We start from the raw sequence: 72,089 nt of genomic DNA, 5'->3' as shown, positions 1-72,089 counted from the left end.
CACCAGACAGAGACAGAGAGAAAAGGAAAGTGAAAAATGACACCCAGGAAGGATGGTCATCCTGCAATTCCTTTGTCTCCGCTCTCCTCTCCCGCATATGCCCAATGTGTTTACTGCAATTCTTTTGCCTCTGCTCTCCTCTCCCGCATATGCCCAATGTGTTTTCCAAGCCACCATATCTTGGACTTGAACTGTGCACTCATTCATGTGGGATCCAGCTGTCTTAGCCTCCACACCATGTGCTGAACCTGCAATAAAATGTTGATGATTTGAACATTAAAAAGTGTTCTAGGGGCCAGTAGATGGCACAGCTGTTACATTGCTGGACTCCCACATGCCTGACCATTCCAGTCCCAGACCCAGGAGCTTGAAAGTCATGCCAGGCCTGTGCATATGTGCCCAAGATCTCAGAGGAGAATAGAGAAGGGATTGCAACGTGACCATCCTCCTGGGGGGTGATTTCTCATTTTCCCTCTCATTGTCTCTGTATTTCTTTCTCCAGTGAGCTCATACACCCTAAGGCAAAAACCTCTAAAAATAAAAAATGAAAGAAGTGTTCTGATAGATAGTCACAGCAATATTACAATTGATGTCATCAGGCCTAAGCAAAAAAAAAAAAAAAAAAAAAAAAGCAATTAAAAAAAACTTCTAGAATAAACAATAAATAAACTGCTGGAAAATAAAGGTTTAAGAAGTATATATAAATATCTAGGCAAAGATTCCTTAAATAAGACTCCCACAGTATGAGAAATAATCCCTAAAATAGACAAGTGGGACTATATCAGATTAAGAAGTTTCTGCACAGCAAGGGACACGGTAATTAGTGTGATTTGATGACCCTCGGAATGGGAGAATATTTTTTTAAAATATGCCTCAGACAAGGGACTGATAACCAGAATACACAGGGAACTCAACTGGCTTACCTGAAAAAAAAAAAAAAAAAGAATGTCTAAACCAATTAAAAGATGGGAAAATGAGTTGAACAAAAATCTCTCTAAGGAAGACATATGAACAGCCAAAAAGCATATGAGGAAATGCTCAACCTCCCTTATCATAAGGAAGATGCTGCTTAAAACCACAATGAGATACCACCTAACCCCTGTCAGAATGGCAAAGATTAAAAATACAAAAAGTGATAAGTGTTGGCGGGGATGTGGTGAATGGGAAACCCTCTTACACTGCTGGTGGGAATGTAAAGCAGTTCAGCCACTGTGGAGGTTCAACAATATGGAGGTTCCTCAAAGATCTACAAATAGAACTATCATTCGATCCAGGAATTCCACTTCCGGATATCTACCCTACGGACAGGAGAATGCTCAGTCGGAAAAGCACTTACACATCAATGTGTATTGCAGCATTGTTCATGACTGCTAAGACACGGAACCAACCCAAATGTCCACAAACAGGTGAATGGATGGAAAAAGTGTGGCACATATACTCTATGGAATGCTACTTAGCCATAAAAAAAAAAAAAAAAAAAAAAAAAAAAAAAAAAAAAAAAAAAAAACCAAAAACCCCGCATTTTCAAACAACCCATAAAATGGAAGATCTAGTGCTGAGTGAAGCAAGCCAGGACATGAAAGAAAGGTATTGTATATCTGTATATATCCACTTAATATTTGTCTGCACTTTATGGTAGAGATTGAAATACTGGAGGGCATAAAAGCAGTGAAAATAATTAATGAATACTAAAGACAGTGTGGAACGGGGCCAAGGCAAGAAGGAAGGGAAGAGTATAGAGAAGGCTAGCAAGAGAACAAATACAGAGGCATGATATTAGTGGGACACAGAAATGGTTTATTACCTGTTGATGATAATATGTGCAGTATTCTCAGCTGGACTTCTCAGGGAAGTATTTCATGTTGCATAAATTCTCTTTGCAATCCAAATGATATATAGTGATTAAATGTTTTAAAAAATGAGAATAAATAATAATAATAATCTAAAAGAATGATGAAAAGCTATTTGATGATGATGTGGATGTGGATAGTAATGTCTTTGTCTTGACTGATATGCATGGTAATCGTGCTGGAAAAAGAAATGTAATACACTATAAAGATACATGTGATTAAATGTAATATAAAAACGTATGATAATAAATAAAGTAAAATAATAAGTTTATGTAAATATCTATGAAACCAAGATTTACTTTTATTTTTCCTTGATACATTATATTTTTCTTAACCTTTTGAGGGATCACCTTAAACCAACGTTTTGGTTGTTTCTTAACAGAAACAGAGAGAAATAAATAAACTCTGGAAATTAAGAGAGGCTCTTCAATTTTGCGATAGTATTTTTTAAGCTGTCCCATATTGACATGAGCCTAGCATTGGAATGGCCATGTGGATCCCAGGAAGAGGAGGCTGGAAGCTCAGAAACAGATTCTGCATCCATTTGACTATGGCAGTGTCCTGGACAAACTTTTGAAGTCAGCTTCAAACTCCCTTCTTCTATTCACCTTTTAAATATCTTTAAGAAATCTATTCTTAATAATCAATTGGAATAAAAGAAGAGCACAGATGTTTCAAATTAAATATCTTAATTAAGCGCACATCTGAGAACCTTAATTGAACGTATTACCTAAAGCTCCATGCTCTCAAGACATCTTAATTTACACTGTGTATAATCGCACCTTTTTTTTTTTTTTTTCACTTCCGGCGGTAAATGGAGCAAGTAGCTCTTTGTGTGTCTTAACAGAGATCGAAGTTTCTATTAGTAAACTACTGCACATGCTAAAGCCCTTCATTTATTTTCAAACATAAACTGTTTATCTGAAGCATATGACTAGGACTTTTATTATTATTATTATTATTATTTTAAATTTTGAGGCTTTCAAGCCAATCAGTCATTAACAAACAGACTATTAACAGAGTATGGTAGCATGGTGGTTAAGGCACTGCATCCCACATGGCCAACTCTATGATTTGGTCTGGACCCTGAGACTTGACAAACACACCAGACATGTATGAATGCATGCTCAAAATCCTGACAGGGGAATGGAAGAGAAGGGATTGCAGCATGATCATCATCTCTGGGGGATGATTTCTCACTTTCCCTCTCTCTGTCTCTGTCTCTTTCTGGCGAGTGCATGCACCCTATGACAAAAATCTAAATTATATTTTGTAGATTCAGTTTAATTGGAGTTAAAATAACTGAAAGATTCCAGTAAAACTAAAATACCATTGTACTTCCTGCTGTGAAAAAGAAAAAAATATATATTTTATGGCTGGCTAAAAATATGGATAATATTAATAAAAGGATTATCATAGGAAGATAGGCAGTAAATTATTTTTTGTGTTTTGCAAAGTTAGCTTTATATACACATACTGGTTAAAAAGTCAAGGACAAAAAAAGACCTAGATGTATAATTTTTAAATGCAAGAAATTTGCTTCCTATTGGTTAAAATTCTTTCTCTTTTTCTTTTTTTCTTTCTTTTTTCTTACTTCTTTCTTTTGTTTTCTTTCTTCTTTCTTTCCTTCCCTCTCTCTTCCTAAGGCACCATTAACTTTAGAAACACCTGAATATATCATCTTGATACAATTTCTATTGCTGTAGCAATGAAGACATTTTACTTTACTTTTTTTAATTGCAAGCAGTTAGTTAAAGTAGTGGTGGAAACCAAAGGAACTAAAGATTATATCCAAATATAATATAATACAAGAAATCGAATGATTTGGAAGACCATCCTGAAAAGTGAGTGATACCCTCTCCTTCGGGCCAGTGAGATATTCTATGGTGTCTTGCGCAAGAACACTGGGAAACAAATAGCAAGTGATGAAAATGTTCTCAGGCATTTCCATAGAAAATTGTGCTAAAAGAAAAAAAAAGTTTAAAAATGTTTAGATGAACTAGTTCTCACATAATGAATTTCTGATATCATTGCAGAGATATTCTCTACTTGCTATAAAATGATAAAGCTCACATACTATTTGGAAACTTGAAAATCTAGGGTAGAACCAATAGAGAACAGCAGTGCTTATAAGGATGCTTAAAGCAAAAACACAGAAACTATTTTCACCAGTTTTAAATCCTCCCCCCCCCTCTCTCCCTCTCCCTCTCCCTCTCTCTCTCTCTCCCAGTGTCAGGTCATACAATTTATTTAGATAGACTGGTTTACATGATTTATATGCAGTTGTTGTGTTTATGGGTGATGGGGAATTTTTTTCCAGTGTTACAATGAGCCTTTAAAAAGGATTATGCTTTCCTGAGAAGCTATGAATGATGTTTAAACATGGCTTTCTCAGCATTTATCTCTGAGTGATTGAATTTGAGTATCTCCTAGGAGTAAAATATTTGATTATAAAACTTTCAGATTGCACTTCAAAAATACCACGGCATAAACATTTCTCCCAGTCTACCTGAACAACTAAATTGCTAAAGAAGGTGTATGGTGACCTTGAGGAAAGCTTTTAGTACTAGAAGCCCACATCTCCTCTGATGCCAAAAGGAAACCTTTACAGTGAACAGAGGGGCATTGGGAGGCAGGACCAATTTCGGATGCCTGTTTTTGAAAGCCCCCTGTTTGGTTTTAATTCCTGCACTATTTTCCTGCCTCACACCGCTCAATGCATTTCTCTCAGGAAGAGTGGAGCCCAGTGCTATCCAAAACGGAAAGCTAATACTTCTTGAAAATGACCGATGAATTCTATCACTTAATAGGCTGAAAATAATCAATGGGGCATGGAAGGTGCTGGGTTGGAAATGTCTGACAATGCCAATACTAAAACAATCCGAGAGCAGCAGGTCAGAATGAGCAATGCAGTCAACCTGACCAAGTTCTCTTCGGTAATCAGTTAAGCGATATTAGTACACATTTCTCAAATAAAAATCATTACCTATCATTTAGCAACTCCCATGGTGAATTCAGTTGTTATTTGTCTAGCACAAAGCATCACGCAAAATAACTGCCCTTTGTCAGGCATGATGAACACTTCCTACATAACAGAAGATACAGTTGTCTCTGGCAATTCTAAAACATTTTCTGTTTAAGAGGATATGCCAGACTAATTTGCAGATGATGAGGTCATTGGTCTTGAGCCTGCGCTCACTTTTTATTTCTCTTCTTTAATCTCATTCTCTTCATTTTCTTTATTACTAAGAGGGAGGCACATGCGCAAAAACCTGTTATCTATTATCCTTGTTCCAAATTTTGCTGGTTCTCAGTCCCTGGGGTTTGAAGTCAATATGTTTGGTAATGACTTTGTACAAAGAAAAAGGAAAAAGAACAGAGATTGGATTTCAAGTGTTATGATAAATGCGTGTCTGAACTTTCAGCTGGGCTTGGCTTAAAGAACTCGACATCAATTGTGTAGAAAGGCATCGTTTCTGAGAAAGTGAAATCTGATGGAGCACTAAATAAAATGCTATATTTTCTCTCTCTTTCTCTGAAAACACACACACACACACACACACACACACACACACATGCATGCACATTCATTTCTAATCTTTCAAAAACTCGGGGACGACTCACCCATGTTGTAAGCAGAAAGCATCAATGAGCGTTCGCCCAGGTTTGGTAGCCTGCTGGTTAAGGCTTTGGGATCTGACGTGGCTATCTGGAGAGTTGAGTCCTGGACCTGACAGCTTCAGAAACATGCCAGGCATGTGTGTGTGTGTACCCAAAATTCTGAAAGGCTGAAAGGAAGGAGAGACGGAGGAGAAGATTTTGCACTGTGACCATTTCCCATGGGTGGGGTGTACTTTCTCTTCTCTCCCCCGCCCCCAGTCCTCTAGCCAAATTTAAAAAATCACACACACACACACAAAACAAGAAACAAAAAACTAAACAAAACAAAAACCCTTTCGATCATTTATATTGCTCATGCCTTTTCCCCTTTCAGTTGATAATTGAGTTCAAGTAAGCTTCATTGCTTGCATTTTGTTAGCTTATCAGGGTGAAAATATATGAAGATGAGTGTTCTGTCATTGAAAAAAAAAGGCTAAAATGTGTTGTAAATTCCATTGACAAAATGTGTGTTTGTGTGTGTATGTATGTATATGAAGGGACTTCAAAGAGCTTGTGGGAAAAAATAGAACAGAAGTTAGAATTTAGTTTGGTGCAAAGATTCTGGAATCAATGCATACATGTATTATTATTATCATGCATTTCTGTGAACTTCTTGAAGACTTTGTGTGCGTGTGTGTGTGTGTGTGTGTGTGTGTGTTATGTGTAGTTTTGTTTTTTCTTAGTTGGAAACCAAGTTTTCCAATTGTTGGAACTGGGTTGGTCTGTAAGCACTATCCAGCCTCCTTCATGCCTGGTCAGAGCAAAAATGCTTAGGAACACAGAGGAAAAAAAAGTCTCATATTTGGTGTTGCTATGGTTGAATGTGTCCTTCAAAAGCTCCTCCATTGAAATTTTATTATATTGTGAACCTCTTAAGAGAGAACTTATTCTTACTTTTAGATTAAGAGGTGGGACAATTTAGAGGTGATAAAATGATTGGGGGTGCTTCTTAACTGAATTTTGGTAGGCTAATAAGGAGAGAAAATGAAAACAGGGCAGACACACAGGGACAGACACGTGTGCTCCTGCCCTTAGCTGGGATACAGCAAGAAGACCCTCATCAGATGCTTGAACTTTCCTGTCTCCAGAACTGATGAGACCTCTGTTCTCATAAACCATGCAGTTGTAGGTTTTTGGTTATTAGTAATACAAATGGAATAGAACAGTTGTGTTACATTTTATCACCCCAAATCCAAAAAGCACAGTGCTCCCCAAGGATACACAGATAAGGGGACATGTGGAGTGGTTGGCTCTTCAGAGGAGTGATCTTTAGCAACCTGGTCGCCTGTCACCTCCAATGCTTTGGAGGGGAGAGAGGTTCTTTCAATATCCCATAAGAATTGAGAGCACTGGAGTTGTGAATTGAGGAGCAAGGAGAATAAAAGGATGTGGGGTGGCTGTTTGTCCATTGAGTGCTTAGTGTTCTTGCTCCAGCAGGGGAGGCGCTCCATGCCAGAGCCGGAGTGCCCTCCCTCAAGGCTGACATCTGACATGGGGCGGTCTTGCAGGTGCTCAGTGGTGCAGGCTCCGAGAATACAGACCATCTGTTCTCCAGCTTGTCCCATGCACCTGTTTGTTTCTGCTTTAAAGGGAATATCTGGAGCCTATCTAGGCATTGCTGAATATATGCATGGACAAAATAGCTCAGATCAGGGGGAAAACATAATCTTAGACTGCTAGACCTATTTGAAAAGAGAATCAAAACACCATTTCAGCCAGGCATTCGCCAGATGTCTCTGCTCCATCCGAAGGCAAACTAGAGCAGAGCTATGACACTAAAGGCCCCTTAAGCTCCAGCTGTAGATTTGTTATTAATTAAAAATTCAGCAAGGGAAATCTCAGGTTCTTTAAAGGAATGCTTCATCTATTTCCCCATATGAGGATGAACTCTTACAAATTCTATTTTATGATACTCGTATCGATGGTTTGGGAGAACGAATTAATTGTTGGGGGAACAGAGTGAGTAAGCGAACACAGAAAAAAAAATGTCTTACCAAAAGAACAATTAAATGAGATAGGTCATATGATCAGGGTTGAATATACTCCTGGCGATTCTGTAGGTTCCTTTCGTTCAGTAGGAGGGGACTTAGGGAAAGCATTACTTTCCCAAGGATTATTATTTAAGTCTACAAGCATATTGAAGAGTTGAAGTTCTAGAAATCAGAATTTGAATGATTATCAGGGAATTAAGAGTTCTTTAAGCTAGCCCTTGTCATAATTCAAATGGCCTCACAGTCCCAGGACCTGAAATTCCAGTAGTACTCAATTTTTAATCCCCCTTAATTCAGTTCAGTAGTTTGAAGCCTATTTTTCTTTCTTTCTTTCCTCCTTCCTTCCTTCCTTCTTTCCTTCCTTCCTTCCTTCCTTCCTTCCTTCCTTCCTTCCTTCCTTCCTTCCTTCCTTCCTTCCTTTCTGTCTTTCTTTCTGTCTTTCTTTTGAGAGGTTTTTGCTATAGGGTGTGTGAGTTCACTAGAAGGACAGAGAGAGACAGAGAGACAGAAAGTGAGAAATCACCTCCCCCAGGGGGACGGCCATGCCACAATCCCTTCTCTTTCATTCTCCTCTCAGGATCTTGAGCACGCATGCACTCGCACCCGGCATGAGTTTAAGCTACTGAGTCTGGGACTTGTACTGCAGCTGACTACATGGAAGTCCAGCGACATAGCCATTACGCCAACTGCTGGTTCCTGAAGCCTATTTTTCAATACTAGCATTTTTGGTATATATATTTGATATAATGAAAGGAATTGGAAGGCCTCGAACAATAATCAAATCAGTCAGTAATACTTACCACAGGGTCACTATTGACGTGAAATGACGTTTCCTGTAATCTGTGAAACATCAACAGTCATGGCACGTTTTCCCTTTGTCTAAGTTCAGCACTCTTGCAGTGTTTGTAGAATCTTTTGCTGACATAACGTCTGTCCAGAGGAGATAGTGGGATGTTAAGATCCCCAACAATGATTTTGCTGCTGTTTATTTTCCCCTTGGGGTCTAAGCATCTCTCTTTCACATATTTGGGTGCTTCAGTAGTACATTTATATTTATAAGTGTAATATCTTCGTGACCAATTAGCCTTTTTAGTACTCTATAGTGTTCTTCTCTGTATCTTCTTACAACTTTGATCTTGAAGTCTATTTTATTTAGTATCAGTATTGTGACCCTAGCCTTTATATTTGTTGGTTTTCATTCACTTGGAATATCTTCCTCTAGCTCTGCACTTTTGGTCTATGTTTGTCTTTATCCATGAGGTGCATTTCTTGTAGGCACAATATAGAGGAATCCTGCTTTTTATTTATTCATCCAGTCTGTGTCTTTTGATTGGAGAGAGAAGTTCATCCATTAACATTTAACATTATTATCAATATTTGTAGACTTGTCCCTGCTACTTTTTTAGCCATTTTTTATTGATTTTTGTTCTCTTATTTCTGTTTGTCTCTTTTTAGTTTTCCTGATGTGATACTCTCTTAAGAATTCTCAAATAGCTGGTGTAGTGTCGGTGAATTCTTTCAGTTTTTGTTTATCTGAGAATGATTTTACTTGTTCTTCTCATATTAAGGAAAGTTTTGCCAGGTATACTATTCTTGGTTGAATTTTTATTTTATTTTGTTTTTTTTTTTTTTGCATTTTAAATACATTTTCCCATTCTTTCTTTGCATGCATTGTTTGAGTTGAGGTTTGATGTTAGCCTAATAGGATAACCTTTGTAAGAAGCTTGACTTTTCTGTCTTGCCATTTGCAGAATCTTGTCATTGTCGGTGATTTTGACCAACCTGGATATGATGTGCTGAGAATCTTCTAAGGTTGATTCTACTTGACGTCCTTTGAATTTCTTGAGTCTGGATGTCTGAATGTTTCTCTAGCTTTGGAAAATTTCCTGAAAATATATCATGGAATAGATTTTCAATGCCCTTATTAGGTCTTTTACCTTTTGGAATACCAATTGCTTGGATTTGGGGGCATTTAATGGCATCTTGTATTTCCCGTATGTTAGCCTCTTTTCTTTTTAATTCTTTTTGGTTGTTTTGTCTATGTAAGAGATTTTTGTCTTGTAGATCAAAAGGCTGATCTCCTGCATGATCTAATTTACTTTTAATACAATTGAAGGAGGTTTTGACTTCATGTATTACATCTTCATCTCTAGAAGTTCTGTTTGATTATTTTTTTAATGGTTTCTATCTCCTCCATCAAGTCATGGAAGGACTTTCTCATCTCCTGGATTTCATTGTCTATTTTCTCTTGCATTTCATTTAGTTTTGCCATTATGATTATTACATTTGCTTTTTCTTACATAGCTGTGAGTTCTATTATGCTGTCTGTGGTTGATGAGGAGTTGTTGTGTTTCCTTGAAGGAGAATAATTTCCTTGTTGTTTCATATTTCTTCTGCCTGTGTGGTGGTATTTGCCATCTGATGCAGTACATCTTTCTTTCTACTTTTGATGTAGGTTCTGGGGGCCAGGGGACCACTGGTGGACAGGTTCTCAGCTACTCTTCTTGCACATCCATCTTCCACAGGCTCTCCTGGGCTAGTTGGTGAAACTTAAACAGCAATGGCAGCTAAGGGGCAGGAAAAGAATCCAAAAGCACACACACCTACACACCTGAGGGCCAGAGGAACACCAGTAGAAGGATATATTTTTAGTTTTAAGGTTTTAGGTTTTTTTCAGTAGGATATGTGCACTCACCCAAGAGAGGAAGAGAGAGAGAGAGAGAGAGAGAGAAAGAAAGTGAGAAATCATCCCTTCTCCTCTTAGGATTTTAGGCATGCATGCACACAGGAGGCCTGGTGTGATTTTCAAGCTGCTGGATTCAGGACTTGAACTGCCCAATGAGTCATTTGGAATCCAGTCTCCTTAGTTATCATGCCACAGATTGGTTCTTATTTATTTATTTATTTATTTTTTGTAGAGGGTTTTGCTATAGGGCGCGTGCGCTCGCCAGAAAGACAGGGAGAGACAGAGAGACAGAAAGCAAGAAATCACCCCCCAAGAGGTATGGCCATGCCACAATCCCTTCTCCTCTATTCTCCTCTCTGGACCTTGGGTACGCACGCACATGTACCTAGCATGAATTTAAGCCACAGGGTCCAGAGCTCAAACAACAGTCGACTACATGGGAGTTCAGTGATATAGCCATTACGCTAACTGCTGGTCCCCAGGTTGGTTCTTAAATGCATTTTTTTCTTGCAATATATTCAACTTGTGATGGCTTCATATCAGGATTTACCCCCTTCATAAGTCAAAGAGCACCTACTGATCTCCAATGGAGAAATCTTATAAATTCCAGCATTGGGTAGAAAATACATTTAATTTTCATTCATCACATATTGACTCTTCATCAACTCCATCTCAAACGATTACCCATAGACCTGAGCAGAAAACATAAGACGGTGATCAAGCATATGGGCCCTAGACTCAGCTAGCCACGGAGGGCAGCCTTAAAGGTGTACTACCCCAAGAAAACCTACGATGACGAATAGAGTTAGCTATCAGTCCCTAGCTACAGGGACTTGAGGATCTGTAGCACATTCAAACTGAGACCATGCTTTTCCTGGGCTACTCAGCCAAGTCTTAGCATAGAAGCATATTAGTGCCTGGTCATTTCTGCTGATTGTGGGACCCCTCCATAAGCAAACTTTGTTCTAGAGCCTCACTTGATCAGGCTGAGACCCTCTCTAATCTACATCTTAGTCTGAGATTTCCTACCCAATCCTTTTTTATACCTGATTACTAAATAGCATCATTACATTTAGCTTCTCCCTACCTACTCTTATTCCCTTTCTCTGTCTAATGACAATTTAATATTTAGTCCTTTGTAGGTAAGCTGTATTTACTTTTTAGAACTTTAAGAATTATTGATATAATTTTGGTTATAAATTTCATAGGGATATGTCTGAACACAAGTCTAATTTTGTTTATTTTGCTGAGCATGCAGTGAAAACACACTCTTAGAACTGATTTGTAGGTATCTTTAGCTCCAGGAAATTTTCTTCTATTATTTTTATGATTATTTTAACAACTTCATTGTCTTTCTCCTTTCTTTGTTTAATTTTTATTATAAGAGTGCTGATTGCTCATCTTTGTGTATTTCTCTCAGATTTTTGTGAAGTTATTATTATTTTTCAGGTTTTGCCATAGAGCATGTGTGTTCACTGGAGAGAGGCAGAGAGATAGTGAGAGGAAAAGTGAGAAATCATCCCCCCCCACGAGGGATATCCATGCTCTAATCCCTTCTCCTATAGGAATTTTGGGTACACATGCACATGAGCCCAATGTGGTATTCAAGTCACCAGGTCTGAGATTTGAACAACACTTGGCCAGTGCCTTAATCATCGTGCCACCTGCTGGCCTCCACTTATTTATTTTAATAATTTCATCTTCTCCCTATTTATTCAGCTCTTTCTATTGACTTTTCAACATGGATATTTCTGAGAATTCTTTCATTTTTTTTCCTTTGTTTTATTTTGTTTCGTTTGTTTGTGTTTCAGTTTTTGCTATAGGGAGTGTGCACTCACCAGAAAGAAAGAGAGAGAAAGTAAGTAAGAAGGGGGATGGCCACAACACAATCCCTTATCCTCCATTTTCTTCTTGGGATTGTGAGCATACACACACATGTGTTCAGCATGTTTTTCAAGCCATAGGGTCCAGGACTTGAACCACAGATTCAGCTAAAAAAAATCCAGCTGCCTTAACCACCACACAACCTAGCTGGCCAGCCACCTATTGGTTCTTTTTAATAGAAGCTTTTGGGGTTTCATAGATGACCAACTTGTATACCTTAGGGTATGCAAACTTTGTGTTATTATTAATTGAACTTATATTTTCCTATCACTTTTTTTTTTTTGAGAGGTTTTTGCTATAGGGCGCGTGCGCTTGCCAGAAAGACAGAGAAACAGAGAGATAGAAAGTGAGAAATCACCTCCCAGGGGCGATGGCCATGCTGCAATCCCTTCTCTTCCATTCTTCTCTCGGGATCTTGGGCACACACGCACACATGCCCGGAGTGAGTTTAAGCCACCAGGTCTGGGACTCGAACTGCGGTCTGCTACATGGGAGTTCAGCGACATAGCCATTATGCTAACTGCTGGCCCCCTTATCCTACCACTTTTAAAAATCTCTTTCTTAGATAATCTTTAAAACTAACAGTATTACTTAAAATAAAACATTTAACTCATTTCCAAGTTTCACTGATACTATTTATTCATTTAACTTGGGAGTTATTTCCAGTTTAAGTCTGTACTCTTCCCCCATGACTGTAACACCTATGCATACACATCTACTTACATTTTAATTATTTAAGATATTTTCTTCAAAAATTTTACTTAGTGAAATTAGTTCAGTGCTCATTTTCCACTGATTAATGCTAATTATTTATATACACTCTTCTACTAAAAAGTACATTAAATAACATTTCTATTACAGCTTTCTCATATCTCATTACAATGGCAGCAATACTTAGAATAAGTGCTGCGATTTTAACCAGTTGCAAATCATCAAATTTGCAGCCATGAATAAAAGGAATAGTTAAAAGAAAGCATTTAAATATGTGCGTTTGCTGAACACGTTATTCTGATTCACAGAAGCAGCATTAAATAGTCATTAAACATTCTCATCTAGGGATGACTCAGTGACATAGTGATTATGCACTGTTCATATAATGCTAGATCCTCCTGGAAGGTCATGAGATTGATTCCCCAGTTTACCTGCAAATGCCAGGCATGTGCATGCATAGTCCTGACTGGCTATGGGAACTAAGGGTGGGGATAGTGGCATGGGACCCTGTGGGGTTGCTTGTCTCTCTCTGTTTCTCTTTCTTTCTCTGGCTTTCACACTCATGAAGGAAATAAACATTTTTTAATCTCCATTTTCAGACTGGGTGAAGATTCCAATTCAACTGTATTCTTTTGTGTGAACTGTTTAAACTTTCATATCCTGTCTCCCTACAGAGCTGATTCAAAGATTAATTAATATAACATATATGAAGTGTTTAGTCCAGACACTTTAGCACTCAAAAATATTTTCTATGATGAATGGATTGGCAATATCCAAGAGAAAGGTTATTCTATTTTCTCCCAAAAGTGATTGCACTCTTTTTCTTTCTTGTTTTCTTATTGCATTTTGTTTTTAACTCTGGAATGAATCTTACTATATACCACTTTCATGTGTAGTTATTTTTCTACTTCTTTAACTATATTATTAGAACCAAACACCCAGAGATTGTCACCCATTCATGTACTATAGTGTAGGTATAGAGGGAAGTGACTATTATTTGATCTTTTGGGTCTCTAAGAAATAAATGTTCACAAATTACAAACTTATTTAAATATTTAGAAGATAGAATTCAACATACCCCTCTGTGAATAAAAGAATAGTGGTAAATAAAAGAGGAAGCATCTCAAAAATTAGAAGTAGGCTTGGAGTCAAGAGTGGCAAAATCAAAACAAAAGGTACTCCCTGTAGATTGAGCAAATGAGGTTTAGTATCTCAAGTATGTGAGCACCCTAACTGGTCCATGGCATGTATGTGCTCTAAGATATTCATGTTTCTGAACGTAAGAAGAACCGTAAGTTGAGTGAAATAGAGGGTGTTAGAAAATAGGTTTATATCAGATAATAAAGATCTTGCCAGTAATTACTCCTGGCAATTATAATGTCAAGTGGTGAACCCCCTCCAATGTTTGTCTTATAATATTTGTCTTCATGGGGAAATGGATCCATCCAATTGGTGCTTTCTGAGCAGGTACATGGTGGCCACTAAAAACATTTTTTTCCAGCTCTGTGGCCAAACTCCAGAGCTTCCATGGTAAGTGCAGGAGATGTTGACTCAAATCCAGGGGAATCTTGGACTAGGCTTGGCTAGAGTAACAGAGAGGACGGATTAGATATGGCTGTTATGTGGCTGAAAGTTCTAAAAATCACTCTGAATTATTGCAGATCTGCAAAATCCTTGCTAGACTCATGAGAATCAGCTCGTGTAATACTAACCCTGGTCTTTACTATGTTTCAGATCCAACTCCTTTCAGACTTTTGTGTTACTACCACGCTGTTGTTTGTTAGCGCTTTCATCAAAGAAACACCCTGGGGAACCAGCAGTTAGCGTAATGGCTATGTCGCTGGACTCCCACGTAGTCGTCCGCGGTTCACGTCCCGGACCCGGTGGCTTAAAACTCACGCTGGGCGCGTGTGCGTGCATGCCCAAGATCCCCAGAGGAGAATGGAGGAGAAGGGATTGCGGCGTGACCATCCCCCCTGGGGGGTGATTTCTCGCTTTCTGTCTCTATGTCTCTGTCTGTCTGGCGAGCGCACGCTCCCTACAGTGAAAATCTCTTAAAAAAAAAAAAAAAAAGAAACACCCTGGAGAATAAAAAGGAGTGCAGCTTGCCAGGCACATAATTGCCTGTGATCCAGGCTGGCAGAGATGAGTGGTGGATCATGGTGTTGAGACCCTCTTGGGAGTGCCTGTCTCTTTTCTTCCTCACTCTTTCTTCGTGTCTCTCTCTCTCATGGACAAAACAAACATATAAACTTAAAAAAAAAAAGAGGCCAACCTAAATCCCAACATTTTGACATGTGTTGATGGGTTCGGCAGAGTGGAAAGGTAAAGCTGGACTAGTTTTACAAGTTTTGCACGTGTTTAAAGGCATGCCAGGTTCTCACAATGAAAGAAGATTAAGATCAACCTTTACAATTTGATTCCACTTTGGAAGTTTTAGTCTTTGTTGTTCTAAACTCACGCTGATGCCTCTCGTTTACTAATTTGGCTAACAGCTAGGAGAGTTCTTGAGATTTAGAAATAGCCAGATCCCAACTCTAATTCCTACTTCTCGCATCCAGTGTAGAACTGGCAGAGTAGATGGTTACAGTTCTTGGTGTGTGGAGCCTAAGGATCTCTCTGTGGGAGGCTGGGGATGGTGCGAAGCTGCAGGACTGAGACCTGAACTCAGCTTGGATGGTTAAGCGAAGGAACCTATTAGTGTATTGCAAAGCTCCTTCCTTCCTTCTTGGCAGGAGTTGTAGCTTGAAGCCAGCAGGTGCTTAATGCTGTTAAATTTATGAGTATTGAAAGCTGTTGGATTTCTTAACATCTGGGTAACATAAATTATCAGAATTTTTTTTCTTTTTTTTTTTTTTGTGGCCTGACATGGTTGGAAAGTGATTTTGAAATCCATGGAAAGCCATTAAGTAGCCTTTACTGGAATGTGTTTATTTCTGAGCATTTGCCTCCGTGAATACAGGCTTTATTTAGATGAGCTGACAGACCCTGGTCAGGCAGGACATGGCAGGGCCAGGCAAAGCTAAGCCACAACAATTTCTCCATGAGATCCCTCGGTAAGATTCATAGCACTTTGATTTATATATTTATAGTTTTAATTTAAAAAAATCTTCTTGTTCAGAATTACCCATGAGATAAGTGCTGAAGCAAAGTATCAATTTGTAAATGCCTTCCATTGGTTATATTTCATTTATAATTAAGTGTGGTATTGAAAGCTCCTCCTTTATGTCCCTTTCTTTCTCCTCTCTGTTCTTTCATCACAATAGGTAATTGAGTTTATGACCTGTCAGGCAGACTTTAAAAAGTAAAATCAAGGGGCCAGCAGGTGGCATGGTAGTTAAGACTTTGGACTCCCACATGGTCAACCATGGTTTGAGTCCTGGACCCAGCGACTTGAAACTCATACTGGGCACCTGTGCATGTGTGCCCAAAATCCTGAGAGGAGAATGGAGGAGAAGGGATTGCGGTGTAGCCATCCCCTCCTAGGGAGTGATTTCTAATTTTCTATCTCTGTCTCTCTCTGTCTCTCTGGCCAGTGCACCTTCCCTATGGCAATATTCTTTCTTTCTCAAGAAAAAAAGTAAAATCAAGTAGGAAGAAAGGAATTGGCCTTTTTTTTTTTTAATTTAATCACTATACAACTTTAAAGGGTATAAAATGGTTTATCCTAGTGTGAAAACAGTGCACATTAGTCAAGTTACAGGTATTTCCATGGTCTTTTCTTTGCAGTAACAGGCCATTCACATAAGTTACCATTCATGTCTCTGTCGCCTGGTGTCTGTCTGTCTGATTTTTACTAGGACTGCTAAATGCAGATAGGTATTTCTTAAACTTTCAGACACTGTTGTTTTTACTTACTTACTCATTTGTTCAGTTTTAAACGTTCAATCACTGTAAATTGTTACAGGATGCAAGATGAATTTTCCAAGCCTGAATACACTGAAAATTAGTACAAAGATATATATACATGTATACATATACATACATACATGTATTCAACAGATAATATTCCAGTTTTGTGTCCCTTAAATATTTTTCTTCTTTCTTTTTCCCCTTAATTCCCTTCCTCCATTGATTTTAAATGATACTGTTCAAAAAAGGAATCACACTAGTATTTTCATGTTGTGAAAAGAACCTTTATAGTTTGAAGTGTATGGATAGATTATTTTTCTACCTATGTTTTACTTTAAAAATAAAATTGCAGGAACAACAGGAGACACCATGGTTAAGGTGCTAGACACGGCCACATGGCCAACCACAGTTCAAGTCCTAGAACTGGTGGCTTGCTTTCTCACTTTCCCTCTTTCTCTCTCTTTGGTCAAATTAAAATAAATAAATTAATGAATAAAGTTAAATAAATAATTCTTTTTAAAAAAGAAATTGAACTAGCACATAATATTGGCTTGAAATACAGCTACTTTTCATATTTTCCATATTGAGTGCATACTTATAACTGGACTGAATGGGTTCAAAAGGAAAACAACACAACATGAAACATGTTAGCAAGCATTGGCTTAATAATGTGGAAAGAACGTGGAAGCACTGTTGGATACAACCCCAGTCTCCACTCACTTAAAATTCTGTGTCCCCAAGAAAATTAAACAGTTGGAGTCTCCATTTTTCTTCCTTAGCATAGAACTTGCCATGGACGTTGTAGAAGACAGCCCATTACCCATTGGCTCCTTGTCTATTGATTAATAGAAATGCAGTTTGAAGACCTGACATAAGGTGAAGGTGAAAAACTGATTACCTTATGAGTTTTCTTGACACTTTTCACTACTGATTTTTATAATATATTAGAAGGGGACTTCAAAAAGCTCATAGAAGGGACCAGCAGATGGCATAATGGTTATGTCGCTGGGCTCCCATGTAGTTGACCACGGTTCGAGTCCTGGACCCAGTGGCTTAAAACCCATGCAGGGCATGTGTGCATGCATACCCAAGATCCCGAGAGGGGAATGGAGGAGAAGGGATTGTCTTTCTGGCAAGCACACACACACCTGATAGCAAAAACCTCTCCAAAAAAAATAGCTCATATAAAATAGAATTAAAATTAGTTGATTTTGTTGCCAAGATTTTTGAAATCCATGTAAAGGTTTTTCATAATATTAATACATATTTTTCATGAACTTTGTGAAAAGTCCCAAATATAATGTTATCTATGTACTATATAATACATATAGTCTAAGGATACTAATATATTTTATGTATGCATAAATATGAGCATGTGTGTAATTGTGTGTGTATGTATAAAATCTTAAGACATTACCTATCATAACCAAACAAACCCAATAAAATAAATACACCTGGGCCATTTTATGTACTATTTTGTGGTTCCCAAAGAAAAAAAAAATACCATCAGCCTCAAAATGGGTTTAGGTAATGTTTTACCACACTTTGAAACTTCGGCTCTTCCAGATCTTCCATATTGACTGGTTAGGAAAGCACACTCTGTTTGCACTTCAACGCTTGCTCATATCTTGGTTACTCTGAATTATATTCATTTCACTGGAATATTTTAGGATGTTTTCTTAAGAGAAAAGCAAAGCCCAAGCCCTTCAGATAGGATCTTATAATAATGCTTCACCACAGAAGACAGTTTTCTTGGGGTCTGTGCTCCTTAAAAAAATAATAATAATAACAAACAAAACAAAACAAAAATACTGAAGAACAATAATGTGCCGGAGACCCCAAAGGGAAATATATCGTTAATGGAAAAAATTGCCTTCCTTCACTCTTTCTATTTAAGGGAGCCCTTGCTGCCAGGTTATAATGAAAGCATAAAGGTCTAATACAAAACTGATCAGAGGAAAGGGGGTATGGGAAAGGAAGCCAAGCAATGCAGCTTCTAATCCAGATGTTAGCATTGGTGGGTAGATATTTTCAGACAGGCAGCAAACTTCATCTTCTTTATCCTCTCTGAGGTTCTGACTCTATGATCAAATGAAAAAAACAACCTTATTTTTCGGGTGTGAAGACTCCTTAGAGTAATTTAGTTAAATTGTGTTTACTTAAAATGAAATCTCAGGTATGAAACACTTTTCTTATGCTGTTTGACCTAATTGGTGTAAATTTCTAGAAAAAGAGAGCAGGCAATAAGGAATACCTAAAAACAGATTAGTTCAAAGCAGGAAAATCACCTAAAATTCTTTCTATTGTCTCCATAAATAATTATTTTAACTTGATGAAATCAAGTAAGGGAAAAATGTCTTAGACTAAAACAAAAGTATCCTGTGTGGCTTTAGGGAACAATGGTTTACTGGCCTATTCGGAGTAGGGAGAGGAGGGTTTTTTAAAAGAAGAAACAAATTAGTCTCAGAGAAACCCAGACAGACTCAATAATTAAATAAAATAATGCTTAGTGACAATCGTTAAAGGAACACACATCTCAGAGGAAGAACTTTGAAAAGTCTTTCAAACCATCTGTCTTGGCTTTTTCATAACCGTTGGGAATGCATTTGGGGGAACGCAGTCATAAAACTTCATGGAATTATAAATTCTTCCTGTGGTAACTGCTTTGTGCATTCAGTAACTCCGTGTCTTTAGGGAGGTTCTATAGTACGATTCCATGCCTGTTTTTCCACCTGCGTATAGTAAGGAGATGAAACTATTGGGTTACCATGTCCCCTCTGTGCCTTCCTCATGCCTGGCACTGTCCACATTGGTGTTTTTGCATGATTATTGAGAATTATCCATTGTTTTCCACATCAAATTATACTCAGTGCATTTTTTCCTGAGACTACTAAGAGTTTTCGTCAGTAATTTGGAAAGATATAAAATCATACTAATAGGATATTGGTAATTAATAGTCTAACATAAGAGTTTAGAAATTATATTGGCTCCTTCAAAATGTTTTAGATAACATGATTCGCAATTAATACCCATTAGTAAAAGTGAATTAATATGCTAACTTATGATTTGCATTCCTAGGAATTTTTAAATATATTTTTTGAGATTCTATTGCCAATAATCAGAAGATGACAATTGAACAAGCCCATTATCCTCGAGGGAGCTAACTTCTGTAATGCTAAGTTCTGAAAGTTAGGAGATATTTAAAGGTAGGGATTTAAATTTTATTTTAAAAGACAAAGACTAGCATTGGTGATGATCTGGAACATAGATTGTATATAATATATCTGTTACGAAGTTAGGATGTATTTTTAAATATTGACTTAAATTTTACTTTGAAAGGCAGAGATGAGAAACGGCGAGAAGCTAAAAAGTAGATTATACATTTTGTGTGTGAATATGCATATATACATGTATGTATGCATATATACTTACACTTTTTAAATAAAATTATTTGAGATTTCTGGAGTCAAATTTTAAAATTAAATATACCTTTAATTTACATTTTGACTAAGGTGACTAGTTTCCACACCAATATCTGTTTCCTATTTTTCTCTAGTAAGAGGAACTCAACTCCTTTTTGGTAAAATAGTCACCTAATGGGACAGCAGATGATGTAGTGATTAAGGTGCTGGACTCCCACATGGCTGACTATAGTTCAAGTCCTGGACCTGGCAGCTTGAAAATCACACTTTGTGCATGTGTGTGTATGCCCAAAATCCCAGAAGGAGAATGGAGGAGAAGAGATTGTGTCATGGCCATTCCCCATGGGGTGTGATTTCTCATCTCCCCCCCCCCGCCTCTCTCTCTCTCTCTCTCTCTCTCTCTCTCTCTCTGCAGTGAGTGCATGTGCTCTATGGCAAAAAACTAAAATAAATAAATAAATAAATAAAACCCAGTAAAAGAATAACATTTCTTAGCCTCTCTTGCAGCCAGTTGTGTTCATGTAATTATACTTTGGCAGATGACACATTAAGAGGATATGCTGTATGCAATATTAAAAAATCATCTTTATAGGTAGAAAGATATAACCTTTTAACTCTCCTGTATCTCCCTGGTGCTTGGTCGAAGGTGTGATGCTCAGGATCTGAGACATCTTGGACCATGAAGTAGAAACTTCATGGAGAGGATGGCAGAGACACAAATAAAGGAGTTGAATTTTGCAAGGTTTAGAGCCACCTGATTCATTTTACACTGCGTACTGGAAGAGTTCTTTTCTATGAAAGAGAAATAAATTCCCATCTTATTTATGCTACTGATTTTTCTTGTCTAACTGTTGTTTTATGTCACTAACTTAACCCTAATTACCACATAGTTTTGTTGTTGTCATGCTACTTTGTTTTTCTAAAAAGTATTTATTTATTTCATCTATCATCATGAGTATTATTTATTTTATTATTATTATTATTATTTATACATTCAATAACTATACATCATTTAGCTTGTTAAGAGAATTTACCCAAGCAGAGATACACCTAGACCAATCCAGTTGAGAATACTATACACATCGTCATCAGCAGGCAATAAACCATATCTGTGTCCCACAAATATCTTACCTCTCTATTTTTTCCCCAAATATCCTTGATGCTTTTTCATCAGCAATTTTAAAGGAAAAACTATTTTGACAAAAGACCAACCACAATAGAAGATTTCACAGGGTCAAGACTTAGACATTGCCAAGAATCATCTTTTATAAAGTTCATTTTTTTAATGACAATGAGATCAGCATTTTTCTATAAAACATTTCTTGGTCAGAGATCATTTCCACAATCCATCTACACAGATATCATGTATCTTATACTCTTTGCTTAATTTTCACTCTATTAATTATGCTACAACTCTTCCTCCCTGACCCCAACAAATTCTTTGGCCACATAATACAAGAATAAAAATTTTCCATCAAGGTAACATCAATATCAGACTCTTTTGAACTTGTAAACACTCCATCAGATATATTTTAAAAACCCCCAGATTTTGAAAACCAATATATAAAGGCTGTTTCTGAATTTGAAATAATTATACTGTCAAATGTGAGTTTATTCCTGCCAATTGAATCCGGGAATGTGACCATTCTTGTCACACAATATTGGGTCATCAGAAAAGTCATGATGCATTTTTGCATAGAAAAATGCATTATGACTTTTTTGACAACCCAATGTGTTGTCATTAATCTGTAGTCCTAAATAATAAGTTTGTCCATAAATCTTTTTATCATTTTTGGGAATGAGCTCTTGGTCCAAATGATCATATTTTCTCAGAACTGAAGATTCCAGGTGTCATTGATATTCTCTAGCATTTTGTCATCAAATACTAGCCAATTTTGGTTGGTTACCAAAGTTGGATCTGCTAGATAATAAATCTTAACCTCATATGGATTAAATTAAATGATACCAGGATCATCTTCAGCTCTAAATGCCAACTGATTGATACCAATCAATGCATCCTCTACTAGACTCAACCACTCCTGGTTTCGGCCCAGCCACCATAGCAATGTGGTGGTAGTGCACCACTCTGCCACACTGGAAGCCTTGTGGAAGACAAAAATTAGGTTCCCAGGTTGACCTATACACACCAGGCATACATGCACCTGTGGCCCTGACTGGCTAAAAGACTGGTGGAGGGTGATCTCAACATGGGACCCCATTGAGGGTGCTAGTCTCTCTCTCTCTCTCTCTCTCTCTCTCTCTCTCTCTGGAAAAAAAAAATAAATAAGGAAATAACAGACAAAAACCTCTGGTTTGAAAAACAAAAATCTTCTTACAACCGACATCACCATGATGGCAGAACTGATCAAGAACATGCCTGCCCTCTGTTGCTCTGTGCTCTAGAACCTAGGAAGCAATACTTAGGTGATTGCTGTAACTATCCAGTGACCTTATTCCTGTTAGCGCTCTGACCTTCCTCTTGGGGGAGTCTTCCACATGTTTAAGAAGGGAGGAGAGCAGGAGGGATCAGCAGATGGTGGAATAGTTATGTTGTTGGACTCCCACATAGTGGACTGTGGTTCAAGTCCTGGACCCATCAGCTTAAAAACTCATGTCGGGCACATGTACGTGCGTGCTCAAGATCCCAAGAGGAGAATGGAGGAGAAGGGATTGCAACATGGCCATGCCCTCCAGGGGGGGTGATTTTTCCTTTTCTGTTTCTCTGATTCTGATCTTCCTCTTGGAGGAGTCTTCCACATGTTTAAGAAGGAGGAGAGTGGGAGGGATCAGCAGATGGTGGAATAGTTACGTTGTTGGACTCCCACATAGTGGACTGTGGTTCAAGTCCTGGACCCAGCAGCTTAAAAACGCATGTCGGGCACATGTACGTGCATGCTCAAGATCCCAAGAGGAGAATGGAGGAGAAGGGATTGCAACATGGCCATGCCCTCCAGGGGGGGTGATTTTTCCTTTTCTGTTTCTCTGTCTCTCTCTGTCTCTCTGGTGAGCACACCTACCCTATAGCAAAATTTCTCAAAAAAAAAAAAAATGAAGAAAGGCACTTTCTAGCCTCTATTTGTCTCTGCCTTCTCCTTTTGGCTTGTAGTCTTCCTGCCCTACCACAAAATGCTGGCATCCCTCAGGTGTTATTCTAGGCTGTGCCAGTATGTGAATCCCTTTCCTTAGGTGATGTCAAGTGACCATAGAAAAAGGACCTGACCAGACCACAGTCAAACAAGCATGAACTAGCCCACTCCTCCTCTCACTGGCTAGCCTCTGGATCATTCCCAGAGCTTTAAAATGCTGTAGTTCCTTGAGAATCACTCTATTTTTGTCTCCTTTTTAAAGTACTCATCCATGCAATTTATTTATTATTATTTTATTCATGCTAAAATACATATGTATGTATGCTCTCCTGAAAGAGACAGAGAGGGAGGGAGGGAGAGAGAGAGCAAAAGAGTAACCCTCCAAAGACTGGTCATGCAGAGATCCCCTTCCTCCAGTTTTCCAGCCTGTTATAATTTGGACAGTCATGAAGGTGCCTGGCATGTTTCAGTGGGTCTGGGCCAGAAATTCAAATCACAGTCACCATGTAGGCTCTAGCCTCTCTAACAGTACACTACTGTTTTGCCATGGAGCCAAACCCACTCTTAAACAGGATTCTGAGGGCCAGCAGGTGGCATGGTGGTTAAGGCTCTGGCTCCTACGTGGCTGACTTTCTGGTTTGTGTCCAGACCCAGTGGCTTGAAAAACATGTTGGGTTCATGTGTGTACATGCCCCAAATCTCCAGAGGACAATGGAGGAGAAGGGATTGCAGTGTGGCCACTTCCCTAGAGGGTGACTTAACACTTTTCCTTCTCTCTGTGTCTCTTTCTCTGGTGAGCACATACACCATATGGCACAAATCTAAAAAAAAAAAAAATTTAAAAATAAAACAGCATTCTGAGTGATCATCTGATTCAGAGGACTTTAAACTGTGCACTGAGGAGCCATAGAAATTGCTGCTGGGGCCAGTGGAGAGAAAGCAAGACAGGGCTCCTGACTCCTAGGATCTAACTGAGCTTTTTCCACAGACTGCATTTTTTTTTTTTCATTTTGGCCTGTCTCATAAGATTTTAGTTGAACAAAGTGTTTCTTGGCTATAGAAACAACTTGCAAACCACTAACTTGGTACATATTGTTGTCACAAAGAAAATTTGACGAAGCAGTATTTTTTCAAAATTCATGTAACCCAATTGTGGCAGCATGAAGACTGAAACCAAGTCTGGTTGGATAATACTTTTACTGCACGACTCTTCTTCTAAATAATGGGTTTACACTTAAAGCATCCATTGTGGTTTAATCCAAAAGGAAGAAACAAACAAATAAACAGGATGAGAATTTCAGGCAGAGTATGATGCTTGGGTTAGAAAAAGATTTTTGAGAGTACTGGAGTCTCTTGGAATCACATCCACTAAGTTTATAATTGGTTCTGCTTTGATCACAATGTCAAAATGGGAATAAAGAATGTTGATTCTTTTCTGTGTTTGTGAAAAGCTAGAATAGGAATGGATATTGAAATGCAAAACAAATGCATTTTGATACTTATGTGTATAAATCATTTTACCAAATTCTATATTTGTTTAGGTCAAATAATCCAGATTGAACACAATAAATTTGAAAAAGTCTGTGTGCATATGTGTGTGTATGTGTGTTAGAATGTGTAATTCTGAGTTAATTTATCACACTGGAAATATGCCTGATTTTTCCAGGCATGCAGTAATATTCACCCATGCTTTATAAAACTATCACAGAGCAATCTTGGTCTGATAATTCAATTAACCCATCAGGGGAGATAGTTCCATCAAATTTAAATATCTAAGAAGACATGTGGAATGAGAGGGGAGAGAAAACTGACATCATCAATTTAAGTTGAATTGTAAAAACTAAATTAAAAAAAACCTCTGAAATATGACTGTGAAATTTAAACTGAATAATATTCCATAGTAGAGATATACTGCAGTTTTCTAACCATTCACTCATTAAATAACAGCTGGGTAGTTTCCAGTTTGAGGCTGTTACAAATAAATAAATATTCAAAGTTTCTTCATGAAAGTAAATTTTTATATTTCTCTGGGATAAGTACCCAAGAGTACAGTTGCTGGTTGTACACAAAAACACACAAACAAAAACACACCAAACACACACACACACACACACACACACACACACACCAAAAATACCCACAAAAACAAACACAGTTAAATGATTTTTCATAGTGATTATGCCATTCCACCAGCTACAAGCTAATCATCCAGTTTTTCTGCATACTTGTCAGTATTTAATAATATCACTAATTTTATTTGAAGTACTCTAATAGAAGTGTGGTAATAATTATAATACAATTTGTCTTTTCAGTCTCATAACAGGTCATTTTGCAGACCAAAAACTTGTAAATTAGAAGTTCAATTTGTCTTTTTTTTTTTTTTTTTTTTTTTTTTACAGAAAGTGCTTTTAGCATAGAGGATAAGAACTGTTTAATCCTAGAGACCAGAGTTTCTCCAGTTTTTTTGTTTTGTTTTATTTAAGAGAGATTTTTGCTATAGGGTGTATGCGCTCACCAGAGAGACAGAGACAGAAAGACAGAAAGTGATAAATCACCTTCCCCAGGGGGAATGGCCACCCCAATCTCTTCTCCTCTATTCTCTTCTCAGGATTTGGGGCATGCATGCACATGCACCCAGTGTGAGGTTTAAGCCACCAGGTCTGGAACTTGAACAATGTGGTCAATCATGTGGACATCCAATAACGTAACCATTACAATATTTGCAAGTCCATCTTCTGTTCCATCTTCTGTTTTCTTTCTAAAAATACTATATTTCACATTTAAGTTTATGATCAATTTTGAGTAAATTTTTATATACAATATTGTTTTAGGTTGAGATTCTTTATTTTCTTATATTTGTGTCTGTTGCTATCCAAAGAGTCCAGCACTTTTTATTGAAAGATGATCCTTTCTTCACTGAATAACTTTTGCACTATTATTATTTTCTTTTAAAAAGTAGGTACATTTGTGTGCTTCTAGTTCTGTCTGTTTCTCTTTTTAAATAAAAGTAAAACAGTTTTTGGAGGGGGCATGTGTTCTCATGAAATAGAAAATGCAGCCTCAGCAAAATGTGATTATCCTGCAATCTATTTCTTCCATTGAGTTATCCTGCCAGGATTCTGGGTATGCACACACAAGCACCTAGTGTATTTTTCAAGTCACTGGGACTGGAATTTGAACCATGGTCATCTGTATAAAACCCAGCTCTGATACATTCAATGCTTAACTGCTGCACTTATGAGCTGGCCCTGTGTGGTTCTGTTTCTAGTATCTGTTCCATTGATTTATGTGTTTATCTCTCCACTAGTACTACACTTTTTTTGATTATTGTATCTATTAGTAATCTGTAATATCAAGTTAGTGATTCCTCCCATTTTATTATTTTCAAAACCATTTTTGCTATTCTAGACTCTTTTCCCTTTCTATGTACATTTTAAAATAAGCTTGTCTATATATACAAAAAAGTCTTACTGGGATTGTGATAGACTTGCATTAAACTTATATATCAATTTAGGGCAAAATGATATTTTTACTATGTCAAAACTTCCAATTCATGAACATTGTATATCCCTCCAAAAGTAAGTCTTTTATTTCTTCCACCAGCATCTTGCAATTTCAGTATGTAGATGCTGTATATAATTTTTTGAAGAGTTATGTCTAAGTACTTAATTATTTAGATAATTGTAAATAATATTGCATTTTTATTTGGTTTCTACTTGATCTTGGTTACTATTTTAAAATCCAGTTAATTACTCCATGCTAATCTTATATTCTTCAACCTTACTGAACTCATTTATTGCTTCTAAGACTCTTTATGGGTAGATTTCTTAGGATCTTAAATATAAAAATCATGTTGTCTATAATGGAGATCTATTTATTTCTTCCTTATTAATGTGTACTCCTTTTATTTATTTTTTTCTTTGCCTTATTGTACTGATGAGAACGTCTAGCACTATGCTAAATAATAATGATGAAAGAACACAGGCTTACTTGTTCTAGATCTTAGAAAGAAAATTTGCAATCTTGTGCTATCTGTTAGCTTTGCTGTATCTTTTTGTTTGTTTGTTTTTGTTTTATTTTGTATATATCCTTATGAAGTTGAAAAAAAATATCTTTTTATTCCCAGCTTACTTAGTTTGTTTTCTAATTGCAAATGATGTTGGATTAAATAAAATTCAGCATTTATAGTTGTATGATTATTCTTCTTTAGAATTTTGATGTGGTGCTATATTACATTCATTTCAAATATTGAACAAGTTTTGTACACCTAAAATAAATTTCAGATTCCTCTTCTTTCTAAAGAAAACATATTTATTCTAAGAAAGAGAGAGACAAAAAGGGAGAAAGATGCATCCCCACATTCCATCCCTAGTTTGAGGTTGCCAGTATCACAAATTTGCTTGTGTGGTCACCAGACATACCTCAGGAGCTCTCAGCATGCAAACCTAGCATGCTCTTACATGGCTCTTATTATCACTGAGTGTTTTCTTACTGCTGTGTCACCATTGTTGACCCAGAATATTATTATTCTCATACAATGCTTGATTCAATTTTTTAATTTTTTGAAGACTTTTGCATCTCTCAACAGAAATATTAATTTTATACCTTTTATAAATATTAATTTATACCTTTCTTTATTCTTTATTCTTTCCTTTTTCTTCTTTTCACATCTCCCCTCCTTCTCTTTCTTTTTTTCTCCCTCCTTTCTTTTCTTTCTTTCTTTTCTTTTTTTCTTTTTTATCCTTTCTTCTTTGTGTCCTTTTGGCTTTGTTATCAAGGCAATATCAGCCTCGTAAGTTAAGCATTTTCTTTTCTTTCTTTTTTATTATCTGGAAGTGATTGCGTAAAATTGGTCTCTTTTTTTTTAATGTTTTATAAAATTTCTAAAGAGACCATCTAGACCTGTAGATGTCTCCTTCGGAGGACTTTAAATGATAAATTTCAACTTCTTTAAGTAGTTATAGGACTTTTCTGGCAATCTCTTTTACAATGGCTGAATTTTAATAATATGTAGTTTTCAAGGAATTGTTTCATTTCTGTCAAACTGTATTGTCTTTTTTATGGCTCCAGGGTTTATTATGATAGCCTATTTTCTCTTTTGATATTAGGGATTTTATGCTTTTCTTTTCTACCTTTGTCAGTCTTGCTAGAGGTTTACTAATGTATTAATTTTTCTAAGAATACCCATTTTGTTTTATTAGTCTTTCTATTGTTTTCCTGTTTCAATTGTATGCTTCTGCTTTTATTCTTTTCAAAACTTATTTCTTCTTCTTGCTTTACCCTACCCTTTTATTAAAAATCACGTTTCTTGAGGTAGAAACTTAGATTAATAATTTGATGTCTTTCTTCTTTTCTAATAAAAACATTTAATGCTATACATTTTCCTTTAAACACTGCTTTACTTATACCTGACATAATATAATGTATTTTAATTTTCTTGTAATTATTGTATTTTAAGTTTTAGGGGACTTACTCTATGACTTATGCATTATTTAGTAATGTGTTTAATTTTTACATGTTAAAATGTTTTCTTTTTGTCTTTTTTATTCTAATTTCATTCTATTATGGTTAAGAAGCATGCTTTATATGATTTAAAATTCTTCAAATTAGTTTAAATTTATTTTAAGGCTCATGATATGGTCTGTCTTGGTCAATATTCTATGGAAATTTGAAAATAATAATGATTCTGTATGCCAGAGCACATGTTCTATAGACATCAATTTGATTCTGTTGGCTGATGGAGTTGTTTGAGTCTTGTGTCTCCTTGCTAATTGTGTATTCCTGATAATTTTTGTCTCATTTTATCAGTTACTGGAAGTGAGGTTCTGAGATTCCTATCCATAACTTTGTGTTTCTCTCTTTCTCCTTTCAGTTTTATCAGCTTTTTCATCACATAATTTGAAGCTCTGTTGTTTGATACATGCATTTAGAATCACTTTATCTTTTTAGCGGATGATCCTTTTATGACTATTGCAATGTTCCTTAGCTGTTTTCTTTGTCTTAAATCTAATTTATCTGATATTAATATAGCTATTCCTATGGTAGTCGTTATTTTTAAAACTAATATTTGCAGGATATGTATATTTTTCATTCTTTTACTTTTAATCTACCTATATTGCTACACAGGTAATACTTTTTAAAAATATACTCTGCCAATATTTGTTCTTTAGCTTGTAAATTTATATGATATACATGTAAAGTAATTGAACTTTCCATTTTAACATTTCTTTTCTTTGTGTTCTTTCTGATTTTCCTCCATTTCTTTGTTTCTTTTGTTTGTTTGTTTTTTGTTTGTTTGTTTGTTTTTGCCTGCTTATAGGTTACTTAAATTTTTTTGGAATTTAATTTTTATTTATTTAAATGCTTTTGAACATATTTCTATGTATTGTCTAGTATTTATTCTAGATATCATAATATATGTATTTAACTTACCATTGTTCACTAATTTCAAACTTTTACTGTTCCAAATAAGTGTTAAAAACTCTTCCATTGGGACCTGCAGATGGTGTAATAGTTATGTCGCTGGACTTCCATGTGGTCAACTGTGGTTCAAGTCCTGAACCCAGTGGCTTAAACTCATGCTGGGCACATGTGCATGCATACTGAAGATCCCAAGAGGAGTACACATGTCCAACAGCAAAAACAAACACACAGACAAACATCTCTCTTAAAACAAACAAACAGAAAAGACTTCCATTGTGGAGAACAATATGGAGATTCCTCAGAAACCTACAAATAGAACTACTATACAATCCAATAATTCCACCCTGGGTATTTACCCAAAGCACAGAAAAACCCTCAGTTGAAAAAAACGCACATCCATGTTTATAGCAGCATTATTTACAATTGCTAGAACATGGAATCAACCCAAATGTTCAAAAATAGATGAGTGGAGTTGAAAAAAATGTGGTATATGTACTCTATAGAATACTGTTCAGTCATAAAGAACAATGAGACCCTAGCATTTGAAACAAAGTGGAGGATTATGGAAGACTTAACACTAAGCAAAGTAAGCCGGACTATGAAAGATGGACTTTCATAGTTGTATGTCCCTGCTCAATATATATCAAATGTTTGTGCTCTACAGCATAAACTGGAAGATTGGACAGTATAATAACAGGGAGGACAACTGAATAGTAGAGATAGTGGGAGGGTGGTAATATGATGTGTACTGGATTTGTGCTGGGAAAAAAACATGTTTTGTACATTGTAAAGATACATAGTGATTAAATGCAAATAATAAATATTAAAAAAAATCTTAAATTTTTAAAAATGCTTTCATTTACATTGCTTAACTTTGCTATATTACAAATATAATTTTCTTACATATTTTCTCTATATACATTGTTTGCCACATCAGATGATGCTGTAATTTTGGTTTCAAACATTAAATATATTTAAAGAAATCCATGAGTAAAGAGTAGGCTATTATTATCATCTCTATTTTTATTCGTTCTGTTCCTCTTTCCTTTCTACGGGCTCAGCTGCCTTCTGTTACTATTGTTTTCTGCTTGGAAAATTTTCCTTACCTATTTTTTTTGTGTGTGTTGATCAGCTAATGACAAAACCCCCTAGTTTGTTTTCTCTGAGAAAGTCTTTCATTTCCCTTCTTTTCTGAAGGATAGTCTTATTGAATATAGGGTTCTGGGTTGATAATTCTTTCCTTTCATTGCTTGATAGATATATCGACACTTCCTTCTGCCTTTCATATTTTCAAGGAGAAATTCACTGTTATTTGAATTTGTGTTTCCCTATATGTAATATGCCACTTCTCTCTGGATATTTTAGATTTTAAAAAAAATTGTCTTTAGTTTTAAATTTAGTTAGTTTGATTATGTCCTTGTATGAATTTTTATTTTCTTTGAACCTATTTTACATGGCATTTATTCAGCTTCTTAAATTTATTGGATTGGGGTCTTTCACCAAATTTTGAAAGATTCCAATATTAAGGTTTTCTACTGTCCTTCTGGAATTGTGCTGTTAAAATGTTAGCTTTCTGGTTATTCCCTAATTCCTTAAAGTTTCTGTTCCCTTCATTGTTGAAGTTATTTCTCATTGTATTTTCTTTCTGTTTTCTAATGCAGTAAACAGTTGATTCATGATTAACAACTCCTTTGTCATTGCTACTTTATTATTAAATCTACCCAAAAACTTTTTCATTAAAATTATTCTATTTTCCAATTCTATAATTTACACTTGGCTCAGTTTTATAATTTATACTTCTTTCCTAAGATTTGTAATTGTTTGTTGAAATGCTTGAACTGCTGAAGTGTTTATTGATGGCTGCTTTAAATACTGTCAGATAATTTCAACATCTCAGTGTTGGCTGATTGTCCTCTTCTCATTCAAAATTGTTTTTATGGCTTTGGGTATAATGATTTTTATTTTTGCATATATGATAAACATTTGGGAAATAATGTTAGAGAATTGTTATTTTATTTAAAACTTCTTTTTTAGCCCAAAGTGATATTTAGGTTTACCATGTAAGTCCTGCCATGTTTTTTTTTGGAGAGGTTTTTGCTATAGGGCGCATGTGTTCACCAGAGAGAGAGAAATATAGAGACAGAAAGCGAGAAATCACCCCCCGGGGGGGATAGTCACACTGCAATCCCTTCTCCTCCATTCTCCTCTTGGGATCTTGGGCACGCACGCACACGCGCCCGGTGTGAGTTTTAAGCCACCGGGTCTGGGACGCGAACCGTGGTCGACTACGTGGGAGTCCAGCGACATAGCCATTACACTAACTGCTGGTTCCCAGTCCTGCCATGTTTTTTGAGCTGTAGCATCAATGACACTTTCAAATGCAGAGCTTTGCAATGTTCCTCTGGTCAGTTTTGTTCTTCTGGCTCTATGGAGGGTCGTTTTATGTGCCATTTGTACTTCGCAGTGCTGTTGAGTGGAAGGTTTAGGAAATTCTGGGCCTTGGTCATGTCTGCTGTGGTAGATGTGTCACTGCTTCCCAGGGGTACAGGGCCAGGGCCCTGCTGATGCTGACACTGTGACAAGTCAGACCTGCTGCAGTTCCAGGTGGAGAGCAGACCTCACTGATGCTTCTTTCTTCAGTCTACTGGGTGAAATGAAGATGGGTCACTGCATGGACCTTGCTGATCCTGGGTATCACAACCTGACTGCCCCAAGGGTTTGAAAGGAGTGGACCCCCTTGTTAAATCTCTGCTGGGAGGTCCTTTTCCCAGTCCTCTTTTTACATGGAGTAGATTTTGCTTTTGTGTTTTCCATACCTCTTGGCAAGTCCAGGTTACGGGCCTCTTAATCCAGTCCGTGAAATCCAAACAAATCCAGGACCTCACTTGAGTTTCTTTTCTCAAGCCCAGAGGTCTTAGGCCAGTCTGTCTTCTTCTTTCCACCTTTCAAATTCTTTTATGGTTTTCTGTTAAATTAATTAGTTAATTATTATCATAATCTTGTTTATATTACATTGAATCACATATATCTTTACAATGTATTACATTTCTTTTTCCAGAAGGAATACCTTGCAGATCAGTCAAGACAAAGACATTACTATCCGCATCATCAAATAGCTTTTTGTGATTTTTTCCAGACTACTATTATTCTCATTATTTTTTTAAACATTCAATCACTATATATCATTTTGCTTGTAAAAAGAATTTACCCAACATGAAATACTTCTCAGACCAGTCCAGTTGAGAATACTATCCATGTTATCATCAAAAGGTAATAAACCTTTCCTATCTCCTACTAGTGGTATGCCTCTCTAATTGTTCTCTTGCTATCCTTCGCTACACACTTCCCTTCTTCCCCTGCCCCATTCCACACTGTCTTCAGCATCCCTTCTTCCCCTGCCCCATTCCACACTGTCTTCGGCATCCCTAACTATTTTCACTGCTTTTATGCCCTCCAATATTTTGATCTCTATCATAAAGTGAGGATAGTCTGTATACATCAAGTGGATACACATAATATCTTTCTTTTTCAGGGTATGTAGCTGCAATTAGAGAAGAGGCAGAGGGAAAAGCAAGTCTAGTACATCATATCCCTCCATATATTTTCAAAATATGTTTATCTTTTTCTTCAATAAAGGCATTAGATAAAATACTTAGGTTGTCATATTACTAGAACTGGATCACTGTGTAGTGAATTTAACACAGAATTAACATGGAATGTATAGATCTTGATCATTATAATACTATTTCTTAGTGATATTTTTAAGTTTCCCAATTCATTCCACACTGTTACCCACAAATCACTTCATCTTATTTGCTTAAAATCCACCAAGGAAACACATTCATATCTGCCTTTTAGCTTTGCTCTTCATGTTACACTAATCACAACTACCATTTACATCCATCCTCCATCCTTTCCACAAATCCACATCCTGGCTGATTGCTAAGGCTAAAATTGTTTCCATTATCTCAAGTGTCTTTATTTTAATGCAAGGTAAGTTACCTTCCTCCAAAATAATAACTATGATATTTCAGGGAGCTGAAAAACAATTGGAAAATTTCAAAAGATAATCCAAGGGCCAAATTTAATCATAGCTATGAAAGCACCACACACATGTTAATTATTATTAAGGCAGTGTGAAAGGGTTCAAATTTACTTGTTTTATTCCATTTTTGAGTGACCAAAACCATAGCAACCATAATCGACTATTATGCCAAATATTAAAAATAATTTTTCAAAATCCCCCCTGCCATCGTCAGCTTTTCCTTATAGTATCAGAGGGGTTTCTCTATTAAATAATAGCAAATGATTTCAGATAAAATGTTCCTGCAATAGTTAATCATAAAAAATATATTTTTTTAACTACATGATGCATTGGGCATTTAGAAAAAGAAAATTCTTGGCTAATATGTCATTATGAAACTTTTATCTGCTTACTATTGACTACAAATATTACTAATACCCCAAACCTTTTTGTTTTAATTTTAAGAAACTCAATTTCCAATAATGGTATCTTGTCACATTCATACATCAACTACTCTAACCTTTACATCAAGCTAGATTACATTTTATTGTGTTAACTTGTCTAAGCCACAGCATCTGTTGGCCAAATGGATCCTAACTGGTAAATAGTCTTAGTTCCATTTTATTGTAGATTTGATTATTGAAATATTCAAGGGGAAAACTGCTCTGTACTGTCCGTGTTTCTTTGAGTTCGTATTTCTAGCCAAGTTTTATTCTCCTGATATGTATGTGAAGGCTACTATAAATTTAGGTTTCGGCCCTGAGTTTGTATTTCTAGCCAAGTTTTATTTCTCCTGATATGTGTGTGAAGGCTACTATAAATTTAGGTTTCGGCCTGCTTCTAGCCAACAGTAACATGTGAATTTATAACATTTAGTTAGACAGATTGAAGGCAGAGGCAATGACTATAACCACTTTTTTGAATACTGGGGAAGTCAAGTTGCTTGTGCCCTGAGCTGAGAGAAGGATTTTGCTCAATGTTCTATGAGACACGGCACTGCTACAAGTTCATCCACTCCTTTGATTAAACAGTCAGCAGATATTATTTAACACCAATCCATGGCAAGGAACAATGCATATGTTGGTGAATAAAACAAACATAGTTCTTACCCTTGGGGAGCTTAACAACAAAGGAAATGAACAAGCCACAGGTATAACCATAACTTTTAGTAAGTACAGATAGTGGAAAGTGGCTATGTGACATGGTAGCATCTATCCAGGTAGAATTGGGAAGAGAAGAAAGCAAAGTTGTATTAAACAGATACTCTCTAGTACATTGCATTGCAGCAGAGACCCGAAGGATGAGAGAGTTGGGTGCATTCACCAAAAAGAAACCTTTTCATTACAAAGTTCTCCAATTGGGAACCAGCAGTTAGCGTAATGGCTATGTCGCTGGACTCCCACGTAGTCGACCACGGTTCACGTCCTGGACCCAGTGGCTTAAAACTCACACTGGGCATGTGTGCATGCGTGCCCAAGATCCCGGGAGGAGAATGGAGGAGAAGGGATTGCGGCATGACCATCCCCCCTGGGGGGTGATTTCTCGCTTTCTGTCTCTATGTCTCTCTCTGTCTGTCTGGCGAGTGTATGCGCCCTATAGCGAAAACCTCTACCAAAAAAAAAATCATAAAGTTCTCCAATTAACCTACAATCGTAGTTTCATAAAAAAGTATCTAGTGATACTTTTGCCCATGGCCTTGTATATGTGTTGATATAAAATCATCTCCACCACTAATTCACAGTAAGGGGTAATGATTAAGAGGTACAGGAGGCCCAACTGTAGTGGCACTGAGCTGCTGCAGTGCTGTGCTATTTAGGTTGGTACTGCAAGGGAGCCCCAAAAGCCAGATGTAGTTGTGTGAGCCTGTAACCCCAGCAACTGGGGAGATGAGGCTGTAAGATCTGAGCTCAAGATTGCCTGGGCAACAGTGAAACCATGTCTGAAAAAGAACCAGGCGTATAGTGCCTGTCTGTGTTCCTGTGATAGGCAGGTAACTAGAAATGAGTGGGCAACCATAAGATAATAACCGAAGGACACCTGTGACTTCAGTCACGATTTAGCAAGAATTACAACCAGATCATTTGCAGAGACTTCTTCCCGCTCAGCTTCTAGTGCCAGGAAGGTGAGGCAGATCTCATTTTTTTTCCTCCTTTAGTTCCTAAGGAAAAAACAAGGGAATGGTTGTTAATCTCCCTCTTACTATTCCTCATCAATGCAAAAGGACTCAGAATAAGGAAACTCCTGTGATTCACACTATGTGTATTTAGGTAATCAAACTCCTCAAATTCTTCACCTATGAGGAAGTTGCACAAGCACAAGAGAACGTCAAGAATTTTTTTTAAAAAAAAGAATTGTTTTTATTTAACTTTATTTATTTATTTGTTTATTATAATTTGACCAGAGAGGGACAGAATGAGAGAGAGAGAGAGAGAGATAAAGAATGAAAGTGAGAAAGCGAGTCGCTAGGTTCAGAAACTTGAACTGTGATCAGCCATATGGGAGTACCATGCCTTTAACCACCACGCCACCTGCTGGCCCCAAAAGCCAAGAATTTAAGCAAAAAACGTAGATACTATGACAGACTTCCCATTGTTAAGTATTTATTATAACCTCTAGTAATCAAAAGAACACCTAGCCAGAACCAAACATAACCTTTACCTATGGGTAAACTCAGGCTTGGGAAGGTTGGGTCACTTGTCCAGAGTCTCACATTTAACTAGTGAACTCCCTGAGTCATCTGATTTCCAGGCCCATTTATTTATTAATCATAAAATTGTTCTTCCTCTTTATTTGTGGCTGTATTTTTTTTTTTTAAGATTTTTGCCATAGGGCACATACACTCACTGGAGAGAAACAGAGAGAGGCAGTGAGAAGGAAAGTGAGAAATCACCCGCTTCAGGGAGGATGGCCACATTGCAATCCCTTCTTCTCCATTCTTCTTCTGGGATTTGGGGCACGTTCACGCATGTGCCCAGCATTATTTTCAAGCTGCTGAGTTCAAGACTCAAATTACAGTCAACCATGTGGGAGTCCAGAGCCTTAATGACCACTCCACCTGCTGGCCCCTCTGGTTATGTTCTTAATGATTAGGAATAGAAGATAGCTCTAGTCTCCTACAGTTCTGATCTAATGTTATGAAACTGGCTTTTCCCAAATACAACAAAAATGAGACTATCTCTTTATAGGGACACAACAAAATTGAATTCAGTAAGGAATCTCACTTTGGTATTAATATCCCTACAGTGAAATCTTGGTTAAGTACTTCTAAGTTGTCAGCTAAGTCATTGCTTCTCTTTTTCTATCATTACATTGACTCATCTAAATTTTAGCTTTGCCTGTTGGAATCTGACTGGTTATAGAGTTAACCCACTAATGCATGATTATTCTCAATTTGTAAAGAGAGATTCTTTTGGTTATTTCACTGTGGGCGAATTCTCGACACCCTAAATTATATCTGCTTGGTGCTGAGCATCTGGTCATATAATTCCATATTTTATTTTTTTTTCAAAGTTTCTTCCATTAGCAAGAGAGACAAAGTGAGAGAAAGAGATCTAGAGACACAGATCCAACATCCCCAAAAGAGTCTTTATTCTGTGAGGATTTCATTTGGTTCAGCCCTAGATCATGGAAAAGGGTGTGCCCAGAGTATTCAGGAGGTCTCTGGAGACAAGGCAGGAACCTTTCCATGTGGATCAGGCCCAAATAATATCATGTTTCACTGCTTCACCATCACAGGGTCCCTTATAATTGCATTTTGAAGACATTAGAGGCAAGGAGCAGGTGGACTGTAAATCCTCCGTTCTACCCACCAACTGTCCTCATCAAACTGCTGGAGAAATTTGAACTCAAATTTCTAACATATCCCTTCAGTGTTGTTTATTTTCATATTTGTATTCTAATATGAACTGAATTTTAAAATATATTGAGGTAACTTAATAGTAATTAAGGGCACAGGCTTGGCAACCAGATTGGGTTCAAATCCTAGCTTTATGTTTTTAATTTCTCTATATCATGGTGCTCACATCTGCAAGAGATAGACAATAAATAATACCTTGCTCAAAGACTAAATCATTGATACATAGCAGGGAGGCCTATGTACTTAGTGTTAACCCAATTAAGCTATCATGCTATCTTTATTGTATTAATTGTTATTCAAAGTAAGATAAGATTACACATGCCAAACTCTGTTTTTTTTAAAAAATAATTACTTATTTAATTTTAATTATTATTATTTTGTTTGTCAAGAGAGACACAGAGAGAGAGAGGGAAAGTGAGAAACCAAGCCACCTGGAATGAGACTTGAACCGTGGTCAGCCATGTAGGAGTCCAGTGTCTTAACCACTATACCACCAGCTGGTCCTGCCAAACTGTTTTATAATAGATTTTATTTTCCTAGTGGTTTATTCTCTCTCTCTTTTTTTTTTTTTTTTGAAATATTTTTGCTATAGAGTATGTGAGCTCATCAAAGAGACAGAGAGAGACAGAAGGACAGAAAGTGAGAAATTACCCACAGGGAGGATGGATAAGCTGCCAACTCTTCTCCTCTGTTCTCCTCTTGGGATTTTAGGCACACATGCTCACATGCCTGGCGTGAGTTTATTTATTTATTTATTTTTGAGAGGTTTTCGCTATAGGGCGCGTGCGCTCGCCAGACAGACATAGAGAGACATAGAGACAGAAAGCGAGAAATCACCCCCCCAGGGGGGATGGTCACACCGCAATCCCTTCTCCATTCTCCTCTCAGGATCTTGGGCACACATGCACACACGCCCAGCGTGAGTTCTAAGCCACCCGGTCTGGGACGCAAACCGCGGTCGACTACGTGGGAATCCAGCGACATAGCTATTACGCTAACTGCTGGTTCCCCATGCCTGGCATGAGTTTTAAGCCACTGGGTCCAGGACTTGAATCACAGTCAACTACATGAGAGTCCAGCAATGTAACCATTATGCCTTCTGCTGATCCCTCTAGGTATTTTCTTACTTTTTCCTTCTTACTTACCCTTCCTTCCTTCCTTTCATTTCTTTTCTTTCATGATTCCTTCTTTTCTTATATTTTTTCATATTTTTCTTTCACAAAGATGGAGTCTCAAGTGACTCCACTATTGAGATAAGCATGTATTTCCACTACTTCTGACTCAGCAGTTCAGCTATTAATTCTGTTGTGCTTGTTTTTCTGTTGTGTGTGTGTGTGTGTGTGTGTGTGTATGAGAGAGTGTGAGAAAGAAAAAGAGAGAGAGAGAGAGACATTAGAGCATTCCAGGGGAAATATAAAATGTGTTTTTCATTTACCGTACGCTGAAGCATGAAGCTCACCTCAATAGAGTTGATATGAGCAATTCCCAATTGTCATGCCACTGCAACATTAATCTATTAAAAAGGCAACTATATTGGGATCAGTGGAGTCCCAAGATAAAACACGATCTTCACATCAGCATCTGTTTTCTAATTAGGATTGCTTAGTGGCAATTTTTATCCGATAATTTAGTTAAATTTCATTCTTAAAGTATAAATATCCTCTAAAGGCACATGGGTGAAGTTAAATCAATAACAGCATTATTGTAAATTACTTCATAATTATATATTGATAAAGAGAATAAGGTTATATGATATCCATTTTCCATATCACCTCATACTTGAGACACCTCTGAACAGTTGCATTCTTTGGATTTTTTTAAACAAAGCTTTGTTTTGTTTAAAACCTATCTATCTCACTATTTTAAAGCAATGCAATTTTAAAATAAATTTCCTCCCTGTTTAAAATTTTTAGACCATGGAAACTCAGGCTACCTGACTCATATCTTGCCTCTCAAGTTTTCAGGGAATCTTACCTACAAGATTTTTCATGACTTCTAAAACGTCAGGGGGCCAACTGATGGCATGGTGGTTGAGGGCGTTGGTTTTCTGTGTGGCTGACCGTGGCTCTACTCCTGGATCTGGCAGTTTGCTTTCTCACTTTCCCTTTCCCTCTCTCTCTCTGTAGTCAAATTAAAAAATAAATAAATACATAATAGTCACAAATGGAAATTAATTAATAATTCTTAAAAAAAAAAAAGTTTCATTCTCTGATTTTATGCCTGGTTAGTGAGCAACAAGAGACTGTAAGATGGCATGCTATTTCAAGTCAGCCTGTTGTCCATCCGTTCTATGACCATGATTGGCCATCACCTTAGAGCCTTCCCTTTGTCTACTGCCCTCCATTCAACCTGTGGCCTCTTCCTCCCCGTGCTGCATATCATATACTTATTTATGCGGACAGTATGTCTAAGAACATTTAGGATTACCTGATTTAAACTATCCTGCCCCATTTTCAGTAAATTGGGATTTGAACTGCACTCAGCCAGGTGAGATTCAGCTTTATTAACAGCTAGGCTACAGGGCTGCCACTCCCTGCACTGGAAATTTTAACCATTACGTTTTCTTACCTCTCAGATGCACAGAAAAGGCTGGGTTGGTTGTTTTTCGTTTGTTTGTTTTATAATATGTTATTTGTAGAATCAGTTTAACACTTAAAGAAATAATTATTTTAAAAAATTGATCAAGCTCTTGAAAAATGTTGCATTAATTTAGATTGAACTGCAACAAATGCAAGAACATTTGCATTGGGAATGCATAAGAAAATGCAAAACAAATCTATATTGACCACATAGACTACTTTATGATGATAACATTTTGCAACATCTTATTATCTGTAATAAATACACCATTATGGATATCTCAGAGAATATTTCTAATACACTTAGTACATTCTATATTCTTCTTCTTCTTCTTTTTTTTGAGAGAGAGAGAGAGACAGAGATTTTTGCTATAGGGCATGTGTTCTTGCCAGACAGAGCAACAGAAAGACAGAAAGTGAGAAATCACTCTCCCCCTCCCTCGGAATGGCCACGCCCCAACCCCTTCTCCTCCATTCTCCTCTCGAGATCTTGGGCATACCCACACATGCACGTAGTGTGAGTTTTAAGTGGCCTGGTTGGGACTTGAACAATGGTCGATTACATGGGAGTCCAGCGATGTAACTACTACGCCATCTGCTGGTCCCAGTACATTCCATATTCTGTGAGGAGAGATACAGAATATATTTCAAAGAACAATGAAGACATGTTTCAAAAGTAAGGATCAATTAATTGATTATTAATTAATTAATTCACTTATTCCTATTTTTATCAACAAATATTTATGAAGTGTCTGTCTATGAACAAGGCATTGTTCTATCTGGGATTCTGTATATGAGCAAGACAGAGAGGGTGTCTCTCCCAACGGAGCCTATGAGTGAGAGAATGTGGTCAAAAAGAAAACCAAAAAGAAAAATGCAAAAAAAATCTCTTTTTTGAAGTGTACTTGTTTATTTCTTCATTGAGAGAGGGGTCAGAAGGAGAGGGCTGGAAAGAGATAGAGAAAGAGAGAGAGAAACAAAACCTCTAATAGGTCCCTAGAATGACTCTCCCCCCATGATTACATGGATGCATGCTTGACCTGAATACTCAGGGACTGAACCTAGGACCTCTTCAGCATGGGTCTAACACCTAACTCCCAAAACAACTATTTTTTAAAAGAATTATTTATTTAATTTTATTTATTCATTCACTTATTTTAATTTGATGAGAGAGAGTAAGTGAGTAAGAGAGCCACCAGGTCTAGGACTCGAATCCTGGTCGGCCATGTGGGAGTGTCCATTGCCTTAACCACCATGCAACCTGCTGTTTGAAAGATATTGGCCACAATTACAAAAATAACATTCAGTGAACATTTGCAATATTCCAAACACCATGCAATTTTTATTTCAGTTAATGAACTGATTAGGCAATTATCTGGATAAATCAAGCCAAAACATTTTTTTTTTCATGATAAACTACATGTGCCCAATAAGGTTGAGAGAAAGAGCCGAAAGAGACAGAGCGAGAGCAAGAGAGAGTTAAAGAAGCCCCTTATACAGGGCTTGGTGATGGTACAATCACTTTCCTCAAGTCCTCCAGGTGTGTGCAACTGGCATTTTTCAGGCCAACCAGGCCAGGGACTTGATCTGAGCTGGAGGGTGGCTTCAAGCTCCACAGTCCAGTGGACCAGTAGTCCTCGATCTTTTTTACTGATATCATAGGAGGCAGAGCTTAGGCAATAATTTGTGCAATGGCGAATGGCAATAAATACAGGTTAAGCTTCCTGTGCCTGCTCGCAGCTCACTGGTGCCGTGCGACCTGGCTCCTAGCAGTCCCCGGGCAGGTACTAGTATCGGTCCACGGCCTGGGAGTTCAGGTCCCTGGCAATAAGCTACTGACTGTACCACAGAGGTGGGCCACCAAAATTCTCTTTTAAACACTAGATTTATCTATTGTAAGTTTTATTTGTTTGTTTGTTTTGTTTGATAATTAGTCCTTATATATTCTTTACTGGTTCACAGAGCACAAACAGAAGTAGCTAGGATTTATTGAGTGCTTAATGTATGCTAAACTAGACTACAGTATGCTGCCTTACTAATGTAAGCTTCATAACATTAAGTCTTTCTTAAGAGCATTCACAATAATCATTTGAGACAGATGGGAGTACTATTTATTTTAAGAAGGTTAAGTAACCTACTGGAGGGCCCAACAAAAACATGGGCTATCTTTTCAGTTATCAACCTATATAAATATTTGTTGAATAATTAGTAAAATACATTTTGATCAAGTATGGGCCTATTTTTTGATTACATCCATTTTTTCTTGTAAGTATTTATTGATCATTCAGGAAAATATTAGGAAAAAAAGCCACACAGATGATAAATATAAAGTATTGACAATGCTATAATCTTAATATTTGATTTATATCTTTCCAGGATTGAGTCTATATAAGATTTTATATATATATATATATACAATGAAAAAATTATCATTGAATAGGTCGATTTACCTCCTGTTAGCATCTAGGACAGTTTCCCTGTATGACATCATGAAGAACTAACATATTCTCACATCCTATCTCTAAACAATCTAGAAGGTGCAAATGAAAAGCATATATAGCAGAAGTAAGAGATAAACATTTTTAATAACAGTGCATATTGGGCTAACAGGTAGAGTGGTGGTTAGGATGCTGGACTCTCACATGATAGACTGTGGTTAGAGTCCTACACCTGTCAGTTTGCTGCCTCCGTTTCCCTCTCTCTTTCAGTTTCTCTCTGGTCAGATTAAATAATCATAATAATCATAATAATAATAAATTAAATAGCCATTTTAAAAATAGTGTATATTATTCAACTTAATATGTGCTAGATAAAAGAATAAACAAGTGAGTTCAGTTGATTCTAGTAATGAAGTGGTCACCTTTGTTGCACCGGAAATGGACAACTAGTCTTCCCACCTTCTGTAAGTCACCTTGGTGAACGTGGGCAAATTTTTGATAATTGCTTCATTGGTAACAAAAGGCCTAGCATCTTCTATACTTAGTACATTGGATTTTCTAATATATATCAGTAAGATTTTTAAAGAATTATTTATTTAATTTTATTTATTATTATTATTATTATTCAGTTTGAGCAGAGAGAGACAGACAAAGAGAGGGAGGATGAGAAAGTAAGTCATCAGGTCCGGGATTCGAGCCATAGTCATTCGTGTGGGAGTCCAGCATCTTAACCACCATGCCATCTACTGGCCCCTGTATCAGCCAAATTTATAAAACTAGTTGTATACTCTCTACTCAGTATATACTTATTATGTAAATAAATTGAAACTATCATAGATGACTAGGTGCTCATGGATTGGTAATGAATGAGATATTTGTTAGGGCAGTATTATAGCTCCTCTAAAAGTATACATTCAGTAAGTAGAAATCTCTTAAGGCTCAGCATTTCTCTAATTGATAGCAAGAATTTAAAATATCAACTACTTAAGTTTATCTAGAGTGACTTTTTTTTCTTCATGATATTGCCTTGTTTATCCCTTTGATTTATTCTCATGTCCCACTTAAGCATGCTATATACACTTTAATGCCATCTTGTTTATGGTTACTAATAAAAGAAAATTCTTTGCAATGGGAGATTTGCTTTATTTAAATGCAAATTAAAACTATATTCTTTCAGTTACAGGCCAAGGATTATAAATGCATGCTGCTTAACAATTTCGGGCAAAAGTAAAACTGTTTTCCCTTCCTATAATTGAATGCAACTGATTTTGGTTTTGTAAAACGGTGCAACTAAATTGAGCTGTGACATTTATATTATTTTATATAGGTTTTATGTTGCTTTTTAAAAGGGAAGTTAACATTTGTATAAGAAATGGGAAACATTCAATTGAGAGACTAGCAAAAAATTAAATTGAAATTTTAGGAAACAAAGGAGTATCTTCAAAGCAGTCATCTTCTTGGACTATTCAATTACTATACCTGAACAAACATAATTTTTCTTCTGCCTTCTTTTTTTTCTGAGAGGTTTTTTCTATATGTTGCATGTGCTTGCCAAAAAGACAGAGAGACTGAAAGCAAGAAATCACCCCTTGAGGGGGATGGCCACAATGCAATCCCTTCTCCTCCATTCTCCTCTCGGGATTTTGGGCACACACGCACATGCGCCCGGTGTGAGTTTAAGCCACTGAGTCTGGGACTCTACCATGGTCAACTACATGGGAGTCCAGCCACATAGCCGTTACACCAACTGCTGGTCCCCTCTTCTGCCTTCTTTATTTTATCCAGAAAAGGGTTCGTAATTCAGGTCTTGAAAGGATATTCTAAGAAACAATGCAATCACTTACAAAATGGATTTAAGTTTTGGAGAAGAGAGGGAAGCTTGGACACTGTCTGGAAACAGACAGAGCCAGTTCTCAGCCTTTCTTTCTTTTTGGAAATTCACATTGGCATCATTCTATATCAAGAAAGGGATCAGGGACCTGAGGAGGCAAAAGAGTAGAACAAATAAATACCTATAGCTTGTCCAGAAGGAAACAAATTCTCCAAAAGAACTGGAGTTCTATGTATCTAAGCCGTGCAATTACAGAAAGCAAAATGGGCCAAGAATTAAATAAAAAAATGTCTGAAGTGTAATTTTTTTTCTTATTCCATTCTCATGATTCAAATGGCTTATGATATCCAGAGGAAGCGAATCATATTTCTGCTTTCTCACAGTTCCTACTGGGATGCTGATTATTCCTACCAAGCAAAGAACGATTTATTCCTGGGCACTTACATTCTTTCGCGTAGGGGAGAATACATTCTCCCCTTCAGTCACATCCTCGGAATGAACGCCATGACTGACTTTGGGGTCTGTAAGAAAATGTAGCTTGAGTATGAAACAGGAAATTCAGCAAGCACTCCCATGGTTTTTACTGTTTCTTATACTTAACGTGAAGCTTTTCGTTTTATTTTAATATTTCTTTTTATTGCCTGAGGGCATGTACATTCTCCAGAGACAGAGACAGAGAGAGAGAGAGAGAGAAAGCATTCTCAATGGGGCATGGGTACACCATAATCCCTTCTCTTCAATTTTTTCATTTTGTCAAGATCTTGGGCACATACACTCATGTGCCCAGTGTGTTTTACAAGCCACCGAGCTGGGATTCAGACTATGGCTGGTCATTTGGGATCTGGCTCTCTTAACCACTAGGCTATGGGGCGTGCCCAAAGCCTTCTGTTGTGGTTGTTATTTAATATGTAACAAAGGATAGTTATTGAACTGAATATATACTTTCTACCGGTGCAATGTGTATAAGATTATTTAAGGTTAAATATAAAAATGGGTGTAAAACTTGGAAGAATACACCCTCAGAATCAAATTTCACAGTAACTCGATATATAACGGTGTTCCCTAAACTTTATTCAACTTTAGATTCTGGTAAGAGGTCAATTTTATGTACAGTTGAGTTTTGTGATTAGATTAAAGAAATTGAGGTACTGATTACAAACAATTTATGAAAATGCTAAAAATGGAAACAGTCCATAAAATTTTAGTTTTTTACTTATTTACTTATTTATTTATTTTAGTTTTTCAATTGGCCTAACCCTTTCTCTAGTCAATAACTTTTTTTTTTCAAGTTTTTGCCATAGTGTTAATGTGCTTGCCAGAGAGAGACAGAGACAGTGAAAGGAAAGTTCAAAATCAACTCCCAGTGGGGGTGGTCATTCCACAATCCCTTCTCCTCCTGGGATTTTGAGCACCCATACACACATGCCCATCATGATTTTCAAGCTGTCATGTCTAGGACTCGAACCATAATTGGCCAGTGGGAATCTACTGCATTAACCACAATTTCACCTGTTGGACCCATCAAGAACTTTTCTTAATTTTTCTACTATATGTTTTTATGTAATACAAAGACAATGTCTAATCTAGCTGGCTTTTTTTTTTTTTTGGCATTCTCCACATAAAAATCTAGTTGAGAAATTTGAATTTTTAAAAATTTCTTGTTGTGAGACCAGCAGATGGCATAATGGCCTTCATAATAACCACATTAGCTAGCATAATCAGTTAATAAATGTTCCTATTCCAATAATTCTGAGAACAAATATCATGAATGAGAATAAGTAATTTCTTATGTTGGTTACTCTAATATTCAAAGGAATTTATACTGTATTTTTAATTTTGTTTTTATTTATTTACTTATTTAATGAGGGAATGAGAGAGACAGAGAAAGACAAATCCCCCAAAAGGTATGTGGTATCTCCGGCTACGATTCTCACTCCCAGCCTTCCAGCCAGCCGAGATCACAGACCCTTGGGTGTGCCTAGCATGTATGGTTCAACCCGAGAACCAAACTCTGAACTCCCATCTTCTGTTAGGCCTCAGGCATTGTTGAGTCTTATGTTAATCTCTGGACCATTGCAGCTGGGCCTATGCTTGTCTTTGAAACTTAATGCAATTATTATTAATTAAGAAATTAAAAAAAAATCGTTTGACAACTGAAGAAATCAAATGCCTAGTATTGGTCATTTAGGCAAAGGAAGAAAAAAATAACATTTATTAATGTTTGCTACATGCCAGGAATTTTGATAGGCACTTGATATGTGCTTTTCAATTTAATTCTTATTGCTACACTGTGAGTTAAATGTGGTATCTCCCATTTTCCTAAGAGTGAGAATAAAGACAGCCAGGTACAGTAGTGCACACCTGTAAGCTCAGCTCGTCGGGAGGCTGATGCTCCTTGTAGACCAGCCTAGGTGACATAGTGAGACCCTGTCTCTCAGGGAAGCAAAAAAGAGAGACACAGAGAGAGGGGAGAAAGAGAAAGAGAGATTAAACACCTTGTTCAATGTTCCTAAGTGACTGAGGCAGGACCGAAAACTAGATGTGACTTCAAAGCCTCTTGGGTTCTCCATGCAGGAAGTTGCCCGATGAACAGGCTACAATGATGTTGAATGTCACCTTACATGGATAATGTTAGTTTTAATTTTCACTTAAATGTGGTCGTTGTGTAATCCTTGGTAAGAGAATACAGAGAACCAAAAATATTACCCTGAATTAAATTGTGATGTTTGATTTTTGAATATATGAGTGACACATGCATCTTTGGCATGTTCTAATTAAGGAAATATTTCTGAGTAAGTTTCCCTTTGTTTTTTAACGTTGTGGACCAGTTGGTAATTCATAGGAGTTTACCTGTTGGGAAGCTGCTACTCTGCGTGTAACATGATGGTCTCTTGCCCTTATGTTCTCTATTGTTCCGCGTGACTGGGATTTCAGGTAGGGGGCACAAAGAACCATTCCCTCCACTAGATTAACCTTTGCAACTTTGGAAGAATGACTTTGAAACAGAAACCACCCTGAAGAGGGCGTGAGATCTGGGGCACAAGGACTTTTGTCCAACAGGTTATGTTAAAATGTTTTCTGTGAGTAGAACTGCCAAAGGAAAGCATGTGAGCACATGCATGCAATGCCATGTTTTCACTGAATCTTAGGCTGGTCTGTATCCAAATTGCTTCTCTTTAGAGTAGGCTATAAGCTACAAAAGATATAATAACTGTCTCTAAGACTCAGATGAGTTATGATAAAAGATTTGATTTAATCAGATTTTGATAAAACAGAAATGATCAGTCTCCTCAATACCATATCAATAGTTGTAAAAGAATAGATTTGCAACTAATGGATAGGTGCCCATTATTTTCTGGAAAAGGAAAAACAGTAATGATAACTCAAAAAGAACTAATTCAAGAACTTTCTCAGAAACAGTTAAAATGCAATTAACTTAAGAAGTTAGACTTTATCATACTAGCAGATTATCTTTGTGAAACATGGAAGCATAAAGGTGGCAATGGCAAAGAATATATTCATGATCCTTATTTTATTTTGAAGTTTAGAATGTCCTGGTTACTTCATATTCTGCTAAAATTGTAAAGCAAATACATGAAGTTATAAATAAGCACTATGACTGATATATATGATATTATATAAAACATAAGCATTACACATGTATGTATATCATTATATTTAATATAAAAGAACTTCAAAATGTCTTGGAAAATGTAATTAAAATATAATTTTATTTTAGTGCAAAACAATTTTGAAATCCATGCATAGTTTTTTTAAAATAAGAATGTTCATTAACTTAAAAATTTTTTAAAGACATATTTATTTATTTTTATTTTATTTGTTATTATTATTATTGTTATTATTGAAGTTTTACCAGAGAGAGACAGAAAGGGAAACTGAGAAAGCAAGCCATCAGGGACTCAAACTCTGGTCAGCTATGTGGGAGTCCAGTACCTTAACCACCACACAACCTGCTGGCCCCACGAATTTCTGTTACCTTTTAAAGACTTCCCCTTGTATATGATGTATATATACACATACATACACATGTATTTTTAGGTGGAACTTTAGTCACAATAATGTCTAATACCTTTGTATCACTGGCTAATTCCTGATTTTGTTATAAACAGCTGTTGAGGAAACATGAAGTATCCTGAACTAGAATAAATATGAGGTAGTTAATAGTAAAATATTAAAAAGCAAATAAAGGTCAGTCCCACAGCACAGGGGTTAAGCACTGTATATAGAGAGCTGGATATTATGTGGCTGACCGTGGTTTGAATCCCACTTTCGGTGCCTTGAAAACATTCTGGGTATATGTGTGTGCATGTCCAAAATCCTGATGGGATGGAATATTGGAGGAAGAAGAATCGAAGCATGACCATGCCCCATTGGGGGTATACTTTCTCTCTTTCTCTCTCTCAACCTCTCCCCACCCCCTTGAAAGCACATGTACCCTCTGGCAATTAAAAAAATAAATAAAAATCAGAAAACACTAGACAATAAGAGCTGCTATATATGTCATTAATATTTATGATATGCCTAATAAAGGTATTACGATAAACGTTGAATTAATCCAATATATAGTGAATAACTTCAAAATATGTTCTGTGAGATTTATTCTATTAAGACATTTGTAAATTAGTTTAATAGAATGTATACATTTCTAATTTTACCAAGAATGTAGTTTTCAATGATCTATTTATAAAAATTATTTGGGATGTTATTTATTTCAAATAGAAATATGGAATTATACATGCCTTCGTTTCTTTTTAATTATTTCAAAGGAAAGCAGGGAAAGAATGCAGCAGAAATGTGGGTATTTGTATGGCTTACTTAAGCATTATAGTATTGCAAATCCTTTTTCCACGATTTTCTCAAATTTTCGCAGTTACAGAATTGTTTTTGATACTGACACAGAAATGATTAAAAGAGTGGAAAAGAGGATCAATAGGAAAAGATTAAAGGGACTGTCATTTTTCAGCCTAAGGAAGAGAGAGAAGGCTGGGACTTGAAATATATGTGGTTTTAAACATCGGATGGTGATTAGTTGCTATTAATTCATGTCAGCAAAGGAGGAGAGAAGAATATGTAAAACTGTATCAGGAAAAATTTAGATTAGACATCAAGAAAATATCTGACAATGAAAATGAAGAACCAAGGAGTGTTATTTGTTTTGGGAAATCAACAAATATTTTCCCATTTGAGTACATAATTTCCTCACTAAAATGCATGGTCATCCCATACAAAAATGTTTTTCTAAAAATCTTTGTAAAACACTTGTTTATTATCCAAAACTTAAAAATATATATAATGCAAAAAAATTGCCTTTAATATCATCCCTCTAAAAATTTATATTTGCATTTATACTTTATTATTCCTTCCAATCGTCTGTCAGCATATGTTTCTATGTTCGTGTGTGTTTTTAACAAGACAAAATATCATAAAAACTAAAATACAGAAATACAAACAAACTAAATTTTAAAAATGAATATAAATAATTTTCATCGTGGTACGTATTACCTTTTATACTTAACATTATGTGGCAGAAAATTTCTCTCATTATCTAATTTTTTTGAAAAAACTACAATATTATTATTATGGTTCTATGCCAGGATTTAGCCAATTGATTCTTGTGGGTTCAGATGATTCCATTTTGTATTCATTAAAATGAATATTCCTGGATGTCCACTTGCATATGTTTTGAACATATGAGGAGGCTTCAAAAAGTTTATAGAAAAATAGAATAAAGTATATGGGTGAAAAAGTTTTTGAAATCTACATATGGCTTTTTCATAACACACATTTTTCAATAAAATTTCTAATGAGCCTATGTAGTTCTGATTATTTCCTTAACCTGCATTTCTACAGAGAATTACTTGATCAGAGTATGAGTAATTCTGAGGCTTTTCAGAAGTCTTGACTAATTTATTCTTCAGGAAAGATCTTATCTTGTCCACCTCAGCAATTTAAGTAACTAGCAACTAAGGATGGAAATAATTGTGTTTTCTTATAGTTAGTCCTCCTACTGAGAAGCATGAGAGATTTTAAGAGTTTTTCTTTGGAATTTTTTTCCCACTTGTAAAAAGAACCAAAGGACCTTAAAACCTGGCATCAACTGAGGCTTACTAAACCGTATCAAGAAGATCGTGTCATTCTTAAGAAAAGCATGTTTCAAATAAAAAGGAAATGTCAGCCCTGAGCGTTTTTTATTAACCATCTCCCCATCCGACTTCAAGTCAGCTTGGGCCGACCACTTCCTCTCTCTAGTTTATTTGTATTAGAAATAAGTGGATTCATTAACTGTGCCACTTGGTGGTCAGGCCAGGCTGCCAGTGTCCAATAACAGGTAATCGTTGTATTTTTCATGGGGTGACTGATGTTTACTTTGTCGATGGCCCCGGGAGCCAGTGTAATCTGAGATAGGTCTTTGTTTACTTCTTGTTTTACTGATATGCTGACCCATTTGAAACTAGCGAGAAAGAAAAATAAACACTCTGGAATATGGTACCTGCAGTCACTCTTCCTTTAGTAGTTTTTTGGGAATCTCTTCAAAGGCTTTTGTTAACCTATTCTTTTCCCAAGTAAAAACTATTATCTATTTTTTCCCTCTTCTAATTCAACCAAAGCAATCAACATCATGCCAAATAAAAGAGCAAACTAAAATAGAAAAGACTAGACTTGTGAGGTAAAGACAGTTTTCAGCTGGTGTGGAAGTATGTGTGCAACTCAAGTGTTTTGTGTGGTTATTTGCTAAGGACAAATGTTATTAAAAATAACTGGATAAAATAATGCTGAGTCTATCTACAACAATTAAACATATTTTTAAGAAGGCAGAGGTAGGTTTTTGTACACTGACTTTTTGTTCCATTCTTTTGGATGTGTTGAATTAATTTAGTGAGGAATAAATAAAAAATGAGAGAAGTATTTTTAAATAACCACTAGTAACATATTTAATGGAAATTTATTATTGTGCCACAAACTTTATTCAGCTATTTTTTATATTATCTTACTAATACAGCAAATATTTTATTTTATAGGGCGAAAATCGTGAGACGTAGAAAGTTTAAGTAACTTCTCAAAGCTAGTGATTGGTGAGTATCAGACATAATCCCTCACCTACCTGAATCTGAAGTCTGTGTCCTTAGCCAATACACTCACTATATGACTCTAGTTTATAAGACCAAATATCCACAGAACTGATATAAACTGAAAATACTGGAATCAGTATATTCAAATGAGTGTTTGTCCATTCAGTCAAACTAGAAGTATGTCAATTATCTTCATATATCTATCACCTAGCGCAGAGTTGACTAGATACTAGATTTGCTTCATTGCACTGAACAGCCCCTGGAAAACCCTAGTTTGCCTCTATTCAAGTCACTTTTACTATTCCAATCTTGGAATTATCTTCAATAATTTGCAATTTGAGTCACTGAGTAAATGAACTTCATTTTTTATTAGTCCTACCTTTAAAATTATGTATGTATTCATAGTGTTTTTAATCTATATAATTATATGAGGGGAGTCTTCAAAAATGCACAGAAAATATATATTATGAAAAATGTATGTATGGTTTTCAAAATTGTTTTGCACCAAAATACACTTGTACTTTAATTCCATTTTTGCAAATGCTTTTTGATATCCCCTTGTATGTATAAATACACATCTTTATATAAGCATACATATATAAATACATGTAGTTGCACTTGACTACTAAAAAGTAGTTCCTGTGTCTGCTACATGTGTGCTTTCAAAAATTATAGTTATTCTCAAAGAATTATCATCATGTTGCAGGGTGAATTTTTTTTTAAAGAATTATTTTATTTATTTATTTATTTATATTTTTTAATTTGACCAGAGAGATCGAGCAAGAGAGAGACAGAGAAAGAAAGTGAGAAAGCAAGCCACCAGGTCCAGGACTCAAACCATGGTCGGCCATGTGGGAGTCCAGCATCTTAACCACCATGCCACTTGTTGGCCCCCACAGGGTGGATTTTTGAAAGGAGTTTCAACATAATGTAAAGAATTACATGATTAGAAAAAATAATAGCCTTTCAGCAACTACTTTTAGGAACTATTTTTCAGTTATGTATGAGTAGTAATAAATTAACACATCACTCAAAGACATAGTGTGTTCAGAAGACTAACAATTATATCCCAGTACAAGACTTATTCTAAAAGATCTACTCCAGGACTGGCCTCAGAACATAGTGGTTAAATCTTCTTCAGAGAGAGCCAGATCCCACACAATTGATTGCAACTTGAATCCAGGCCCTGGTGGCTTGGAAAATACACTAGGTGCATATGTGCACACGTCCTAGATCCTGACAGGGTGGAAGAATGGAAGAAAAAGGATCATGGCATGACCATGCCCCTTTGGAGTTGGGGAGCTTTCTCTCTTTCCTTCTTTCCCTCTGGTGAAGGCTCATGACCTCAGACATATGCACACAGACGTGCACACAAAGAACTAGCTGATAAGAGAGAAAAATAAGAGGTGCCCTGGTGGTCCCCCTCCTGGGTCTGCAGCCTCCTCAGTGTGGTGATTGCCACATCTTTCCCTTCTGGTTTCTTTCTTTCAGTCAGTTTGGCAGCTACCCCAACAACAGCCTGAGGAGTCAATCTATACTTCATAGAGAGACACTTGGAACAAAAGAAGGTTTTTAAGAGCATTTTTTAAAATAAATGAAATAAAGATGTTGCTAAAAGCTATCTTCTTAGATTCACAAGGCTGACAGAAAAACAAAGTTCCAACTCAAAACCAACATGAACTCGCCAAATGGCTCTCTCTTGTCATGGAAAGCAGTGAGACTGGCCTGCAATTCAGCAGTGCTCACACAACTGGCTCTGTTAAAAGTTGGGCCAGATCTACAATCCAGATAAGAACCTGGGTTCTTGGGAGAAAGATCCCTTTTAACCATCGCATTCATTTTCCAGGAACACAATCCAAAATAGCAGAATAGTTCTTGGTGGTTATACTTAGCTGAAGAAACTCAGGATCGGGGAGCATTAGCATAGAACATAACCCAAACAGAAATAAAGGGTCACCCAGGCTGGACTACAAGAATAGATAGGGTTTATTCATGGATATTCATGAAGAGCTTTAATGAGAAAGATCTTTATGATGGTATCAGAATAGTGTTTGTATGAGTCTGATGTTAATTCTGCCTCACTAATATAATAGAAAACCCAGAGGTAGGTGTGACAAAGGAAATTATCACTGCGTCTTGTTCAGTGTTAATTTTACTTTTTGAATTGACTTTTGCTCATCCTCTTCTTTGCACTTTAAATTGTTCTTTTCTTATGTCAGCATGCATTAAGATCAGAACTGGTTTATATACTCGACACTATAGAAACACTCTTTATGGTCCAGAAGCCTTTCAAAGATGTATGGTTGGGATGGAGCTTGAGGAAAAAAAAAAAAGAAAAGAAAAGAAAAATAAATAAAAAGCATGCATAGAGTGAGTGCCTGCTCTTGTATCAGGCATGGTATGAGGGCTTTATATCCATGAACGCTCCTGATCCATATACCACCTTTTGCGGTAGGTACTTTAATTGTCACCATTTTATACATATGTTAGGTCATTGATAAAGTCATGATGGATTTTTGTAGAGAACAACACATTATGACTTTTCTAACAAGCCAATAGAACCTCAGATAATTAACTAATCCGAGGTTAGATAAATAGTAAATGGCAGAGCTGGACTTCTAACCTCTGGAGGGTGGGAAAACTCTTCCACCCCAGTTTACCTTCTCAAATATGTATTGAGTAATAGATCATCTAGGAAGGGATCCTCCATCTTTCTGCAGTAGAGGATGCCAAAGGCTGATCTGACCATAGAGGCTCTCACTACTTAATCATCTGATACAGAAAAGCACAAGGGTCCTGTGGCCTAGGGAAGCCTGGCTCAATGGAGGACTGGGAAGCTGGGAAGTATGGACAAAAACAGCAAAGGGCTACCAGGTGACATGGTGGTGAAGGTGCTGGACTCCCACATGGCTGATTGTGGTTCAAGTCCCAAAACTGGTGGCTTACTTTCTCACTTTCCTTTTCTCTCTTTCTCTCTCTTTCTAGTCAAATTAAAATAATAAGAAATAAAATTAAATGAATAATTCTTTAAATAAAAACAAAAACAGTGAAGTGAAGGTGACATGAGAGAGAGGCCAACCAGGGAGAGACTACAGGCCAACTCTAGATTTTAGTCTTTATCCTTGGAGCATTGGGAGCCAATAAAGCATTCAGCCAATTCACATTTTAAAGTTCATTTTGGAAGTAATTAGAAAACTAGTCTGATGTAGAGAGGGATGAGTGGATGCCAGAGGAAACTTGAGGTGGGTTCAGTAGCCTGGGGAGAAATAAGGGGCCTTAGATGTATGGTTGGTGATGTGAGTATATGACCAAGCTCAAGCAGTCTGCTTCCTCCTCAGGCCCATGCTTGGAAACAAACAGGCCTGGTTGTGGTTGAGTAGATGCCCTGAATATAATGCTTTGGCTTATGGACAATTTTTTCTATTCCAATTTTTTAATGCAAAATTATAATTATTTTAAATGAAATTCATGGCTATCTTTCTTAAGCATGCTTTAGACCATTTAAAATTTATAAGAAAGGAACATAAGAAAAATCATATATTAAATCTGGCATCATAACCTCTAAGACTAACAAAATTAAGGAGAATTTGTTCTCTTGGATCTTTTCTTCTGTAGTTGCAAAAAATAAAATCTTCTGAAACAAAAATGAAAAAGTTAAACAAACAGAAAATCATTATGCTGTTTGCTTTTCTTGAGTTCAACCTGACATATGACTTCAATATTTTCACAAGGATTAGGATCATTTTCTCTATAAATCTGCATTGCATCATTAGCTTTCAGGTAGTTGAAAAGCTCCAGTATTATATTAAATAGTTTGGACTTAATAAATTTCCTGTTTGTATTTCATTTAGTAGTTTCATAATATCTACACAAAGATTTCCAATTATATGCCCAATTTTAAAATAGCAAAAATACTAGCTTGTCTAAACTTTATGTATCTAAAACATACAGCTTGATTATAAATTATGAGACATTAAAGTGTGGGTTTCACTTACTACTTAATACTGAATAGCCTTCGTCCATGTTCTGACCTAACAGCCTACCAGATTTCACTTCAAGTATACTTAAACACTTGTTGAAAGCAAGTTTATTGAGGTTTCCATTAGGAATGACTGCTACTGGAAAATATAATTTATTGGACTGTCTGTTCTAGAAATAAAGCAAGCCAGATTGATCCAGGATTCAAAAGAGCATTGTATTCTTGATAAGCCAGTAAAATAGTTCTAAATGTGTTTATATTTATACCTCCAATGAGTATTGTTGGAAAGCTCAAAGCTCTGTGATTTTTCTACACAACCATTTAAGTGCAGGTTTACTAAAGATGTATTTTTCTAAGGCATCTTTTGTTTATAAAAGATATAAAAATGTCCAACACACTGACTAACTGAAATGATTGAATTTGTGAAACTAGAAGTCACCCAAGTGAGAGCCCTGGAAAAAAGAAACAAAAGCAGAGGGTTTATAGTCTCAAACCCTAGACACAACTTTGGAAGAACTGCTGTCTGTCCTTTTCTTTGTCAGCAGAATTCTCTAAAAGCCACATGCTTATTTTTGATCACTAGGGAATTTACTGCCACAAACTGTTTGGGCAAAGTTACTTCAGTGACGGATTATTATTAATTACCCTCCTGAAAGAATCTAAAGTCAGACAGAACTCTTCATTTCAAAATGAACCTATCAGCCTTGGCCCTTTGAACAGGACCATCTGATGTTGGCTCTTGTTTGTACTCACAGGTGATGCCATAGAACCTCATAGATTCAGGGCCTTCATGGGCTGTCCATGGGACCCTGGTTAGGTGGAAACGTTTTTCCTACCTAAGGGACATTTGCACAGAAGCTTTGCTAAAAGTATCGTGAATCTACCATTAATTGTACAAACAGCAACATGTTTTGTGAATTCAAGATGGTTTTATTCAAGATAATGCAAGTCAGTGAGCATAAACTAGGATTATCCTGAGAAAGCTAGAAAGTATAGCCAAGGACCAAGAAACAACTCAGAAAATTCTATAAATATCCCAAGACAGAAAAAAGAAAAGACCAAATACTAAGTTTTAAATATATTACTCTAAAACACTCCTTTGATCTTCATTTAGAATCTGTTTCTCCAGCTAGCTCCATGACCTGGTGGGTAAGGCCGTCAGATTTCACATAGTCCGCTCAGGAGTTTGAGTCCTGGACTTAGTGGCTTGAGAAATAGGCCAGATATGTGAGCATACCCAAAATCCCAAAAGGAAGGAAAAGTGGGGGAGAAGGGGTTGGAGGAGAGGAGTTGCAGTATGATCATTTCCTGTGAGGTAGTGCTTTCTCTTCTTTCCCTCCCTCCTTCTCTCTCTCTCTCTCTCTCTCTCTCTCTCTCTGTCTCTCTGTCTCTGTGTTTCTGTTGAGTGCACACTACCTCTAGTGGAAAAAATAAAAATTAAAAAAGAAATCTGTGGGACCAGCAGGTGGTGTGGTGGTTAGGGTGCTGGACTCCCATGTGGTTTGAATCCCAGACCTGGTCGCTTGCTTCATTATTGTTTCTTTCTCTTTCTCTTCTCTTTCTGGTGAGAATATGTGTCCTACAGCAAATCAAAAATAAATAAATAAATAAATAAATAAATAAATAAATAAATAAATAAATAAAATAATCATTTTATTTTTAAAAGAAGAAATCTGCTTTCTTTATTTTTTAGATGCAACTTGAAGAAACTTTCCCTTGGCTTTACCTGTTGTCTAGGGCCTGTCTGCTATGAAGTTGGAGATTCGAAGAACAGGAGGCTTCTTTAGTAAGTAGTGGCTAATAACTGTGAGGAAGCATGAACAGAAAAACAATTACCTCAACAACAACAACAACAACAAAAGCACAGGTTGTAAGAAAAGAAAACCAAAATTTAGAAATTGTGGTTTATTTCACAAGTGAGTTTAGTAAGCTTCAAAAACATCACCTATGGGGGCTGTTTGGACTGTATTATCCTAGAGTAGCAGTTCCCTTTCCGGCCTTTATATCCAAACGTTCCCATCTGAATGAACTTTCATTTTCTCTTAGAACAATTTAAATGAATTCACTCATGTTTACTGAGGTCTTAACACTGCTCTCGGAGATGTGTAACTTTTCAGATTTCCTCCGCATTTTTCCTTTGGTTTCAGAAGTCACTAGAGAAGAATAATTAGATCCATCTACTTTATTTCATTTTATTTTATTTTCACCTTCTCAGAGTGCATCTGACCTCATTGGATATAGATAGAAGACAGAGAGAGAGAGAGAGTGGAAAGCATCCTCCATAGGGCATGGTCACAGCAGTCCCTTCTCCAATGCGTCTTTCCAGATACCAGATAAGCTGTGGACTAGCCCAGAGTTTCTATGCTTAGGAAACCCGTTAAAAACCATAGGGGCAGCTGTGATGCTGATCCACCTGGGGCAGCCCCAGTTCCCACCCCCAGGTCTTCCTGTACATGGTTGCCATGCGTGTATCCATGAACACGACTGGCTGAGGTTGGGGCAGATTGCAGCATAAAGACTGTGTTGGGGGATGCCTGTTTTTTCCGCTGTCTCTCTCATGGAAAAATTAAATAGATAAATTTTTTTTTTTTTTGAGATTTTTGCTATAGGGTGTGTGTGCTCACTAGAGAGACAGAGAGACAGAAAGTGAGAAATCGCCCCCTATGGGGATGGTCAAGCTGCAATCCCTTCTCCTCTCAGGATTTCTGGGCACATACACACAAGCCCAGCATGAGTTTGAAGCCACCAGGTCTGGGACTCAAATCATGATCAACTATGTGGGAGTCCAGCGATGTAACCATTACATCATCTGCTGGTCCTTAAACTTTGTTTCTTTAAGAGACTGCTTAGTCAGGTTGGCTCCATAGCTCAGTAATTAAGTACTATATACAGAAAGCCAGATTGCCTGTGGCCAACCGTGGTTTGAGTCCTGAATGTGGAGGTTTGGAAAAACACCCTGGGAGCATATGTGCATATGACCCAAATCCTGATGAGCTGGAGAAATGAAGGAGAAAGGATGACAGCATAACCATGCCTCATTGGGGAGTGCTTTTTCTCTCAAGCACAGGTACTCTCTGGCAATAAACCAAAAAAGAAGAAGAAGAAGGAATAACTAAAAGGCTGTAAATGAGTTTGAGGCTCTTCGTCATTAGGAATGGAGAGAAAGAGACACACACTATGTAGTCTTAGCAGAATTCCTAAAAGGCTGTAAATGAGTTTGTGAGACTCTTCGTCATTAGGAATGGAGAGAAAGAGATGGAGACACACACTATGTAGTCTTAGCAGAATTCCAGCATGAGAGAATTAATGTTATGTACCAATTCCTCTGTACAGATTTCCATGTTGGTATCCAAGAATTATGTCACATCTGGTGTTGGAGTAAAAGGAGGACTTTTTTTTAATAAGTAAGAAAAGGGAGGTACTAAGAAGGGTGTGGTAGAAGCAGAACTCTTTAAGAATCATTTTGTTTTGTTTGTGATGAGTCTAAGGAAAACACTAAGTATCAGGGGATTATAAAAAGTTCATGAAAAAAATTAATTACAGTCCACATTTATTTTGGTCTGAACCAATTTCAAAATTCATACATAGTTTTTCATCATATATATTTTCCATTAAGTTTTTGAAGATCCCTAATACAGTCTATGAATAAGGTGGACTGGGATCGGCAGGTGGCATGATGGTTAGAGGCTCTGGATTCCCACATGGCTGACTACAGTTCGAGTCCTCGACCTGGAGGCTTGTTTTCTCACTTTCCGTTTCTCTCTCTTTCTCTGTCTCTCTCTGGTAAAATTAAAAATAATAATAATAATAGGAACAAATGGAATTAAATAAATAAATATTCTTTAAAAAAAGAAAAGCGGTGGCAGATTGAGGTAAGTGTTAGAGATATTGTCAGGGTGAGCTCCAGCATGGGGCTACCAGAGCCTGAAACAATTTGAGAATGAAATACTCAGCTGTGACCAGTAAATTAAAGTTCTCCAAAATATCTCAAAGGTCAAAGTTACTCTTTGTATCAGGACCAAGAAATTGGGAACAAGAATCCAAAATGCCAAATAATAAATTTGATAAATTTCCAGACACTGAAAAAGAATCCTTTAAAAGGTATTTTATTTTGAGAAATCAAAACCAATCACAAGTATCTTCTTGAAATGATAATAAAAGTGTAGGTAAACAAAAATGTGTTTCACTGGACCGGCAAATGGCATGGTGGCTAAAGAGCGGGATTCTCAGATGACCAACTGCAGTTTGAGTCCCAGACCTGGCAGCTTGAGAAATCACATTGGGAGTATGTGTGTGCATGCCCAAAGTCCCAAAAGGAGAATGGAAGAGAAGACATTGTGGCATGACCATACCCCCTACGGGGTGATTTCTCACTTTCCCTCTTTCTGTCTCTGTCTCTGGTGAGCACACACATGCTATGGCAAAAACAAATAAACAAAAGAACCAAAAAAATGAATTTCACTAATTTAATAAATGTATCACTGATAGCATTTCCTGTTTTTATTTTGATAAGCATACGTGTTTAAGAAAATTTCATGCGTAAGTCTTCCAATTGTTTCTATATTTTTAAATTTATTTTCTCTTCCTTAATTTTCCAAAACTTTAACACATTGTGGTATGTATCTTTAGTTTTGGCTCTACTTGTTTTTCTTTTCTTTTTTAAAAATATTTTTAGAGAGATTTTTGCTATAGGGCATGCACACTCGCTGGAGCTGTAGAGAGATACAGAGAGACAGAAAGCGGGGTGGGGGGTGACCACACCACGGCCCTCTTCCTTCACTCTCCTCTTGAGATTTTGGGGCAAGCAAGCACATATTCCTGGCTTGTGTTTTAAGCTGCCGGGTCCAGGGTTCAAACTGCGGTTGACTACGTGGGAGTCCAGCAACATAACCATTACACCATCTGCTGGTCCCACCCTTTTCTTTTTTTTTTTTTTTTTTTGAGATATAAAAAACAGGGAACACTTCACGAATTTGCATGTCAACCTTGTGCAGGGGCCATGCTTATCTTTTTTGCATATGTTCTGTGACATGGTTGATTTGCTATGGGTCACAGAAGGAATCATTCTAAATTGACTTGTATTTTGAGAGAATACCCTCCTGCTCTTGCTTACATGACTGGATACCGAAACCTGGGTGCAATGTATTTTGTCTTCTGTTAGAACTATCCATGATGCCATAGACTTGGGATGCTAATGAGAATTTATGGAATCGCGATATTTACTGTTTAAACACAATTAGTCAAATTAATCTGTTTGGTCCATACATTGGTTTACTGGGCTGCTTTAACAAAACCCCACAACCTGAGGGTCTTTAATAAAAGAAATTTATTTTCTCCTAGTTCTAGATGCTAAATGTCCAAGATCGAGGTTGGTTTCTCTGGAGGTCTCTCTCCTTAGTTCGGAGGTGGCCATCTTCTCCTCCATCCTCACATGTTCCTTCCTCTGGGTCTATGTCCTAATCTCCTCTTTTAATAAGGATATAAGTGATATTGAATTAGGTCCTTCCCATTTGAATGAGTTCATTTCATCTAATTACTTCTTTCAACACTCCAAATGTAGTTACTTTCTGAGCTACTGGGCTTAGGACTTTAACATACACAAATTCGGGGAACACGATTCAACCCATAATATTCTACGTAGAATGCTTGCAATTTTAACCTCACCGCTAGTGTCAAATTTGGTGTTACTTGATAGACTATCCCTCAGACTTTTGGAAAGTTCGATATTCTTACACTATTTTACCAAATATCCCTTCCCCAAACCAACTTTGGGGAAAGAACTACAAGTGAATGCCTTTCTTTCATGACATGCTACCAGGAACAGAACTACCAATGACAAATCCTGACAGCACTTGAGGTTAGGACAGTGGTGGCATGCGTGCACAGCATGTTAGCATCGATGACAACCACTTAACACATAATCTATACCTTCCGTTGTAGGGCCCTGAGCTGTGCACACCGGGAGCACCGAGTCCTGGGGTCCCCGTTGCATTATTTACCTCTGCTTTGAGCTGTTAAGTCTACTAAAGCCATTTAGTAAATTATCAGTTTTCTTATTGGCCCTAAATCGTGCCTAATTAAAAATCTGACCTCCAGAAGCTAGTCCTCCTTCTAAAGAGACAGAACATAAACAGGAAAAATCAACTAATTGCTACAAAAACTGCTTTTGTGGCATTGTAATTGGACCTCAGTGAAACAAATGAACCCACTGGGGATTCCTTAATGAATGTTTAACTGCAAACGGTAGTCGGGCACTTAAGCAGCTATGCTGATGGTCCCTAATGAAATCAAATAAAATCAAATAAAAGAATCTGGCATTTTTACTAACCAGATTTCTTGGCACTCTGACATGAAGGATAATACATTTCCGATTAAATAAATACAGGAAAAGTTATAAATGGAATGGTGAAAACTTAGTTGAAACTGCTCAGATTACGCTTAGAAAAATACAACTCATCAAAAAAAGAAAAAAAAACACCCTCAAGAACATGACACATGCTGTTTAATTTCACACATGGATCTCTCTGTCATGAAAGGCACATGAGGAAAATGCTGAACTTGATTTGGACCATGTTTTCATTGACACGGAAAGTACAATTTCTTTGTCGTGCTTTTCTTTTAAAAATGTTTTCAGTTCACGAAATCTTTTCAATTGGCCTTGCAGTTGACAATTTTATCATTGTGCTTCCTGGGGGAGTCAATGGCTTTCTCATTTCTTTCCCCATCTAATGGATGATAAATAGATTCCTTTTACAATTCATTTTACAATTTCTTATTTATATTTAATTGCTGTACATCTTTATGGGGTACAATATGGATTTTTCAAAGCATGCATGCAGTGTGTAATCATTGTTCTCAACAAACCACACCATGTTATAATGCATATCTTAAATTTTTTACTCTACTGGTTTTTCTTTTCTTTTTTCTTTTTTTTTTTTTTTTTTTTTTTTTTGGAGTGTTTTTTGCTTTAGGGGGTGGTCGCCAGACAGACAGAGAGAGATACAGAGACAGAAAGTGAGAAATCACCCCCCCAGGGGGATGGTCACATCACAATCCCTTCTCTTCCTCTCAGGATCTTGGGCACGCACGCACATGTGCCTGGCGTGAGTTCCAAGTCACTGGGTCCGGGACGTGAACTGTGGTTGACTACGTGGGAGTCCAGTGACATAACCATTATGCTAACTGCTGGTTCTCTTTTCTTTTTTCTTTTTGAAATACAAAAAGCATGGAACAGTTCATAAATTTGTGTGTCATCCTTGAGCAGGGGCCATGCTTATCTTCTCTGTATCTTATCAGTTTTCGTACACATGATGCTGAAATGAAAACAATGGTAAATCAATCGTAATGACAATGAGAGAGCACTCTGATTTTCTTCCTGATTATATCAATCTTAAAGGAAACCTTAATGTGGTATTATCATTATAAATCATTTAATGCTGTATACCTACCAGTGATGACTGAGTCTGCTAATACTAATATTTGTGAGTTTCTCTCCTCCCATGGCATCCCGCTAGTGTTACTGAACCAAACGAGGTGCAGACTAGGGTCAGAATTTGGCTTTTCAAATGGTGAGTGGCTGGTCCTGGCCCATTACTGTCTTCAATTTCATAACATTAGTTGCAGCCTTCTGTGCTTCTAAGTAGATGTCATATGATAACTTCTGGCAAATAGAATGTGGGCAGAAATGACATCAGCAACTTCTTTTTCTATTTATTTATTTATTTTAGAGATTTTTGCTATAGGGCACATGTGCTCGCTGGAGAGACAGAGACAGAGAGACAGAAAGCGAGACATCACCCACTGTGGGGATGGCCAAGCTGCAATTCCTTTTCCTTCATTCTCCTCTTCATATCTTTGGGCACACACACACACACACGGACCTGGTATAAGTTTCAAGGTGCTCGGTCTGGGACTCGAACCATAGTCAGCCATGTGGGAGTCTAGAACCTCAACTACCGAGCCTCCTACTAGCCCCCATCAGCTACTGTAAGACTGTTCCATAATGCATCCCTCAAATCCACTATGTGGTCTTTATCTTTGGCTACTTGTTTGGTGGATGAATTTGGAAGACTATAGAAGTGTAGCAATTTATAACAGTAAAAACATGAAGCCTCAGAATTGTGGCCACCAAATCCTCAACAGCATTAACCAGGAACTTAGTAAGGCAAATTCCTGGGTCCCATTCCATACTTGCTGGATCAGATAAGCCTTCTAGATGACTCAAATGAATATTAATATTTGAGTACCTGTGCCCATGAAAATAGCTGCTAGTTGGAAGGAACTAGGTCCCTGAATGAATATATAGAGGAGGAACCAGCCTCCTAGTAATCAAATCACAGCATGAGCAAGAAATAACCTTCCATTATGTAAAATGCTGAATGTTTAGGTTGGAAGTTACCATGCTTCTTCGCCATGAATACACCAGTAAACAAACTTTTCACCTAAATCATTTTAATTCTGATTGGTAAGTATTTTTTTAATATTTGTGTTATAACAATGAGAAAACTGACACCCAAGTGAAATAATTTCACCAAAATACATCATGATTCTGTATGAGAGCAGGAAGTGACTCCACTCATATACACAGTATATAGTCAGTGTCCTCGCGGAAGATTTACCATTGTATTTTTACCATAACACCTCATATTTTTAAAAAGTATTTTCTACTAGAGGGTGCGTGTGCTCACAAAGAGAGAGCAGAAAGAGAGGGAAAGTGAGAAAGTACTTTCAACAATTTCCTCTCTTCCATCTCTTCCTTCTTTCAGGATCTAGGGCATTTACCTACACATGCCTACTGTGTTTTTCAAGTGACTGGGTCTGGGACATAGACTGTGCAGTCAGCCATGTTGGATCCAGCTTCCTTAACCACTGACTGTCTCTCTTTTTTAAAAAAATTTATAAGTAACATTTTTTCCATTTATCTCATTAAGTATGTATAGTCAGGAAGCCATCTATATTTAACTTCAGAAATTTTTACATCATTCATTATTTCTACTCTTCCATTAATTAATGAAGATGTGCCAGGAGGCCAACAGATGTAATATTCTATTTGTGTACCAATGTCTAAGTTATTTTCATTTTCCATTTAAAATCTTAAAATTGTTGGGGATGGCAGGTGGTGCATGGTTAAGGCACTGGAGTCCCATATGGCTGACTATAGCTCAAGCCCTGGACTGGGTGGCTTTCTTTGTCACTTTACCTCTCTCTGTCTCTGTGTGTTTGTGTGTGTGTTTCTCTTTGGTCAAATAAAAAATATATATATAATGATGATGAGTAATAAAATTATATTAAAAAATTCTAAAAAGAAATATTAAAACTGTGTAAAACAAAAACAATTATTGGGGATCAGCAGCAGGTGGCACAGTGGTTCAGGTGTTGGACTCCCATATGGCTAACCGTCATTTGAGTCCTGGACCTGGTGGTTTGAAAATCACTCAGGCATATGTGCATGCATGCCCCAAATCCCAAAAGGAAAATGGAAAAGAAGGGATCATGGTGTGGCCATCCTCCCTGGGAGATGATTATTCACTTTTTCCCTCTTTTTTCTTCTCTGTGTTTATCTTGTGAGTATTCATGCCCAATGACAAAAACCTTAAAAAAAAATTAGGGAGTGGGAACCAGCAGTTAGCGTAATGGCTATGTCGCTGGACTCCCACGTAGTTGACCGTGGTTTGCGTCCTGGACCCGGTGGCTTAAAACTCATGCCGGGCGCGTGTACGTGCATACCCAAGATCCCTAGAGGAGAATGGAGGAGAAGGGACTGCAGGTGACCACCACCCCACCCCTGGGGGGTGATTTCTCGCTTTCTGTCTCTATGTCTCTGTCTGTCTGTCTGGCGAGCACACACACCCTAGAGTGAAAATCTCTCCAAAAAAAAAAAAAAAAAGAAAAGAAAAGAAAAGAAAATTAGGGAGTCAGTTGGTGACACAATGGTAAAATGATATGTCTATAAATCATTGGCACATGGGAGGATTTCAGGTTCAAGTTCAGAGACCTCCCTGAGTGTTCTGTGCACAGGCTTGCTCATGACCTGGGGCTGGTGGACTATTCGGTGTGGATTCAGCATCAGAACCAGGTTGAGAGTGCTGACTTTCTCTTTTCTCTCTCACTTATGGAAGACATAAACTTAAAAAAAAAAAAGGATATGAAATCTGCAATGGCGATAAACACCCTGACTCAGATTAATTACAGAGATTTGTTGGAAGTGGTAACTCAAGTTACTGAATTCATTTAAACATACAGTTTATTATTTTCTGAGTGTGTCTAGTGTTTGAAATAACTGCTAGCAAATTGTTTTCAAGTACAGATCCTTTGGGACTCCTTAAATACATAGTTAAGACTCATTTGAAATTAGCAGCCCTTATTTGCATACAAAACAAAATAATGTGTGAAAGCCTTTAAAAACTCTTCAGTGGTATGAATTTAAATTCTGGACCCTAAGGAACAGTATGCACACCTGTAGTTCATGAAGCTTAGCTGTTTACCTGTAGCTCTGAGCCACAGACTCATTTCTTTAAGCAGTGAACTGGTCCAGGAAAATGTATCTTCCAGGTTTTAGAACCCAGTGCATTTTTTCTCAGCTTCTCGGTGTCCATTTCGTTCTTCTCCTTGGGTCCACTACCTTATGTAATGACAAGGTTGGTGTCCAGGGGCTGGGGCAGGAGAACTGAATAGGGATGTCTTGTACGGAAGTACATAAAACCATATACCAAGAAAAAACTCATTTTATCAACTATACATGAAATCATTTACAAAATTGCCACATTACTGGCCGTAAAGCAAGCCTCAACCAGATTTATATTTTGCATATCACAGTTTTACTCACAATAAAAAAAAAATTTACTCACAATTAAATAAAAGTCAAATTTAAAAAGGTAATTGAGGGCAAGCCCCACAACCTGATAGTTGAAGGAGCCAAATCCCATATGGCCAACTGCATGGTTTGAATCCTGGCCTTGGCAGCTTGAAAACTAAGCTCAATGCATATGTGAGTATATGCGTGCCCCAAACCCTGACACGATGGAGAAACGGAGAAGAAATGGTAGAGTGGCCATGACCTATTCGGGGGGTGTTTTTCCCTCTCCCTGTCTCTCTCTATCTCTCCGTCTCTCTCTGATGAGTGCACACACTCTCTGGCAAAACTTTTAAAAAGACAATTGCAATATAAATTTATATTTGAAAATTGAATATATTATTCTAAGTAATTCATAGAACAAATAAGAAAACATACAAATGTTATAAAACATTTAAGACTGAATGACAACAAAGCATAATTTTAAAATTTGTGGGACACAATCATAGAGGGACTTAGTGGCTATTTGTATCCTTAATATATTTATCTAACAAAAAAGTGATTATGCTAGCATCTCTATGAAATAATTCATAATATTATGTTAAGATATTAATTCATCATTTTAACATTAATTTAAAGGAAATGAATTAATTCAAATAAAATTGGAAATCATAAATATTAAGATAAAATCAAGAAGTGAAATAACATAAAATAAGTGTTAAAAATTTTCAAGAACAGGGACCAGTGTTAGCATAATGGCTATGTCACTGGATTCCCATGTAGTCGACCATGGTTCAAGTCCCAGACCTGGTGGCTTAAAACTCATGCCAGGAATGTGTGCGTGCATACCCAGTATCCCACGAGGAGAATGGAGGAGAAGGGATTGCGGTGTGGCCATCCCCGCTGGGGGGTGATTTCTCACTTTCTGTATCTCTGTCTTTCTGGTGAGTGCACACGCCCTATAACCAAAACCTCTTAAACAAAACAAAACAAAACAAAACAAAACACTTCTCAAGAGCAGAAAAGACAGATCTTTGAAGGAGCTTGAAATGGACAACTTAGGAACACTGTCCAAAAATCTATACACACACACATGCACACACACACACAGACACACACACATATATATAAAATGGATGAAAAATAATTACAATAGAGAATTTAAAAAGGATTAGAAATAATTGGGATACAATAATTACAAGAGAAATAATTACTCTCTCTCTCTCTCTCTCTCTCTATATATATATATACACACACACACACATACACACACACATATATATATATATATAATTACTCTCTCTCTCTCTCTCTCTCTCTATATATATATATATATACACACACACACACATACACACACACATATATATATATATATATACTATATATGCTTTATACTTAAATATTTAGAAGTAAAAATAAAATGATAATTTTATTTTAAAAAAACCTTCTCAAATAATGAAGGAAGGAAAATTGAATACATAAGTATGTATTTGTGGAGTGAAAATGATTATTTAATTTAAATGGTTATTTTAAAATTATTTAAAAATCTCTACACAAATGTTTCTAAAGTGACCAAGTGATTTGGTGATTTTACAGGACAATTTTACAAAATTTCAAGGAATAGACTATCTCTAAGACAGAATGTTTGAGAATATAGCTAAATAAGTAAATCTACCTTCTCATGATATGAGATTATATAAATTGTAGAAGTTATTTAAAATAATAGGAATTGGAATAGCAGAAATTATACCAGGATGGGCTTGTCCTGTAGTCAAGGGGTTAAGAGAGCTGAATTCCCACTTGACCAACTACAATTTAAATCCCAGTCCCAGTGTCTAGAAAAGCATGTTTTGCAAGTGCATGTGTGTCCTAAACCCTAACAGGATGGAAAAATGGAGAAGGGATTGTGTCATGACCACACCCCATTGACCTCACTGAGGGTCTTCCTTTCCCCCGCGCTCTCTTTTTCTTTTCCTTTCTGTGTCCGTCTCTTTCTGAAGAGTGGATGCACCTTCTGGCAATTAAATAAAATTATACTCGGAAGTATAAGTTGGTTCAATTTACAACTGCAGTAATATTGAAAAGATAATGTAATATTTAGTTTCAGTAGCAACAGAAAATAAAGAACCCTTAAGATAGAGCATTTATTCGTAAACTATCTGCTAATAAAGTTATATAAATGGGGACCTTTCAGGTATGATTAATTGATGGCAGAATTTGAAAAGTATTTTTATGAAAATAAACATTAATCCTCTCTACCATTCATCATTGCTTTGGAGATCCTAACTGATGAAACTAAAGAAGTAAAAAGTAGCATAATAATTGGAAAAAAATATTTGTGGTAATAGATAAAATTTTTACAGAGCAAATACAAAAAGGTCAATGATAAATGCAGGAGGGACAGGGAGAAAAAGCATTAATGGCACAAAGAGGTGTGGTATTATCTGTTGAAGATATTTTGTAGTTTTATGAACAGTACTAGGGAGAAATGTTCACCTGTGGAAATATCCATTTTGTAAGACAAATAATAATGTGATTGTATGGAAGAAAATGAAATTAAAAAATGCATTATAAAAAAACAAGATCAATCTTTAAAAAAATCAAAAATATTAAGAAAAATGTGGGTGGGGCAAAAGAGAGTTTAGTGGCTAAGGTGCTGGACTTTCACATGGACAATCATGATTTTAGTCCTGCACTCAATGGCATTAAAAGCACACTGGGCTCATGTGCACGCATGTCCATGATCCCAAGGAGACCAGAGAAGAACAAATAGAAGCATGGCCATTCCTGCAGAAGTGATTTCTCACTTTCCTTCTCACTATCTCTGTGCAATGAACACATGCAATCTCTACTAAACCTAAAAGAAAATTGACCGAAAGTGGAAGAATATGGAAGATTTACTGCTGAGTGAAGCAAGCCAGGCTATGAAGGAGAGACACTGTATGTCACCACTTAATATATACCGAGTGTCCCGCACTCTATGACTGAGACTGATTGACTGAAGGATATCTAAACAAACCCAGTAAGTGGGTGTAAATACCAGACATAGTGTGTGTGGAACAGTAGGACGTGAGGAAGGACATTTAGAAAAATACAAAGGCAAAGCATTAATGGGACAAAGAAATATGGTATTATCTGTTGAAGATATTTTATAGTTTTATCAACTGGACTAGGGAGAAATGTTCACCTACTGAAAAATTCACTTTGTAACCTAAACAATGTGATTGAATGAAAGAAAATGAAATTAAAAGAAAAAAAGAAGTTGAAAAAAATTACAAAATTAAAAAAGAAAAATGTGGGAAATAGAAATACTTGTATTACTTCCTTGGGTTTTGGGTGGAAATACAGTATTGTCACAACAGTACTGAAACAGGGCTATCCCTAATTACAAAGAGGAGTCTTTTTGTTGTTGTTACTCGGGATTGGAAAAGGGTCCAGAATTTTCTTTTAGAATTCATTTTTAGGAGCCAGCAGGTGGCGTCACAGATGGCGGGCTGCACTCCTACATGACTGACCATAGTTAAAGTCCTGAACCTAGTGACTTGCTTTCTCACTTTCCCCCTCTCTCTCTCTGGTCAAATTAAATAACAATAATAGCAATAAATAAATACAAGTGAATAAATAATTATTTTTAAAAACAAAACAAGTAATTCAGTTTTCAAGAACCCAGCTGAGTGAATTAAAATAACATACTTTTTTTTTTTTTTTTTGGAGAGATTTTCACTGTAGGGCGCATGCGCTCGCCAGACAGACAGAGAGAGACATAGAGACAGAAAGCGAGAAATCACCCCCCAGGGGGGATGGTCACGCCTCAATCCCTTCTCTTCCATTCTCCTCTTGGGATCTTGGGCATGCACGCACACGCGCCCGGCGTGAGTTTTAAGCCACCGGGTCCGGGACGCGAACTGCGGTCGACTACGTGGGAGTCCAGCGACATAGCCATTACGCTAACTGCTGGTTCCCAAAATAACATACTTTTGAAAAATTGGTCAACTTCTGGAACCAGAAGGATGGAGATTAGGGCAGTTGTATCCCACATAGCTAATTTCATGGTTCGAGTCCTGGGCCAGGTACTATGAAAAACACACTGGGCACATGTGTGTGCATGCCCAAAATCCCAAGAGGAGAAGGGATTGCAGCATTGACATCCCTCCTGGGGGGGGGGGCAGTGATTCTCACTTTCCCTCTTTTTTATCTCTCTCTGACAAATGCACATATCTTATAGCAAACAACCAAACAAAAATGGTCAACTTCTGAAAGCTTACTTGATTCTTAAAACTCTATTTTTAAAAAGATAGTGATGAGTACCAATGAAACACATTTCATTGCATATCTCTTCCTAAAGCTCACTAATTCTTTGTGACTATCATTCTCATTTTACACAGCTGGAAAAAAGTTTATATTGTGGTAAGCTGAATACCATGACTGCCTTCAGAGCAGTAAAGAGCAGTTCATTTTTGGATGTCTCTTTGATCTATTTTAAAGGCTGAACTAATGGCTCATGCATATCTGGCCTTTCTTCTTTAGCAATGGTCCTTCAAATATCTCTGCCTTTCTGTGATTGAAATCATCAAAGACTATTGTTTATAATATTTTAAAGTGCAGAAATATCAACTCATGGAAAATCAAGTGTAGTTAATATGGCATATTCTCAAATGGCCTAGTAATGGCTTTTGAAGCTCCTTTTCTGAAGCATTTCTTCGTTATCAGTAAACAAAGATTAAATGTTGAAAACATGAGGTGGCCGTATGCTCTCCCAATAAGCAAATCTTATTCGGTATTTACTGAGTGCCCTTTTCACGGTCAAATTAATGTAGAAGACAAAATTTAAGATTAGACTTAGTAGCTTTCTCTTATAAGTATGTGCTCTATCTATTTATTTATTTATTTCTTCTATGAGTGAGAGACAGACATCAGGCATTCTCAGTGGGGTCCCCACACTGCCCCAGCACGTTCAAGGAGGTGTTGGACGTGAACCTAGGACCGATGGAGGTCAGCCTCACTGAGGGTTGTATTACCACTGCCCCGTGATCCAGCTCCAATACATGGTGTATATAAAGTCTTTGGCAATCTCAAATGTTAAAACATAGGTATATTCATAATAGGCAAAACTTTCTAAGTGAAACTCCTTACATATCTTTTCTAATATTAACTATGATAATTATCAACTATTTGCTAACAACATTAGACAGTAAAATTAATTGAAGTGCATATTTTCTTTTATTGTTAATAACTATCAGAAGGGAGTGTTAGGGAAAGGTTAGAGCCTGTTCTGTCTGTCACTTGCTGTGCCCTATAATAACCTCAGTGTCGTTGGCCCCATGTGAACTCTACAGAATTTGGAGGTCCTTAATTTTTAATCACTGACATTAATGATATTGATTATAGTTTTCACCTCTTTGTATCTAAATAAATAAATAGGTAGCTATAACTACTTATGAATTTTAGTGATTTTTTTTTTAAAAAGTCTTTTATTTTATACTTTAATGCATAAAAATGATATTCTTTCTTTTCTATCTCATGTTTAATTCTGTTGTATTATGTTTCTGTTGCTATTACACACAAAAAAAAAACCAAAAAACACAAAATTGGAAACTTTAAAACCTAAAAATAACTTCAGGGTCAGAGGGTAGAGTGGTGGTTAAACTGCTGGACTTCCATATGGTCGATCACAGTTTGAGTGTCAGACCTGGTGGCTTGAAAATCATGCCGGGCACATGTGTGTACATGCCCAAAATCTCAGGAGGAGAAGGTATTCTGGCATGGCTATATCTTCTGGGGGAGTGATTTCTCATTTTCACTCTCACTGTCTCCATTTCTCTCCAGTGAATGCATGTGCAACAAAAACAACAACAACAAAAACATAGCAGCTTCAAAATTAATTGCTAGGCTATTTGAGAACCCCTCACATTAACTACATTTGCTCTTCTA

At 36.8% G+C, this 72,089-nt stretch overlaps 1 non-coding gene and 1 pseudogene across 1 annotated transcript; both read right to left on the bottom strand.

Moving 5' to 3' along the window:
* Positions 1-60,312: 60,312 nt before the first annotated feature.
* Positions 60,313-60,410, bottom strand: LOC114009309 (uncharacterized; annotated as a pseudogene).
* A 2,172-nt stretch (positions 60,411-62,582) lies between these two features.
* Positions 62,583-62,686, bottom strand: LOC114009308 (U6 spliceosomal RNA). The gene has a single exon (XR_003550753.1). It is a non-coding gene; the product is annotated as a U6 spliceosomal RNA (small nuclear RNA).
* Positions 62,687-72,089: the final 9,403 nt, after the last annotated feature.

Source organism: Tupaia chinensis, unplaced genomic scaffold, assembly GCF_000334495.1.
Source record: "Tupaia chinensis unplaced genomic scaffold, TupChi_1.0 Scaffold000048_1, whole genome shotgun sequence".
NCBI lineage: Eukaryota > Metazoa > Chordata > Mammalia > Scandentia > Tupaiidae > Tupaia > Tupaia belangeri.
Note: the sequence above shows the minus strand (reverse complement) of the source record. Positions and strands in the feature narration are given on the sequence as shown.